General features: G+C 46.9%; 1 protein-coding gene across 1 annotated transcript; it reads right to left on the bottom strand.

Moving 5' to 3' along the window:
* Positions 1-39,225: 39,225 nt before the first annotated feature.
* TMIE (transmembrane inner ear) lies at positions 39,226-71,324 on the bottom strand. The gene is made up of 4 exons (XM_088654071.1): positions 70,761-71,324; positions 53,073-53,190; positions 40,446-40,595; positions 39,226-39,568 (listed from the first exon to the last, which is right to left on the bottom strand). The coding sequence occupies exons 1-4, from the start codon at positions 70,860-70,862 to the stop codon at positions 39,462-39,464; spliced, it is 477 nt and encodes a 158-aa protein (XP_088510197.1). The 5' UTR covers positions 70,863-71,324; the 3' UTR covers positions 39,226-39,461.
* Between the last annotated feature and the right edge of the window lie 494 nt (positions 71,325-71,818).

The following is a 71,818-nucleotide window of genomic DNA, read 5'->3' as shown; positions in this document are numbered from 1 at the left end:
TATTATTATTATTATTAATTTATAAATAAATAGAAATAATAAAAAGTTCCAAACGTGCCCACTGGCCTCCCGAAAGTTGGCAGCTCCTGTGCTGGGGAATGAGTGAATGTGCTTTTCAATTTAAAATGGATATCTAAGAAGAAAACGTTTCTGAAACCTTGAAGCTCAAAAATGTGAAAACCGGGGGGGAGGGGGGAGCACCCTAAAAGCACCAGTATAACCCCAGAGTCAGAGGTCAAAGACACAGGCTAGAGAAGCAGCCAAAGTTTCACGTTCATTATTTTCCCCCTGGTGGGTTAAATACAGTCTTTGCCACAGCAGGGTTTGCAATTAACTGCCGCTAAAACTGCATTAAAAGCCAATTCCATTAGTGTCATGGCCTGCAGCATTAATTTTATGCACCTTCTCTTAATTTAGTGCAAAAAAAGAGAGGAAAACTCAATGATTGCCTTGTTAGGTCAGATCACAAAAGTTCCACGTAGGCCAGGCTCTTATCACTTCAGGGAGAAAAAAAGGATGTTACCTCTCAAGCTTTTCCTGTTGAGGGAAATCAAAGGCAGGTTGGAATCTCAGAGGCAGCGGCGGAGGACGGCTCTCAGGCGCCTAGGGCAGCATGCCCAGGGGCAGGGCGAACCACCCATAGGGCCGGGGGGCTCGGCACCCATAGGGATGGCATGGCACGGGGCGCGGGGCACAGAGCGCCCATACAGGACGAGGCAGGGCATGCAGCAGGGCCTTAGCCACCCTACAGCTGGGGGGAGGCAGCGGGAGGACAGCGCAGAGCCTGAGGGCGCCAAGACGCATGGCTCGTGCGCGATGCAGGCCCCGCAGTGACGAGTGCCGCCCATACCTGCCAAGTCCCGGACTGCAGAATCTGAGACCGGCAGCCGCGTGACACCGGAAGTTTCGTAGACGCAACTTCCGGTGTCGCTCTGCCCATCTATGGGCACCAAAAATGGCCGCCACCGGCTTCAAAAGTCACGTCTACGCATGTCTGGAAGTGTGTAGGCGCAACTTCCGGTGTCGCTATGCCCATCTATGGGCACCAAAAATGGCCGACGACGACACCAGAAGCCGCGTCTACGCACTTCTGGACATGTGTAGACGCGACTTTCGAAGCTAGCGCCGGCCATTTTTGGTGCCCATAGATGGGCAAATCAGAAAAAAAAATGGCTGCCAGCAGGAGAATATAAGGGAGAATAATGGGAGACAAAGTGATACGGGGGACCGCCGGGAAAAGGTAAGAAAAACGGGGGTTTCCCGGGGAAAACAGGGTACTTGGCAGCTATGGTGCCATCTGCCATTTTGTCACACACACCCGTCAGAGTGACACCTGGGGCAGACTGCACCCCTGCACCCCCCTTCGTACGCCCCTGCGCAGAGGAAGTCACTGGCGGAGCACAAAAGGGCACAAAAAGCCTTTTTTGTTTTTCGAGATTCTTGCTCATGGTCTTTCCTGTTGTTAATACAGTTCCTTGCCAAGGGCAAAGGGGAACCCTGCTCTTAACTAGGGATGGGAGAAACTGCCCATTTCAGTTTCGGGTTTTTCCACTCTTAAACTCAGCAGTCCGCATTTCCACATTAACTTTGCTCCAGCCTTCCCATCGAGTTTTCTCCATGCTTCCTCCGTGCTAATAATCATTGGCGAAGCTGCCAAACATCAGGGCCATCTCGAAGCAAGGACTAATTATTTCCCTCTCCCATCACCATTTCATGGTTAGCCAGAAGCCATCTACAAAAGCCTGGCCTCATTACTGAACCCACAGACAGCAACGGGGCCCCCTAAAGACCACCTTTCCCTGCAGTGCTTTTAGGTCTGCGCGGAAACGGAGTCTTCCAAATGCACCGCAAGACATGCAACAGGAGAATGCCCTTTGTTTTTCCTCGCTGGTTCCCAGCTGTAAAAATCCCACAAAAGCATCATTGCACAGCCTCTAATTTCCTGAGACCCAAACGGCCTGCCGATTTAGATGCTAGCGACCGAAAATTGACAGCAGTGCCCCGTTCCTATAGAACGCGGAATTAGAAATAATAGCGGAGTCGCTCGTCTAACCTCTGCCTTATTACAGGGTATCATTTACAGGTCATTTTTAAAGTAGTGCCCCTAGGAACAGGGTCTCCTTGGAAGCTTATCAGGGGCAGAGCTGGCATTAGGTAGATCTGTCCTGGTGGATAAAATAGGAAGAAATATTCCTCTCCTAAAGCAGGCCTGTTGTTGCTGTTTAGTTGTTTAGTCGTGTCCGACTCTTTGTGACCCCATGGACCATAGCACGCCAGGCACTCCTGTCTTCCACTGCCTCCCGCAGTTTGGTCAAACTCATGTTCGTAGCTTCGAGAACACTGTCCAACCATCTCGACCTCTGTCATCCCCTTCTCCTAGTGCCCTCAATCTTTCCCAACATCAGGGTCTTTTCCAGGGAGTCTTCTCTTCTTCTCATGAGGTGGCCAAAGTATTGGAGCCTCAGCTTCACGATCTGTCCTTCCAGTGAGCACTCAGGGCTGATTTCCTTCAGAATGGATTAGGTTTGATCTTCTTGCAGTCCATGGGGCTCTCAAGAGTCTCCTCCAGCACCATAATTCAAAAGCATCAATTCTTCAGCGATCAGCCTTCTTTATGGTCCATCTCTCACTTCCATACATCACTACTGGGAAAACCATAGCTTTAACTATATGGACCTTTGTAGGCAAGGTGATGTCTCTGCTTTTTAAGATGCTGTCTAGGTTTGTCATTGCTTTCCTCCCAAGAAGCAGGCGTCTTTTGATTTCGTGACTGCTGTCACCATCTGCAGTAATCAAGGAGCCCAAGAAAGTAAAATCTCTCACTGCCTCCATTTCTTCCCCTTCTATTTGCCAGGAGGTGATGGGACCAGTGGCCGTGATCTTGGTTTTTTTGATGTTGAGCTTCAGACCATATTTTGCGCTCTCCTCTTTCACCCTCATTAAAAGGTTCTTTAATTCCCCCTCACTTTCTGCCATCAAGGTTGTGTCATCTGCATATCTGAGGTTGTTGATATTACTTCCGGCAATCTTAATTCCGGCTTGGGATTCATCCAGTCCAGCCTTTCGCATGATGAATTCTGCTTATAAGTTAAATAAGCAGGGAGACAATTTACAGCCTTGTCGTACTCCTTTCCCAATTTTGAACCAGTCAGTTGTTCCATATCCAGTTCTAACTGTAGCTTCTTGTCCCACATAGAGATTTCTCAGGAGACAGATGAGGTGATCAGGCACTCCCATTTCTTTAAGAACTTGCCATAGTTTGCTGTGGTCGACACAGTCAAAGGCTTTTGCATAGTCAATGAAGCAGAAGTAGACGTTTTTCTGGAACTCTCTAGCTTTCTCCATAATCCAGCGCATGTTTGCTATTTGGTCTCTGGTTCCTCTGCCCCTTCGAAATCCAGCTTGCACTTCTGGGAGTTCTCGGTCCACATACTGCCTAAGCCTGCCTTGTAGAATTTTAAGCATAACCTTGCTAGCGTGTGAAATGAGCGCAATTGTGCGGTAGTTGTGCAGGCCTAGAGAACCCTTCTTCCAGTTCAGCTACTGATTGTGTGACTGTGGAAATGGATAAAAGCCCCCCATCCAAACAATGATTTTCATCAGTGCAGGTACGAAGAAAAATTTAAATTTAATTTTTATCATCTACAATACTGTCTTATTTATTCTATAGTACAGTTCATTGATTATTGCTTTCATTTTATGGATCAATGGTCTCATTATATAGCAAAATCCATGTTAAATTGCTCTTTTAGGAGTTGTTTTAAAAAGCCTGGAACGGATTAATCCGTATTGCATTACTTTCTATGGGAAAGCACGCCTTGGTTTTGGAACGCTTTGGTTTTGGAACTGACTTTCAGAACGGATTACGTTTGAGAACCAACGTACCACTGTACTAATATTATGGAATAGAAAGTCCTTATTTTCATCGGAGAAATGTTGGAGGGTATGTTAGTTTACTCCTCGTACCTCGGCCAAACCTCCTTTCAAACTCAGCCTTTTGCTGGCAAACATCCTCTGAAGAGCTCCCTTTATTCCACATTTAGTTGGGGAAAAGGAGGAAACCATTTAACAGGTCACTCGGGAGGGTGTAAAAGCAAGAACGGCGGCCTCACCTTTGCACGTAGACCTTTCTGTATAATTTGGGCTGCAGAGAGAAAGGTGGGTGAGTGGAGTTTGAACAAATTGAACATTTCATCTCTCTCTTTTTAAAACAAAAAATAGCTGGGGATGCGCCTCCCACAATGGCCTTTGATTTTTTTCCTTCTAACTGGAAGGGAAGCCCAGCCCTGTCTATTAAAACAAGGCCTTTTTGGGTGGTCCTCTGTCCTCTTTTACCCCCACTGGGGAGAGGTGGGTACTTGTGTTATTTCTGGCTCCTCTCCTTCCATAATAGATGCAATCATTTTGCTAACGGTCCTTCTGCCTGCTGGGAGGGTGGATCCACCGCCTGTCTGGAATTTAATTGTGGGGTTAATGTGGGATGTATATATACATTTCCCAGAAAAAAGAGTGAAGGTCGAGGCCGGAGTGCTCGAAATGACTAACCGGAGAAAGCAAGCAAAAACCACTGTCGGCATTTATTAATGTTTAAAATATGATGATCTTTTTTTGAGGGCTGTGGGTCTGTGTGCTCCCAGCTGAGTCCAAGAGAGAGCGTTGAAATTGAGTGGGGACGATTCTGTGGGAATGTTATTAATATCCTTCCTTACTTGTGCTGGCAAGTTTCACATTCCCCTTTTATATGCGCCCAGCAGATCGCTTGCTGCAGGCTTGTGTAAGCCTCTCACTATTATACCATATAATATGGATACGATATGCACAAGGAGAAAGGGACAACACAGGATGAGATGGTTGGACAGTGTTCTCGAAGCTACGAACATGAGTCTGACCAAACTGCGGGAGGCAGTGCAAGACAGGAGTAACTGGCGTGCTCTGGTCCACGGGGTCACGAAGAGTCGGAAACGACTAAACGACAACAACATTATACCATTCAGTATTTAATTGTATGTTCCTGGTAAGTTCCCTTTTATCCCTCTTAAAAGAATAAAGACACGACAATCTTATTTAAAGTCAATAAAAGAAGTTTACTCACATCAGTTCACAATTGGATTCCTGAAGGCAGACTTAGTTACAAATATGTACATGTGGCTCTACCCCATATGGGGGAATAATCCCAGTGCTTCTGCTATCTTGAGAAGCTAGAAGAGCAGTCCTAGCTAAAAACTGGTCCAACGAAGAAGGATAGAATCATAGAATCATAGAGTTGGAAGAGACCACAAGGGCCATCCAGTCCAACCCCCTGCCAAGCAGGAAACACCATCAAAGCATTCTTGACATATGCCTGTCAAGCCTCTGCTGGCTTGAGAGAGAGGGTGCTGTGTGACTTGTCCTTTTGTTACCTGGACAGGTAAGGTCATACCCACCTCTAAAAACAAAAGTTAAAGGACCCCTCACAGTTAAGTCCAGTCACAGACGACTCTGGGGTTGCGGCGCTCATCTCGCTTTACAGGCCAAGGGAGCCGATGTTTGTCCACAGACAGTTTTTCCAGGTCATGTGACTAGCATGACTAAACTGCTTCTGGAGCAATAGAACACTGAAACCAGAGCAGCACATGGAAATGTCATTTACCTTCCCGCTGGAGCGGTACCTATATATCTACTTGCACTTTTTGGGGGCGTGCTTTCGAACTGCTAGGTTGACAGGAGCTGGGACTGAGCAACGGGAGCTCACCCCGTCACGGGGATTCGAACCGCCGACCTTCTGATTGGCAAGCTCAAGAGGCTCAGTGGTTTAGACCACAGTGCCACCCGCGCCCCTACGCCCACCTCTAGTCACATGCAAAGGAAGGATGCTCCAGCCAGGAGGAAACAGGAAGTTTACGACTGGCTGGACCAAACATTCCCTCGCATGTCCTCTCTAGCATTACAAGGAATGTTGTACTTGTCTGCTCCCAGTGGATTACATCCTACAGTTTCAATCAGCCAGGGCAAACAAACATCTCGAGGTCCACTTGTTGCAGTGGGCTGTCGAGGCCTTGAGGAAAACATAATGAAACCAGAACTAGCCTTTTGGGTCAACCTGGGTGAAATTCCAAGGGTGCACTGCAGACGGGGACAGCAGTCATGAAATCAAAAGATGCCTGCTTCTTGGGAGAAAAGCAATGACAAACCTAGACAGCATCTTAAAAAGCAGAGACATCACCTTGCCGACAAAGGTCCGTATAGTTCAAGCTATGGTTTTCCCAGTAGTGAGAGCTGGACCATAAAGAAGGCTGATCGCCGAAGAATTGACGCTTTTGAATTATGGTGCTGGAGGAGACTCTTGTGAGTCCCATGGACTGCAAGAAGATCAAACAGTATTAATTTTTATGGACCCTTTATTAAAGTTTATGCAATTTTAATACACATTATCCAGCTGGAGATTTGCATTGCAAAATGAGGAAAAATGCAGATTTCAAAGGATAACTGTGTTTTTGGTTCTCATATCATCCCACAGAAGATAGTCATTCCACAGACCCACAGCGTTCCAGTCTTGGGAAAACCCTCTCCCATTACAGCTTTATTCCTGAGCTTATGATATCAGGTTGCCAGCCACTTCAGGAGATGATTGCATAAAATCTTGCCTATTTTGTTGTTCAGTTCTTCTGCACCTGGAGGTTTGCCTGGCATTCTCGAAAATGATCTCTTCTCTATACACACACAGAGAGAGACTGATAGTCAGTTTAATTACCACGGTTACTAAGAATATGCCAAATCCTGCTGAAGGCTTTCCAAATATTTGGATCTGGGCGATGGTTCATAAATTCATTAGTCATCTGCCTTTGATCCCTACACACTGCTTTTTTTTATTAAGCTGTTGTTAAGTCACTGAATAAAGCATGCTTCCGTTTCAAATTGTCAGATAAATCCTGTGTTATCTGGTTAATAACATTGCCGTCATCTGTTTCTTAAAGTTCCTAATACAGTAGATGCATTTTTAAGTATGGTATATCTGCGAGGGGAATAGGGCTCTTGTAACACCTCTCACCTCTCTCATAACCCACGTGGGTGGCGCTGTGGGTTAAACCACAGAGCCTAGGGCTTGCCGATCAGAAGGTCGGCGGTTCGAATCCCTGTGACGGGGTGAGCTCCCGTTGCTTGGTCCCAGCTCCTGCCAACCTAGCAGTTCAAAAGCACATCAAAGTGCAAGTAGATAAATAGGTACCGCTCCGGCGGGAAGGTAAACGGCATTTCATGCTGGCCACATGACCCGGAAGCTGTACGCCGCCTCCTTTGGCCAATAACACAAGATGACCGCTGCAACCCCAGAGTCAGTCATGACTGGACCTAATGGTCAGGGGTCCCTTTACCTTTAACACCTCTCAGCACCCTTTGCAAACTACACTTCCCAAGATGCTTTGCAAGGAATCAGTCACACAATCAATCAGTGGCTGAACTGGGTTCCACACAGTCCCAAAAACAAAACAAAAAGAGCCACAAAAACAAAAACACAAAATAAATAGCAAAAACAGACAGACCTCAGCATAACACTCAAAACGGAGCATGTTCAGCTTCCCAAAAAAGTTCGCTAACTGGAACGTTTACTTCCAGGTTTGCAGTGTTTGGGTTCCAAGTTGTTTGAGTACCAAGGCGTTTGAGAACCAAGGTACCACTGTATTGCTGTCAGGAGTATGGGCAGGAGTCAGGCTCTGGGGCCTGTAGTGCTTTGCAGGACTGGGGCATGCCTCAACTTGTGCTGGAGAAACAAGGTGTGGCCACACAGGTGAAGTCCTCAGCTTGTGCTGGAGAAGCAAGGAGCAATCACCCAGGTGAGGCCACTTGAGATCTCACTGCACCTGGTGGCAGGAGCTGGGAGGGATAAAAGCCCAGCATTTCCCTTCAGCTCTTTGCCACAGCAACGCTATCCCTGCCTGGTTGCATCTGGCCTCCTGTTCCTTGGACCCTTGCCTTGTTGCTGCCGTGCTTCTTGGACCCCTGCCTCGCCTTCGCCTTGCTCCTGCCCCGTGGACCTTCACCTTGCTTCTTGTTCCTGGATCCTTCGCCTTGCTCCTTGCTCCTTGGACCCTTGCTTCGCCTTCGCCTTGCTCTTGCCCCGTGGACCTTCGCCTTGCTTCTTGTTCCTGGACCCTCGCTTTGCCTTCGCCTTGTTTCGTGCCCCGTGGACCTTCGCCTCTGCCTTCGACCCTGCTTCTTCACCACCATCTTGCCTCTGGTCCTGACGCCCGCCGACTGGACCGTGACAATTGCCCTCGGCTGTACTCGAGGGACGATTCAAAAAAATGCCACACGAAAAACGGTTATGTCCCTGCGGAGTTGGCAGTACTGAATCGGTGGCTGATGTCCTTCTGGCCTGCACTCTTTATAAAGATTCAAGGAATGAAGTTATCACCCCTCTATTGTCCAATCCGGATCACCCAAGCACTGCCACAGTGTCCTTTCTCTTGGCAGATCAAGATGAGCAGGTGACAGCAAAGGTTGCAAGGTTCTTAGCTGGGGCAATTAGAATAAGAGCCATTCTTTGACTATTGACCCAACCCCCTTTGACTATTGACTATTGATGTACCCCCTCGCGTCCGCCACTCAATCCTCTCTCGAGCCCTCTAATTCGGGACCCGAAAGAGAGGAGAGCGGCACTGGACGTCGCTGGGTACCCCGAGTTTCAGGGTAGCCCCCCCTGAGTTTACGGGTCCGCTAAGCCTTCACGGAACCCGCTATCCCCCGTCGCACCCGAAACTCCTCCGGAGAGGTCGTTTCACGCTCCCTGCCGTGTCCGCAGCTCACCGGAAGTCTCCCAAGGTTGCAAGGTTCTTAGCTGGGGCAAGTAGAATAAGATCCATTCTTTGACTATTGACCCAACCCCCCAAAAATCCATTTTATATAATTGACTTTTTACCTTTATCCTCTGTATACCACATTTTGATTGTTTTATTGCTGTGGCTGGTGGCTGGTGCAAATAAAGATTCATTCATTCATTCAGAACAAAGGGGGCACGAGATTATGAAGTTCAGGCTAAAGTGCGGCTGCTAAACTTCCAGAATGGCAGTGAATTTAAAGATGCTATGTGGAGGTGGTACAAAAAAGCCAGCTTGTTTCTCCCTTCCTCCCTTCTTGAAAAAAAAGAGAAAGAAACCCAGCCTGTCAGATGTCTCTTAATGCTATTTGATTCTAGCTTTATATCCGTACGATGAAACCTGTGCAAGCGAGATCTTTTTAAGAACACACATCTTTCAATAAAGCCCATTTTAATGAATGCCAAGCAAGGAACAGGCTTCTCTCCCACTAGGGTGAAAGGGGCTCTCGGTTTCGGCTGATATTTTGAGAGAGAAGGGCTGCCAGGAGATGTCCTTTACATGCCTTTGAAACGTTTCTGCATGAAACTTCTAAGATGCGAGTCTGCTTTTGACGGTCTCTTTGCTGGGAAGTAGGAAAGCTTTAGAGCAGTGGGGAGAAGTGTTGCTCTTGATAGAGAATTTGACACCAGAGGCACGCCACTGGGGGTTTGGAGTGTTATTTCCCGCTTTGCGACGGTTTTGGCAAATTGTCGACGGCGAGACTAAAACATGAAACCTGCTCATGTTTGAAAGGCTTGAGGCTTTACAGACAATTTCAGTCAATCAAATACTGTCTGCTTGAGAGTTTTGTCTGCCTTTGGCCTGATCTAGAAGACTCTCCTGATGTTCTCAGCACAACTGAAAGTATCTACTAGGCTCAAGTCAAGATCTTGTTATCCTCCTTCCAAGTTTGACGGCTGCTACATTTTATCTCAATTTGGACATTCTCCAGCTCAGACAGGGTTGCTTTCTCATATTTTCCCCATCTGTTCCAAATTTTGCAGGCATTTGGGGGCCTTTGGGCTCCTCAAGATGACCTGCTTATGGAATATTCGTCTCAATTTGCTTGCACAAAGCTTTTGCAGAGGTTAGACTACCTTTATCGAGCATTGGTTCTGATACGTTTGCAGGGCAAGTTATATCACAACGAACATCCACCTGGATTTGCTTGTACCATGTTTATATGTTTCCCATTATCCCCTTCTTCACCCCACACTTTCCCATACATTTTCTTGCCAGTTTTCTAATCACAAAAAGGGTTTCCGTTTGTTTGTTTTTAAGTGGATTTGTTGCCCTAGGGTGAACGACTACTTTAATTGGCATGCATAAATCTAAATTTCTAAATATTCTTGAATGCCTCCCGCACCCTTAGTTCCTGTTTTTCTATTACATTTTGCTGTTCCCTCTCACACCTGACCTGTAACTTACCAATAACATTATGCTATTGACATGTAAAAATACAAATTGACCCCATCACAGGTTGCTCTCCTCTTAGCTGAACAGCTCTTTCCTCTTCTGTGAAGTGAAGTTGCATGACAGCTTGACATGAATGTGTTTCTGCGGGATGTTGATTTAGAGAGGGAAGACCGACCCTTTGCAGATTCATCTCGCTCCATTTCCTTACTTCTGAGAAAGGTTAACATTTGCAAGGAGTCACGGCAGCATTTTGTTGCTGCAACCTCAAAATTACATTTTGTTTCCTTGTTTACATACTCAAATTGATTTTTATTAATTTTTTTAAGAAAAAGGAGGAGGGAGGAAAAATCGAGAGGAACACTAATTTCCCATTATTTCCAAAGAATTGCTTTCTGCCTATCCTTCACTGCTGCAAATAGATTACCTCCCCCTCCCTCCCCAAGGTGCAGGGCTGGAAACACAAATCCACTAACTGACATCAGTATTGGGGACAACTGCTTTAGAAATAGTTACAGGTAGGTAGCCGTGTTGGTCTGAGTCGAAGCAAAATAAAAAAATTCCTTCAGTAGCACCTTAAAGACCAACTAAGTTTTTATTTTGGTATGAGCAACCATTACTGGCCCCAACAACATCCAACATATCATTTCAGGACTAGTCAATTGCTCATCTTCTAACATTGTGTATGCCATCAAATGCCAACAGTGCCCTTCAGCTCTCTATATTGGACAAACAGGCCAAACCCTACGCCAAAGGATAAATGGACATAAATCTGACATCAGGAACCATAAGACAGAGAAACCAGTAGGAGGACACTTCAATCTCCCAGGACATTCTATACAAGATCTCAAAGCAGCTGTTTTATTACAGAGAAATTTCAGGAACAGACTGGAATGAGAAGTTGCTGAATTGGAACTCATTACCAAGCTTAAAACCATGGAGCCACCTGGGATGAATAGAGACATCGGATTCTTATCTCATTATGCATGATCAAGCTTTCTTTAGCGCCTCAGCCCTTGCTTTTTCCCCGCAGGACCAATTGCAGTCATCATCAGCCGTTAACAGCCATCCACAGGTTTACCACTCCCATCAGCCCATCACCCATTCCCACCCACCCCCACCACCATCTGTATATATATAAGGGTATGACACTTCTGTTTCCAGTGTATCTGAAGAAGTGTGCATGCACACGAAAGCTCATACCAAAATAAAAACTTAGTTGGTCTTTAAGGTGCTACTGAAGGAATTTTTTTAATTTTGCTGTAGAAATGTTTATCTCCTTGCCTGGGTACTTGTTATGGACAAAGGTGCCTTCTCCACTGTTGGACCCTCTTTTGGTCTTGTTTGCTCCATCTGCCAGAGCCTGCAAGAGAAGTCCCCCAATCACTGAGGGTTTGAGACCCGCTGGCTACCTTCTTTTTTATTATATTTTTTATTGGTTTTACACAATTTTATACATTTTAACTTTAACCATTTCAAACATTAAAATAAAAGGTTCTTTTGAACCTTCGGACCTCCTTCCCTCCCTCCGTGGGTTCCATAATTAAGGTTCAATTTTTTGTGTGTGCATCTTTTACCATTATCCATCTGTTATATATCCATAGTTACCGTAGTTAATTCCACACTACAAGTGTCATTACATCCCTGCCAATGATTTTAACTGTTTACAGTGGTATTTTAAATAAATTGGGACGTGGGTGGCGCTGTGGTCTAAAACCACTGAGCCTCTTGGGCTTAGCGATCAGAAGGTTGGCGGTTCGAATCCCCGCCACGGGGTGAGCTCCAGTTGCTCGGTCCCAGCTCCTGCCAACCTAGCGGTTCGAAAGCACATCAAAGTGCAAGTAGATAAATAGGTACCACTCCGGCGGGAAGGTAAACGGCGTTTCCGTGCACTGCTCTGGTTCTCCAGAAGTGGCTTTGTCATGCTGGCCACATGACCTGGAAGCTGTACGCCAGCTCCCTCGGCCAATAATGCGAGATGAGTGCCACAACACCAGAGTCGGTCACGACTGGGCCTAATGGTCAGGGGTCCCTTTACCCTTTTAAATAAATTAAGAATTTACTCCAGTCCTTTAAAAAATACTTGATCTTCCTGGTTTCGGATCTTCCCCGTCAGTTTCGCCATCTCTGAATAGTCCATCAGTTTCATCTTCCATTCTCCTTTTGTGGTTACTTCTCCTCCCTTCCATCTCTGGGCTAGTAGCATTCTCGCTGCCGTCATCACATACATGAAGAGTCTTTTATCCTCTCTCGGTATCTCTTTAAAAAATAATAATAATAATAATAATAAATTTATAACAACAACAAAATACAACTACAAAACACACTAGTCTACACAATATATAAAACTGCAAAAATACAAAATACAGAAATACAAAAAACAACATACACACACACAAAAATACATAAAAATCAAACACTCTCATTTATAATCCTTATTTCTAATCTATTGACTTCCTCATTCCTCCTCTTTCTGCGTTCCATTATAAATCATCTTTAGCAATTTCTAAATCTTACATAATCTCTAAATTTTACTGAATAAAAACTTATTTCTATACCTTTTAATTCTTAATACTTTACATTCCCAACTATATCCTTTCTTTTTACTCAATTATATCTAATTCTAACAACACTAATCTCTCACCATTATATTCTCTCTCGGTATCTCTTCACCTATTATTCCTAACAGAAAAGCTTAAAGAATGAAAGATTAATTCTCTTATCTTCTTTGTACCCTTTGCAAAGAGAGGCACTTCCATTTGTCACCAAGCCACCTATTTCACTCAAGAAAAAGAATTGTGCTGTTTCTACCAAGGTATTCATTCTGTGTGTCAACGAAGATTTCAGAAATCTCTCTTGGATCACTTTATAAAGGCAATTTAGCAGACAGGGGGAAAGGTCTTCTGCCAGTACCTGATATTGGCCATAAGTACAGAATCTGCCTTCGTAAGTGACCTTGCTATAGTGACCATCCACGACATTCAAAAGAATCATAGAATTGTACAGTTGAGCGGGACCCGAGGGTCAACTAGACCAACCCCCTGTTTCTGTTTTTAAAAAAAACAAAAGTATTTAAATTTATTTTCTTTAAATGCAGCTAGACTGGTGACTGGGAGCGGCCGCTGAGACCACATAACACCGGTCTTGAAAGACCTACATTGGCTCCCAGTACGTTTCCAACAATTCAAAGTGTTGGTGCTGACCTTGAAAGCCCTAAACAGCCTCGGTCCAGTATACCTGAAGGACCGTATCCGCCCCCATCGTTCTGCCCGGACACAGAGGTCCAGCGCCGAGGGCCTTCTGGCGGTTCCCTCACTGTGAGAAGCAAAGCTAAAGGGAACCAGGCAGAGGGCCTTCTCGGTAGTGGCACCCGCCTTGTGGAACACCCTCCCATCAGAGGTCAGAGAGATAAACAACTACCTGACATTTAGAAAATACCTAAAGGCAGCCCTGTTTAGGGAAGTTTTTAATCTGTGATATTTGATGTATTTTAATGTTTGTTGGAAGCCGCCCAGAGTGGCAGGGGAAGCCCAGCCAGATGGGCAGGGTATAAATAAATTATTATTATTATTATTCATTCATTCATTGTACAGTATATCATTTCCCAGAAAGCCTTTACCAGTGTACATGTCCACCACATCCCCCAATCCCACTGGCTACCTTCACCTGGTTTAGCCAACCAGTTGAAGCCGTTTCCTGGGACTGTGGCCGCTGTCGCATGCGGACAGCTTCTAGGAGCCCTAGCTGAGAGCTGAGTGCAGGGTGGGGACCAAAGAAGGACAAAATGCCCCCAGAAGGAGCATGAGTGTCCCCCACCAGAGATACTCCTTCTCCCCTAACACCCTATACACCCCAGCAACTCAGTTGTAAAAAAGGTGTGTTTTTTTTAATATACTTGCTATTGTTTTCTGCTTCGAAATGTGAAAATAGATAGTGCTATAATAATATCCGAGAGCCTCTTTCCTTTTACACATCTATTATAGAAGATACCAAATTATCTGCCACTCTTGCTGTCAACAGCACAGCCGACAAACCATTTTAACAAGCCTACTCCTGGACCAGAGGCAAAACGAGCCTCCGCTACAAATCATCTTTATTAACCCATTTTTCCAGATTTAATTAGAAAACAAACTGTGCTTTTAGTGGAGGCAGCAGCAGGAGCGCCGATCTTTATTTACACATCAGCAGATTTGGCATTCTGTCACTCGGCATGGGAACTTTACGAGATTGCACAGATCCCAAGTTTCCATCCCGATGCGAATCCTGGAAGGCATAAAAGACTTTCCAGACTGATCACAGCCATTATGCTTTTGTGGACTGGGAAGCTTTCTCTGAGCAAGAAGCAATAAATCGGCAAGTCTTTAAGGTGCCAGGCGAGTCTGTTAGGGAACCAGCAAAGTTGTTGCTGTGGGATTTGAATTTCTTTTGGGACCTCAGAAAATCCACGTCATTGTTTATACACTGAAAATCAATAAAACTTCTTATTTAGGAAAAGGAAAAGGAAATTCACATCGTTGACCACTCCTAGCCAGGGTCAGATTTGGAATAATAGAATCGTAGAGTCGGAAGGTACCCCCAACGGTCATCTAGTCCACCCCTCTGCAATGCAGGAATTTAGTCAACTTATAGACTGCTTCCTATATATTAGGGAAGGAAGGCAAATTAAATTCATTGGCAGATCTACCTCATTCACACCCCTTCATGGATCAATGCTTTGTCATGGCGAAGGGGCTTGAATAACTCAGAGAAGCTATGAGCTATGCCATGGAGGGCCACCCAAGATGGGCAGGTCATAGTGGAGAGTTTTGACTAAACGTGATCCACCTGGAGAAGGAACTGGCAAGCCACTCCAGTATCCCTGCCAATAAAACTCCATGGACAAAGACAACAGGCATATAAAAGTTATGACCCTGGAAGATGAGCTCCTCAGGTCGGAAGCCGTCCAACATGCTACTGAGGAAGAGTGGAGGACAAGTACAAGTAGATTCAGAGCTGATGAAGCGGCTGGGCCAAAGCCGAAAGGACGCTCAGTTGCGGATATGCCTGGAAGCGAAAGGAAAGTCCGATGCTGCAAAGAAAAATATTGCATAGGACAGCGTTTCTCAACCGGTGTTCCGCGGCACACTAGTGTGCCGCAAGACGCTGGCTGGTGTGCCGCGACGTGCGGCGACGAGAAGGGCGATTTGCACTGTCACGTGCCTGGCGGCCGCCAATGTCCAACACTGACCCGCCGGAAAGCAATATTGTTGCTCTGCATCCCCTGCCTCCTTCGCCCGTCCTTCGCCATGGCTGTGCGGCGGATGCTGGGCTTTGCGGTCCGGAATTACTCGCAAGCAGCAGCCAAGGTAACCTTTCGCCTTTGAGCCGCCCCGCAGCTCCCCTGGAAGTGCGTGCACCCTTGTAATCCGGGGGCAGGCAGAGCCTTGCCTGGACTGTACCACTTCGGGCCGCGGGAGAGGAGAATTGGGGGTCTGAAGGCTTCTCCCCTCCCATGGGGCGGCGGGAGGGAGATTAATTTCCTCCTTCCTACTTAATAGGGGGCCTATACGTATTCAAATAAAATAAAATGCCTAGGGGGGAAATAGCAAGACAGGGAGATAGCTGGCTGAACTATTGTAATATTTTTTGGGGGGGGAGGTAAAGCTTAAAAAAAAATTCATAATGTATATAAAACAGAACAGTTTTGACAGCTGATGGAAATTAAACAATGAAAAACAAAACTATAAAATAGGCACGAAGTACAGTTGCACATGGGTTAAATTACAGTCATAATTATATAGTCAATATAGGGCGGCACAGAGTTAAATTTTTTAACTTTTTTAATGGTGGTGTGCCTCATGATTTTTTTTCATGGAACAAGCGTACCGTGGCCCAAAAAAGGTTGAGAAACACTGGCATAGGAACCTGGAATGTAAGAACCATGGATGGAGGTAAGCTGGGTGTGGTCAAGGAAGGAAATCAGCCCTGAGCGCTCACTGAAAGGACAGATTGTGAAGCTGAGGTTCCAATACTTTGGCCACCTCATGAGAAGAGAAGACTCCCTGGAAAAGACCCTGATGTTGGGAAAGATGGAGGGCACTAGGAGAAGGGGACGACAGAGGACGAGATGGTTGGACAGTGTTCTCGAAGCTACGAACATGACTCTGACCAAACTGCGGGAGGCAGTGGAAGACAGGAGTGCCTGGCGTGCTATGGTCCATGGGGTCACGAAGAGTCGGACACGACTAAACGACTAAACAACAACAAACCTCATTCACAATTTCCAAAGCCAGAACTCTTCTTGTATAAGAAGTTTAGCGCTTCCTTTCGGTTTTGAATGTGAGTACCCCTCCTGGATTTTTGCTTTTTGCAAGCACATGTCTGCTGCTTATCGACAATTACTCACAAGTAAATCCAGCTGAGTTAAGAGGGGTTTGCTGCCGGAGAGCTTGGGTTTCGAAGGGCATTTCTGGCTGCCACTACAAAGTCTCTGCCACCAGAATCCAAGGAGAGGTTGAAAGTAGAGTCCCTAAAGCCCTAAATGCAGGAACACGAGTCAGTGTGATAAGATGGGCTCTGTGTCCTCACTCAGTCCTGGACCACAGATATGATGAGCAATCTCCCATTTCCAAAGTTTTGAAGTCTGCACCACCGTTGCAAGAGAATGTAACTCTCCGAGGATGGATGGAACTTTAACTTAAAATTTATTTATTTGGTTTTTCAGATTAAAATCTTACAGTCGTATATCGACCATAGATAATAAAAACAAGATTCCAAGGAATCTCCTGGTCTTTCATTCTCCCTATTGTTAATAATTTCCTCCTGCATCTTTTGTTGTTGTTTACTCGTGTCTGACTCTTCGTGACCCCATGGATCAGAGCATGCCAGGCACACTCCTGTCTTCCACTGCCTCCCGCAGTTTTGTCAGACTTATGTTCGTAGCTTCGAGAACACTGTCCAACCACCTCATCCTCTGTCGTGGTTGCCAAATGCCAATGTGTTTGCATTATTAAGTTTGTTATGAATAAAAAATAATTTTAAGTTAGAGCTTAATTATTTCACTATTAATATACTTCGTCATAATTGTATTTCAGTTCAACAATAACTTTGATAAAATACATATTTTGTTATGTGCAAATGGCTTTAGATGCCTTTACTTTCCGTCTTATTTTACAACCAACTTCTCAAATTATAAAAGAACCAATGGGGATATCCTGAGGTAAAGTACACCTCCCACTATCCCATTTATTCTCCCTGTAAACCCCCTATAACGCTTGGGGTTTAAAGATAAAATGAGAGTCCTCTTCCAGCACAAAACATGGCCAGGTACCTATATAGACTCGGGGCTATAAGTCAGACCAGGGCCGTCTTAAGCGCCCCTGTCGCCGTGGAGCAACGGATCCCTCTGGCGCCCCCCCGCCCCGTTCCCCAACGCGGCGGGCGGGCGCAGCGCACGGGCAGGCACAATGCGGTTGTCAAACTGGCGGACCGGGTGGGCGCAGCTCGCGGCGCCCTCCTGGCGGGCCGGCGCCGTGGTGCCCTGCGCCACCGGGGGTCTACCTAGAGCCGGCCCTGAGTCAGACTGTTCCTATGTGTACTCAGATAAGGGTTTCACTTCACTAGAAACTCCCTTACTGTCAAGCTAGCCTCCTTCCTGAGGTAACTTTATTACCATCCAGAACCTGTCTCCTCCTTCAGCCCCCCCTTTTCTTGGTGCACTCTCAGCCACAAACTAACCTTTCTCCTCTAAAAGGCAGTTTTGACAGTTTAAAAGAGTTCCCCACCAACTGGGTTCCTGGATACCTTAGCTGGAAATTGAAATAGACAATTACTGGTATGACACTATAAAGATGGATATTTATTAGCTTGAATCTTAATGGTTGCTTTCTGGTAACATTGGTACAAACTTAATTTCACAGGTAACGTTCTTGGTAATCAAACAACAGAATATCTTTCAACTACTTCATCTACTCTAAATCTACCTTCTCCACAACCACCCAAGCTCCCACACAAAAAACAACCCTCAACCGCCACTTAATGGCTGCACATCATATTTAAACCCTCGGCAGTCCCTCCTCCAGCGGAATGTTGCTGCCAGTCACCAGGGAGACTGGGTTAACCCTTCAATTGGCCTGCTTGGAGAAGCAAAATACAACAGAACATTTCTTTTAAAAAAACAAACAAACCCCGTCACAGATGCCTATTAGGTCCATAAAGGTAAAGGGACCCCTGACCATTAGGTCCAGCCGTGACCGACTCTGGGGTTGCGCGCTCATCTCGCATTATTAGCCAAGGGAGCCGGCGTATAGCTTCCAGGTCATGTGGGCAGCATGACAAAGCCGGCTTCTGGCAAACCAGAGCAGCACATGGAAACGGCGTTTACCTTCCCGCTGTAGCGGTTCCTATTTATCTACTTGCATTTTGACGTGTTTTCGAACTGCTAGGTTGGCAGGAGCTGGGACCGAGCAACGGGAGCTCACCCCGTCGCGGGGATTCGAACCGCCGACCTTCTGATCGCTAAGCCCAAGAGGCTCAGTGGTGTTAGACCACAGCGCCACCCACGTCCCAATTTATTTAAAAGACCACTTTAAACAGTTAAAATCATTGGCAGGGATGTAATGTGGAATTAACTACGGTAACTATGGATATATAACAGATGGATAATGGTAAAAGATGCACACACAAAAATTGAACCTTAATTATGGAACCCACGGAGCTCACCCCGTCACAGGGATTCGAACCGCCGACCTTCTGATCAGCAAGCCCTAGGCTCAGTGGTTTAACCACAGCGCCACCTGGGTCCCTTAATTAGGTCGTTTAACGGCGTTTCCATGTGCTGCTCTGGTTTGCCAGAAGCAGCTTTGTCATGCTGGCCACATGACCCTCGGCCAATAACGCGAGATGAGCGCTGCAACCCCAGAGTTGGCCACGACTGGACCTAATGGTCAGGGGTCCCTTTACCTTTACTAATAATTATAAATAGCAGAATGTAGGCACCTTATATATAGAAATGAGCAAAACAGTGATATTTTAGGTAGCATGCGGGGCCCATGATCTACATCATAGGAGCCTACACAACACAAAAAAACTGTTGCTGTATGTTGGTTTTATTTTATTTGTTTTGTATCTTATATTTTGGAAATGTGTATTCAGTGTTTTTTTCCCTTTGTTTTTTTTTGGGGGGGGGAGCCCAAGAGAGTGGGGCTCTAAGCTATATAGCTTGTTTAGCTTATGTGTAAATCCGGCACTGTGTGTTTCTCGCAAACAGCCTCTTCCTCCATGCTCCTTGAGAGTAAACCTTTGCATCGCGTCCACACCGTACTGGCTGCTTTTCTGGATTTTAAAATTCAGCCGTGCAACGCTTCCATCCCTTCCTCCTCTACCAAGGAACGTGCAACGGCAATTTATTCTCCTGCTTCCAGGCGCTGCAGATGTGGCAGCCAGCATCGAAATAGCCACACAGGTCGTCTCACGCTCCTCTGTTGCATGGGTAATTTCTGATGCTAGCGTGTTCTTTCTCTCTCTCTCTCTCCAGGAAGCGGAGCCTCAGCCTCGGCCCTGCTGCTTGCCGAAATGAACAAACGAGTCACCCACTGAACTCAAATATTGGTGTGGATCATCGAGGCTGCAAGAGGAAATTGTTTAATTAATTTCACGTTGCGAGGGGAGGCCTGCCTTTTTCTTCCAGTGGTTTTAACCACTTCTTCTTCTGTGTGCATCCGTAGACTAGAGTGTGGAAACCCTTTCCCAGGGCTGACCCAACCTGGATCCCCGGATCCATACAAGTTCTGGATGCAGCAAAAGCAGGTGCAGCCAGACACACACACCCCTACAACCTCCATCCGGACAGGGCCGGTGCTAGGGCTTTTTGCGCCCTAGGCAAAATCGCCTTCCGGTGCCCCCCCAGCACATGCGTCATGACCCCACGCACAACGCCGCTGACGCCCCTGCGTCCCCTCCATAGGCGGGGGGAGCGCAAGCCAAAAGGAGAGCTCAGCGCCCTCCCGCCTATGGAGGGGTCGCTGTGAGCTCCTCAGCGGCTGCAGCAAGCAAGCGGCAGAGGCAGCAGCAGCGCCCGTAGCTGAAGCTACGGGCGCTGCAGCCGTTGAGGAGCTCACAGTGTCCCCTCCATAGGCAGGAGGGGCGTGAGCGCACGCCGTGGGAGGGCAGCGGTGGCGCGGGGGGGGGGTTGCGGGGCAGGCTGGCTAGCGCCCCCTCCATTTACGCGCCCTAGGCGACTGCCTAGTCCTCCTAAATGGACGCACTGGCCCTGCATCCAGACATGCAGAAGATTTTGTTTCAGGGACGCACATAGGCAAAAAGCAACTTTGAAAGCAGTGGCGTAACAAAGTCAGGTGGTTCCCGGAGCAGAACATTTATTGTCACTCCCTCTGTTTGAAATCTTTTTGTTGAGCTTTTTTGGGGGGGATTCCAGGGTTTGCCAAAGTTGTTGAGCTTTTTTGGGGATTCCAGGATTTGGGTCTGAAGTTCTCTCCATGGAAGACGGCTGCAGCAGAAGGCGGATCGGGATAGGCGGGAATCGCGGCCGGGCAGCGCACCGAATGTCGCGCCCCTCAGATATGACGCCCAGGGCGGTCCACACCCACCACACCCACCTTTCTCCGCCCGCCCCTGTTTGGAAGGACTCAAGGAGAAGGACTTCAGAGGAGATATGATAGCCACCTTGGAATGTCTCAAGGGCTGTCACATGGAAGACGGAACCAGCTTGTTTTCTCTTGCTCTGGAGGGTACGACTCGGGGAAAAATTCCGGAACGTGTGCAAAGGACGGTGGCCAAGAGGATCAAGGGTTTGGAAGCCAAGCCTTATGAGGAATGGTTGAAGGACCTGAGCATGTCTTGCTCCAAGTTCCAAGATTGGAGATTCCGATTAAGCATACCGAAAAACTTCCTGGCAGGAAGAGCTGTTCCCAATACTCTTTTACCCTTTTGCAAGTCATGTGGTATTGCTTCCTGGGCCTTGATTGGGGAATAATTTCCACACAATTCTCTGCCCCGATGCACACTGCCATTTTCCCCACCGGGCATGCAACTGAACATTTCTCTTGGACCACTCAAATTATTAACGTTTCCTCCGCCCAAATCTTTCCTCCTGAATCCTAATACGCTTAGGGAACTCAGCCTGCTTCTCAGCACAGCCTTCGCCTTGCGGATGGCGTCTCCAGCTAAGTCGGAGTCCTCGTTAAATCTTTGCATAATGATTGCCTGCTTTCCCAGTTTTATTGGTCTGCGATGCTGGTGGAATTTCCTGGAATTAAACAGGTAAACATTCATAACGAGGAAGCAGGAGATCACCTGAGAGAGAGAGGGAGAGCTTGTTAAATGTGCGGCAAAATGGAATTAGAATATGGTTAGCCCGTTCTACCGGAATAAATGGAATTTGGACACACACACACACACTTACCATTTGGCAGGCTCTCTCTTTGCATATTCTTAAAGCAAAATGCAATTGACAGTGGATTTGCAGAAGGAGCGTGTCCTTTGATGTGCAGATAGTTCAAAGAGGAGCTTGGACAATAGCGTCTTCTGACCTCACTGGCTGATCTGCAGCTCAGGGGTGGCAGAGCACATGCTTTGCATGTAGAATGTCTTGCGTTCGATCCTCAGCTGCTCCAGTTAGAAGGAACTAGTGCTCACAGGTATGGGCAGGGAGGTTCACATTTAAAGGGAAATCACACCTCATTCAAACCTAGACAGCATCTTAAAAAGCAGAGACATCACCTTGCCGACAAAGGTCCGTATAGTTAAAGCTATGGTTTTCCCAGTCGTGATGTATGGAAGTGAGAGCTGGACCATGAAGAAGGCTGATCGCCGAAGAATTGATGCTTTTGAATTATGGTGCTGGAGGAGACTCTTGAGAGCCCCATGGACTGCAAGAAGATCAAACCTCTCCATTCTGAAGCAAATCGGCCCTGAGTGCTCACTGGAAGGACAGATCCTGAAGCTGAGGCTCCAATACTTTGGCCACCTCATGAGAAGAAGAGAAGACTCCCTGGAAAAGACCCTGATGTTGGGAAAGATGGAGGGCACAAGGAGAAGGAGGCAACAGAGGACGAGATGGTTGGACAGTGTTCTCGAAGCTACGAACATGAGTTTGACCAAACTGCGGGAGGCAGTGCAAGACAGGAGTGCCTGGTGTGCTATGGTCCATGGGGCCACGAAGAGTCAGTTACGACTAAACGACTAAACAACAACAAGAACACCTCATTCACATGTGCTAAAAGAACCTGAGATCCAAAACATGGCAATCCTTAAGAAATTGCTTTATAGGGCATAATATAGATTTTAATCTCTGGGGGGGACTCTGGAAGGGTGATCTGAAGTTGACAGCATGTTATTCCCTGAAGGAGAAGAACAGCGGTACCTTGGTTCTCAAACTTAATCCGTTCCCGAAGTCCGTTCCAAAACCAAAGTGTTTGAAAACCAAGCCGTGCTTTCCCATAGAAAGTAATGCAAAATGGATTAATCCGTTCCAGACAACCCCTAAAACAGCAATTTTACATGGATTTTACTATCTAACGAGACCATTGATCCATAAAATGAAATCAATAATCAATGTACTGTACTTTAAAATAAATAAGACAGTATTGTAGATGATAAAAATTAAATTTAAATTTTTCTTCGTACCTTCACTGATGATAGTCATTGTTTGGATTTAACAAATTAATCATAAAAGCCTCAAAAAACAAAATAAATAGCAAAAACAAAAGCGCCAAACTTAATCCATCCCAGAAGTCTGTTTGACTTCCGAAATGTTTGAAAACCAAGGCGCAGCTTCTGATTGGTGCAGGCGCCCCAGAAACAATAGCCGACAGCCACATCAGATGTTCGGCTTCTGAAAAAAGTTCAAAAACTAGAACACTTACTTCAGGGTTTCCAGAGTTTGAGAACCAAAACGTTGGAGAACCAAGGTACCACTGTACTAGAAATGACTTATAGATGGTATTTAACTCTGAGTAGACTTGCTAAGATGTATAAGACTGAATCAGATAAGTGCTGGAGATGCAATGAGGTGAAGGGCACATTCTTTCATATGTGGTGGACCTGTAAAAGGGTAAAAGAGTATTGGGGAATAATTTATAATGAATGGGGGGGGGGATGTTTAAATGCACCTCTCCAAAAAAAACCAACAACCCAGAGTCCTTTTTGTTGGGGATAATTCAGACGGATATTCCCAGGCGTCAAAAAAGGTTACAGTATTTATGTATGTCACTACTGCGGCCCGTGTTTTGTTAGCCCCCAAATGGAAAAACGAGCGAGGTCCAAACCAAAGAAGGATGGCAATTTAAGCTGATGGATTGCGTGCAGCTTGCACACTTAACATATAGAATAAGAGAGCCAGTGTGGTGTAGTGGTTAAGAGCGGTAGACTCGTAATCTGGGGAACTGGGTTCGCGTCTCCGCTCTTCCACATGCAGCTGCTGGGTGACCTTGGGCTAGTCACACTTCTCTGAAGTCTCTCAGCTCCACTCACCTCACAGAGTGTTTGTTGTGGGGGAGGAAGGGAAAGGAGAATGTTAGCCGCTTTGAGACTCCTTCGGGTAGTGACAAAGCGGGATATCAAATCCAAACTCTTCTTCTTCTAAGAGAACGAGACGAACATACGTATGGAGAAGATTGGAAAATGTTTGCTGAATAAATCGGGGGAAATTGTGTACACTTGAAAATGTTTGCAGCCTTATTCAACAGTGCAAATCAGTTTTTATGGAAGTAATAATGGAATACTGAATGATTTAGTTTATATAAAATATGCAGGGATTTATGATATGTAAAATGAACCACAGAAAGAGAAGAAGGGAAGTCATTGATATTTTAAGGTTGTATAAATGAATATTCTAAATTGTAAAACAGAAAATTTAATAAAAATTATATTATAATAATAATAATTTTTTATCTTTTTGCTACAGCAGCCCCAGACTTTGAATCGGAGACAGTGCATTCACGATATGGATTAAATGAATTTGTCTCACAGGGGAACCTAATTCCTCAGTTCCCTTTTATATAGCACCATCTCCAGCCTCTTAGACCAACTCTCCTCCTACTGGTTCCCTCCACCCCATATTTTAAACATCCCTGGAGGTTAGTACTGCAGACAGGGATCTGGAAGGAAGGAACCAGAATGAATGAATGAATGAATGAATGAGGACAACATTTTCAAATGCACATACAGGCTGACTTTATGAATGAAACAAACAAACACCCAATCCTATGAAACAGAGCTCTGGCTGAATGTTGCTTGTGAATGGGATGTTTGGCTAATCATTTCCTTTCTACCATGATCTGGTAGGTTTGGGAGGTGGGACATGTAGACAGAAGTATCCTTGTAGATTTTCGGAATGGAGATGAACAAAGGACACATACCGATTGGGGACGATGGGGGTTGTCCAAAGAATGTCTAGGCAAAAAAAAAATTAAGCATAGCCCAGCAAAAGCTGCCTGAAGCCTCTGAACCACATTCAATGTGTGCAGAGGAGGGGGACCAAGATGTGATGCAGCAGCTAAAAAAGCCAATGCAATTCTGGGCTGCATCAATAGGAGTATAGCATCTAGATCAAGGGAAGTAATAGTACCACTGTATTCTGCTCTGGTCAGACCTCACCTGGAGTACTGTGTCCAGTTCTGGGCACCACAGTTCAAGAAGGATACTGACAAGCTGGAACGTGTCCAGAAGAGGGCAACCAAAATGGCCAAAGGCCTGGAAACGATGCCTTATGGGGAACGGCTTAGGGAGCTGCATATGTTTAGCCTGGAGAAGAGAAGGTTAAGGGGTGATATGATAGCCATGTTCAAATATATAAAAGGATGTCATATAGAGGAGGGAGAAATGTTGTTTTCTGCTGCTCCAGAGAAGCAGACACGGAGCAATGGATTCAAACTACAAGAAAGAAGATTCCACCTAAACATTAGGAAGAACTTCCTGACAGTAAGAGCTGTTCGGCGGTGGAATTTGCTACCAGGGAGTGTGGTGGAGTCTCCTTCTTTGGAGGTCTTTAAGCAGAGGCTTGACAGCCACCTGTCAGGAATGCTTTGATGGTGTTTCCTGCTTGGCAGGGGGTTGGACTGGATGGCCCTTGTGGTCTCTTCCAACTCTATGATTATACGGGGGTTGTCCAAATAATGTCTAGGCAAAAAAAATTAAACTTAGCCCAGCAATAGCTGCCTGAAGCCTCTGAACCACATTCAATGTGTGCAGAGGAGGCGGACCAAGATGATCAAGGGTCTGGAAACCAAGCCTGATGAGGAACGGTTGAAGGAGTTGGGTATGGTTAGCCTGGAAAAGAGGAGACTGAGAGGAGATATGAGAGCCATCTTCAAATATCTCAGGGGCTGCCCCATAGCTTCAACGTCGTCTTTTCAGTGTTGCTGCTTCATGGGGGAGAAAGATGGACAATGTCAAGGGAATGATCAGCCCTGATGCTTCAAGCGCTATTTTATCTGGGCAGGAGCTGACAAGTGGCTTGCCAGAAGTATATGGGGAAAGGATACGGGGTCTTGGTGGACCACAAGCTGAACATGAGCCCACAGTGTGATGCAGTAGGGGGGGGGGAAAGCTAACACTATTCTAGACTGCTGCATCATCAGACGTCTAGTGTCCAGGTCAAGGGAAGGAATAGTCCTGCTGTTTAGGGAAGTTTTTAATGTTTGAAGTTTTAATCTGTTTTCAGTGTTCTGTTGGAAGCCCCCCAGAGTGGCCTGGGGGTGGGGTATAAATAATAAATGATGATGATGATGATGACGACGACGACGATGTGTGATAGCCTGGGACTCTGACTCGGAACCAGAGGAGTCTCAGTCTGCACCGGGACATCAGCTGAACCAGGTCTGGGGCCTGATTCTGAGGAGCCTCAGTCTACACAGATTCCAACACTATCCATGGTAATTTGGGCATGCTGGGCTGATATTTGCACCCCGGGACCGCATCTGAAGGCAGCCCTGCTTAGGGAGGCTTTTAATGTTTAATAGATTATTTTATTTCATTTTTCTGTTGGAAGCCGCCCAGAGTGGCTGGGGAAACCCAGCCAGATGGGCGGGGTATAAATAATAAATTATTATTATTATTATTATTATTATTATTATTATTATTATTATTATTATCTGCTAAAGACAGCCCTGTGTCAAGGAACAAGAGGCAGTTTAATACACAGTTTCCTAAACTTCCAATACTTGGAGGTACACATCTCTCCCACTCCCCAAATTAAATCAGGAGCAGATGGGGAAACATTTCAGAATCCCATACCAGGCCAATGCACTGGAGACGTACTCATAAGCAGTAGCTGTGTTCAGTGCCAGATTTACGTACAAGCTAAACAAGCTATCGCTTAGGGTCCCACTCTCTTGGGGGAGCCCCCCCAAAAAATTTCACTATTAATATACTTCTACTTAAATGTATTTCAGTTCAGCAATTGCTTTGATAAAATACATATTTTATGTGCCAATGGCTTTAGATACCTCTTGGGTCCATAGATTACCATATAGCATATATTCAACACAAAAAACAGTGACAATTTGTTGTTGACAAAGGACAGTTGGACATAGAAAGGGACTCATTACCTTCAGTAGCTAAGGCCCTCATCAAACCTAAATCCGGCCCTGGCTTATGTTACTTTTCAAAAGTAAATTTGCCTGAAACTGAAAGACTGAAAACACCCCCGTCCAGGAGGGATAGAGATAAACTTAGAATAGCAGTTTCATGTCTGTTATTCCTGAGAGAAATGGGATGACTCTCCCAAAAAAGTAGGATGCATCACAGAAGGGGATTTGCATAACATTTGCATGCATTTATCTGAACGTCCAGATGCAAATTTAGGAATAATTATAGTGATTTAAATAGGAACGGCAGATTGTTCACCCTAGTGGGGAATAAGACTATGACTAGGTTGCCTGTCATTGTTGATGGATAAATTCTAATCAGCACCCCCTCAAGGTCCCCAGGCTCCTTTTAAAGGGCTCTTTAAGCCAGACCTGGAGCAGGACTAACGGAGCACTTCAGATAGGGCTGTCAGATTAAGATTCCCAAAGCAGTGTACATTGCTATTTTCAAGAAGCTGTAGTGGCCTCGGGTTGGGCTGAACATCTCCGTTGCCGTTCTTCTATTCACCCTTTATGACACAGGTGGAATCTAGACACATATAAAAAAAAGTTGTGAAGATGCTTTAAAAAAAAGTTTTGAAAAATATATTGCATCTGCCATAGCTCGCCATCGCCATCTAGTGGCACAGTTGTATAATGCACTTTGCAACATGCTTCGTTGTTTAGTCATTTAGTCGTGTCCGACTCTTTGTGACCCCATGGACCATAGCACGCCAGGCTCTCCTGTCTTGCACTGCCTCCCGCAGTTTGGTCAAACTCATGTTGGTAGCTTCGAGAACACTGTCCAACCATCTCATCCTCTGTCGTCCCCTTCTCCTTGTGCCCTCCATCTTTCCCAACATCAGGGTCTTTTCCAGGGAGTCTTCTCTTCTCATGAGGTGGCCAAAGTATTGGAACCTCTGCTTCAGGATATGTCCTTCCAGTGAGCACTCAGGGCTGATTTCCTTCAGAATGGAGAGGTTTGATCTTCTTGCAGTCCATGGGACTCTCATGCTTAAAGCGTTTTATTTGCAGCTGTATAGCTGAGTCTCCAGAGAGCTCTAACAGGGTAGAAAATGGGGATAGAAATTTAAAGTTCACTAGATTCTGTTTAATAATAGAGGGTCTTGATTTGGTTGGGTCATGCTTAGTAGGTTGATTATGATAGTTGGTGATATGATAGCCATGTTCAAATATATAAAAGGATGTCATATGGAGGAGGGAGAAAGATTGTTTTCTGCTGCTCCAGAGAAGCGGACACGGAGCAATGGATTCAAACTTCAAGAAAGAAGATTCCACCTAAACATTAGGAAGAACTTCCTGACAGTAAGAGCTGTTCGGCAGTGGAATTTGCTACCAAGGAGTGTGGTGGAGTCTCCTTCTTTGGAGGTCTTTAAGCAGAGGCTTGACAGCCATATGTCAAGAATACTTTGATGGTGTTTCCTGCTTGGCAGGGGGTTGGACTGGATGGCCCTTGGGGTCTCTTCCAGCTCTATGATTCTATGATTCTAGGTTTCACACACACACACCAAAAAATGATGTGCATTCCATTTTGATGACTTGGTGTTAAGGTGGCATTCAAGTCAATCAGAATCCACTTGTGTCCCCCTGGCATCACAAACAATTTGAGTTTCTTGCGGTGGAATATTTAACTGGCAACACGCCTCCCTTTCCATGCCTTCTCTCTTGTTAATCGCAGGCATTGATTGACAAGTCCCAGAAGGAGAGGTTTCAATCCTCTTCCTCCCTCACTCTTCCCACAACGCAGATCAACATCTTGATTGCCTCCAAGGAGAACACGATGCTTTGAAATCACAATTATTATCCAAAAAGCACAAACAGGTCCCTTACTCCCTCTCCTCCGCCCCCGCCGAATGGGTGTTCTGTCTTCACCAGCAGTAAACATGTGAATATTCATTACTTTCTAAACTACAAATAAAGCTGGATTTTTAATTTTATTTTTGCATCTCGCACACAGAGGGAGAGAAAGCGTTTGAAACTGAAATGAGAATGTATGAAGACTTAGGGATGGAATGGATGCAACAGGGTATACAAATTGCTATAGGACAGGGTGGGGTTTGATGATATATTGGGCTCCCCTTCAAGCCTGTAGTTTTACATCTGTAAGGTGGGCATCTGTGGTAGAAGGAACCGGCTGAAGTGGTCGGACCAGTCTTTCTGTTAAGTTACTGGCCCTAGCCTGTCAGGCATTCTTTTTACATGTCTAAAGAGTCGCTCAAGTACGTAGAATCAAAGAGCTAGTGATATTTCCAGATGTAGAGGAGATAATTTAAATTGGGGCCTCGGCAGATGTCAGAGTTGGAGTCAGGGATAGGTCAGCATAGCTGCCAAGTACCCCGTTTTCCCCGGGAAACCCCCGTTTTTACTTACCTTTTCCCGGTGGTCCCCCCGTATCACTTCGTCTCCCGTTTTTCTCCATTATTTTCTCCTGCCGGCGGCCATCTTTTTTCTGATTTGCCCTTCTATGGGCACAAAAAATGGCCGCCGCCGGCTTCAAAAGTTGCATCTACGCATGACCGGAAGTGCGTCGACGCAACTTCCAGTGTCACACGGCTGCCGGTCCCGGATTCTGCAGTCCGGGACTTGGAAGGTAAGTAGGTCAGCAGCAAAAAAATAAATCACTCAAGGCCAGGGAAGTTAAATCTTTATTCAAGGAAACAAACCACAGCTCAGGCCTGGTGGTCTCAGCAACACTTACTAGGAGATCTTGCCCCAATAAAACAGTTGTGAGGCCTGAATGTCCCTGCCGTCCCAGTGTCCACTAGGGCTTCTCCTCTCCAGGGTCTTTCCTACACAGTCTCAGGCTGCGTCTGAGCATAACTGTAATGATCTCTGGCAGGCAAGCAAGCCCCGATAAGTGATGACTCTCTGGCAGTTTTATGTACGTTTATTTACAATAATAATAATAATAATAATAATAATAATAATAATAATAATAATAATTTATTATTTATACACCGCCCATCTGGCCGGGTTCCCCCAGCCACCCTGGGCGGCTTCCAACAAAACAAATTCTAAAATACAGAAATCCATCAAACATTAAAATACAGAAATCCATCAAACATTAAAAGCTTCCCTAAACAGGGCTGCCTTGAGATGCCTTCTAAAGGTCTGGTAATTGTTTTTCTCTTTGACCTCTGGTGGGAGGGCATTCCACAGGGTGGGTGCCACTACCGAGAAGGCCCTCTGCCTGGTTCCCTGTAACTTGGCTTCTCGTGAGGGAACCGCCAGAAGGCCCTCGGAGCTGGACCTCAGTGTCCGGGCAGAACGATGGGGGTGGAGACGCTCCTTCAGGTATACCGGACTGAGGCCGTTTAGGGCTTTAAAGGTCAACACCAACACTTTGAATTGTGCTCGGAAACGTACTGGGAGCCAATGTAGGTCTTTCAGGACCAGTGTTATGTGGTCTCGGCGGCCGCTCCCAGTCACCAGTCTAGCTGCCGCATTCTGGATTAGTTGTAGTTTCTGGGTCACCTTCAAAGGTAGCCCCACGTAGAGCGCATTGCAGTAGTTCAAGCGAGAGATAACTAGAGCATGCACCACTCTGGAGAGACAGTCAGTGGGCAGGTAGGGACTCAGCCTGCGTACCAGATGGAGCTGATAAACAGCTGCCTTGGACACAGAATTGACCTGCGCCTCCATGGACAGCTGTGAGTCTAAAATGACTCCCAGGCTGCGCACCTGGTCTTTCAGGGGCACAGTTACCCCCTTCAGGACCAGGGAGTCCTCCACACCCACCCGCCTCCTGTCCCCCACAAACAGTACTTCTGTCTTGTCAGGATTCAATCTCAATCTGTTAGCCGCCATCCATCCTCCAACCGCCTCCAAGCACTCACACAGGACCTTCACCACCTTCACTGGTTCTGATTTAAAAGAGAGGTAGCGCTGGGTATCATCAGCATACTGATGGACACCCAGCCCAAACCCCCTGATGATCTCTCCCAGCGGCTGCATATAGATGTTAAAAAGCATGGGGGAGAGGACAGAACCCTGAGGCACCCCACAAGTGAGAGCCCAGGGGTCTGAACACTCATCCCCCACCACCACTTTCTGAACACGGCCCAAGAGGAAGGAGCGGAACCACTGCATGACAGTGCCCCCAGCTCCCAAGCCCTCTAGACGGTCCAGAAGGATGTTATGGTCGATGGTGTCAAAAGCCGCTGAGAGATCCAGCAGAACAAGGAAACAGCTCTTACCTTTGTCCCTAGCCCGCCGGAGATCATCGACCAGTGCGACCAAGGCAGTTTCAGTCCCATGATGAGGCCTGAATCCTGACTGGAAGGGATCCAAATGGTCCGCTTCTTCCAGGCATACCTGGAGTTGTTCAGCAACCACTCGCTCAATCACCTTGCCCAAGAATGGAAGATTTGAGACTGGGCGATTGTTGGCCATATTGGCCGGATCTAAAGATGGTTTTTTAAGAAGCGGTTTAATAACCGCCTCTTTCAGCGGGTCTGGGAAGGCTCCCTCATGGAGAGAAGCATTTACCAACCCGCGAAGCCCATCGCCCAGCCCTTCCCGGCTAGCTTTTATAAGCCAGGATGGGCAAGGATAAAGGAGACAGGTGGTTGGTTTCACTCGTCCAAGCAGCCTGTCCACATCCTCGGAGGTAACAGATTGAAATTGATCCCACAAAACTTGTCTAGACAGGACTCTAGCACTCCCCCGCCCCGGCCCTGCTCCCACGGTGGAGTCTACCTCTTCCCGAATCTGAGCGACTTTATCTGCAAAAAAACTTTGCAAAATCATTGCAGGAGATCATGTGGCCCATACTGGGCCCGGATGGAGCAGGTGGTTCCGCTAAATTGCGAACCACCTGAAAGAGTCTCCTGCTGCTGTTTTCTGCAGATGTGATGGAGACGGTGAAGAAGGTCCTCTTCGCCGTCGCCATTGCCACTTGGTAGGCTCGAAGTTGAGCTCTAGCCCGTGTCCGGTCTGATTCAAAATGAGTTTTCCGCCACCGGCGCTCTAGCCGTCTCAACGACTGTTTCATCGCCCTCAGCGCCGGGGAAAACCACGGGGCTGTCCGGGCTCCATGCAATCTGAGAGGGCGCTTCGGAGCCAGACAGTCAATAGCGCTGGTTAACTCCGCATTCCAGCGGGCCACCAGGGAATCAGCTGAAAGGCCATCGACATGGGATAAAACATCCCCTACCACTCTCTGGAAGCCAATTGGATCCATTAAGTAGCGGGGGTGGACCATCCGAATCGGTCCCACCTCCCTGCAGAGGGGAAGGGTTGCGGAGAAGTCCAGTTGCACCAGAAAGTGATCTGACCATGGCACTTCTTTTGTTTCGCACATTCAGAGCACATTCAGAGCACAGCTTCCTGCCTGCTCACGTTGACGATAGTTGGTCAGTCTGAATCTTCACCCCTCCCACAGCAGGAAGGACACCAAACTTCTGCCTTTCCCCTCTTGGCCTCCCGTTGCCTTCTGATCTCATCCAGTCTCCTAGAACAGGGACCGAGAAGCTGGCCTTCACCCTCCCCATTTTCACTTGACAGAGGTCTCAGACCTCTGCTTATCTGCTGGTTGCCTAGCAGTGCTCTGGCTGCCTTCCAACTCTTCCTCTTCTTGACAGCTAACAGTGTCTATCTCGAGAAGGGGGGGGGGTTCAAACAGCCAGCTCTGATCTGCAGAGTCAGTCTCTCTTTCACTTAGCTCAATTTCTGAATCTGACTCTTCCCCTGCGTTCTGGTGAGTCACGTTCCTGACAATCAGCCTCTGCTCTGCCCATTTCATGTCTCTGCATGTTCTTGGAGAGCAGGGAGAAAGGGAGCAGGTTGCAGCAGGAGGGAGAGACTCCCTGGGTTCTTCAGCAGCCTGTCTCCTCTGCCTCTTGGAAACTGCCCCCCCCCAGCCTCTGCTCCAGCCTTGGAGCCAGAGTCTGAACTGCTGTCTGCCACAGCCTCTTCCTGCTCACTAAGCCCTGTTTCCTCTTCAGCTTCCGACACCTTCTTCTCCCTCTGACCACTCATCGCCCCCCCCCCCCGGCTCTAAACCTTCTTCCCCAGGGGTTCCCTAGGGGATTCCCTGCCTGGCGCCTCCCACCCTCCTCTGTGTCCAGCCAGCCCATGGCACCAGATGTCCAGAGATGCTTTGTGGTGTTGCTGGGTCAGCAGAGAGCCGTTTAGATCAGAGAAACTATATTCAGCAAAAGAGGTTTTTTGGGGAGTACCTTATGGATCAGAATAGAGCTGCTTTAAACAGGGATCTGCCTTCTATAGAGGACAACCATTGGTGAATCTCCTTCAGTGCTGTCCCTTCTGACTGACAGCAGCTCCCCAGGGTTTCGAGACAGGAATCTTTCCCATCCCTACCTGGAGATGACTGCAGATAGAATTTTCCCTGCAGAGCTGGGGCTCTTCCTGGCAGCTACAGAACCTGCCTTGGTTTTCACAGTCAACATGCCGAGCCATTAAATGGCATCATCCGAAAGCCACCAATAAATGCAGGGGTGTCTGTGGAGCTGGATCGAGCCCCGTAATGTTCAACAAGCCTCTCCAAAGGCCACAGAGGTTGCAATCCGATTGGATCACCTGGGCGTTTTACAAGAAGGGTCGATGGACGTCAAGGCAGGCTGGGAACAGAACAGCATTTCCAGGCATGGAGATTGGCACCATCTTCTGCCTGAAGAGACCCGTTACGACTCGTAGACAGGTCTAAGAGGCAGGCTGCTGCTGGATCAGGCCAAAGGCCCATCTTTTCCAGCATCCTGTTCACACAGCGGCCAACGAGATGCCTGCAAGCGGGACCCAAACACAAGAGCCCACTGCTCCCTCCTGTTTAATAATGGGACATTCAAAATTTCACCATGGCAGACCCATCATCTCCTCTGAGCAGCTTCCCAGGCCAAAAAGAAAGTTGCAAAACTCAGGCCAGAGGCCATGGAGAGCCAACAGGAGGCTCCCTTGCTGAAAACGCCGGCTTCTCCTCCTCCCTGAACTCGGTGGCAGGGGAAATAAAAGGGCATTCCGGGATCAAATCAGAAGCTAACATCCGCCAGATCAAAATCTGTCAGAAATAGGCCCACATTTATGATTCCACAGTCAATCTTTTTCACACCATCCTCCAACCTGTGATCCATTTAATTCTGAATGCTTAGGGCTAGAACGAATTGCGTTAGGTTTTAAAGAATTCAGCTTCAAATGATACTGATAAATTTTGTGCTTGTCCAAATGTTTGTAACATTGGGGTTTGTTTGCTTTTGCCTTTAATCATCATCATCGTCAGAGAGAGAAAAACATTAACTGTTATTCCAGGTTTTTCTTCTCTTCTCAACTTGTAGATCAGTTCCTTGGCTGCTGTAGTACAGAATCTTTCTCCGCTCTTCCCGGCATTGCAGGGGGGGCTGGACTAGATGACCCTTGGGTCCCATTCGAACTCTGCAGTTCTGTGATTCTATGGGAAGCGACCCTCCTGCCAGGAGGCTAGCGTAGCAACTCCACCCCACCCGCCGAGACTCTCTGTTCAACCCCGATCCAGCTTTGGGAGGAGGACAATTGGCCACAAACTCGGACGAATCTGCCAATTCTGGTTCTTACCAGATCCTCCTTTTTCCCTACCTTAAGCTCAGTTTGACTGCATCAGTTTTTAGTTTTTTTAAAAACATGTTCCCATGAAAACCAAGCGACCTTTGGGGGTTGTGAGTTCCTCCCCAAAGACACATTTTTGTATGCGAACCAGGCCAAATTCCACCAGGCGATCCCTGCCCATCCGTCGCCCGGTTCAGGAAAACTTGGTCAAGCAAAGGCATGAGATTTGCTGGGTCAGTTTGCATAGCTATGTGCAGAGGACGGAAACGGCGTTGGAAGACCCTGCCTTTGGGTGGGGGGAAATCCCTCCTGTGTCCGTCCCCCCCGCTCACTTCTTCGGTGGGGGCTTCTTGGCTGGAGGCTTGGGGGTCCCGCTCCCTTGCCCGCCTCCCTTGGCACCTCCGGGTTTGGGGGTCCCAGGCCCTTGCCCACCCCCCTTGGCACCTCCGGGTTTGGGGGTCCCAGGCCCTTGCCTACCTCCCTTGGCACCGCCAGCTTTGGGGGTCCCAGGCCCTTGCCCCCCTCCCTTGGCAGCGCCGCCAGCTTTGGGGCCCCCAGCTCCCTTGGCCCCAGCTCCCTTGGGGTTCCCAGCCCCTTTGCCCCCTCCCTTGGCACCGGCACCCTTGGGCTTGTCCTTGCCCCCACCCTCCTCTTCCCCTTTCTTTTTCTCGTCTTCCTTCTGGTTCTCCCCTCCTTTCTTGTTTCCTCCCTTCTTCTTCCCCTCTTTCCCCCCTTTCTCTTCCTTCTGGGACTCCTCCTCCTCCTCTCCTTCCTTCTTCTTTGACTTCTTATCGTCTTTCTTCTTCTTCTTCTGGGCATCAACCTTTCCGGAGACCGTGGGCACCTCCTCCTCTTCCTCTTTCTTTTCCCCGGGGGTCGCAGCTGTCGAAGAAGGACCAGAGAAAGAGAGAGAGAAAGAGAAAGAGAGAGAGAGAGAGAGCAAAAATGAAAACTCTTACACAAAAAACAAACAAACCCCCACCTAAATCCCATTTATGAGCAGCCTGTGCAAAGGCACTGCAGACTTTAGGGGCAGGTCCACACTGTATGTATAAAGCACATTCAGTACACATGTATTATTATTAGAATCATAGAATTACAGAGCTGGAAGGGACCCCCAAGGGTCATCTAGCCCAACCCCACTTCCTGGAGGTTTCTGCCAGTGTGAGCAAATCTTTCCATTTCTGTTTCCGATGTTACATTCAAGTCACTACATTTCAGCATCAATTTGGAACATATCCTATATAATAAAGTGCAAGTGTCTCTGCGTCCAGTATTCCCTGTGTCCCTGGGTTTGCGCTACTGCGCATGTGCCCCATGGACACAGGGATTGGACGCAGAGACTTGGATCGCGCACGTGCTCTCCCCACCCCTCTGCCTACCATTTCCCTCACAGTCCTCAGAAGAATTGTGGCCTTCTCCTGGGCGCCCGCTGGCCAGCTGGGCTCAGCGGAGCGCCCCGACGAAGCGGCGGCCGTGGGAGGGGCCAGCCAGGCCACCCATGCGCCCCCGAAAGAGGCCAAATCGCGGCCTTCTCCTGGGCGCCCGCTGGCCAGCTGGGCTCAGCAGAGCGCCCCGATGAAGCGGCATGTTCTAGCGCCCGTTTATTAAATGGGCTGAATGACACTAGTGTGTGTGTGTATATATATATATATATATATATATATATATATATATATATATATATAATTTTTTTAAAAAAAGTTCCACAAAACTTCACCAGCATTTGGGCACACATTTCTTCTAATTGCACATTTATTTGATGCGGCATGTTGCCTAATATACAGATTTCCCCCCCTAATTATTTCCCCCTGTAGGATGGGTCTTATTACTATAAGCATTCTGCCACTAACCAGCCACCTTTACTTCCCTGGCCAATGGCAGAAAGCATAGCAGAAGATTGTGGACTGTCTCGAGAGACAACGGAGTGCGCCTCCAGGGGTGAAGTCAAACCCTGCGTTCGCAAGCACCAAAGTGACCTCCCTGGGGTTGCAAGCCTGGGCAGCGTGTCTGGAGGTCCTGAGCTGCCCAGATGACAAGACCACCCTCCCAGCTTCACTGAGAAAAGCAGAGCAAGATGTTGGGCACCAGCTTGGTTGCCGGAAGGAGGCGTACAAGGCGCCGGCCAACCATTTGGGTAGCGTTGCCGTATCTTGAAGAGCAGAAAAGAGGACAGCCCAAGCCGCTGACAGCCTGAGCTGGGGGGAAAGGCCCACAGGGCCACCGCTGTGCCCGCCTGCCTCTTTCCCCAACTTGGGCTAGCAGCAGCCGCAGTGTACAGAGCAACCTGAGCCAAAAGATAGATAGATAGATAATGATAGAGATAGATAGAAGATAGATAGATAGATAGATAGATAGATAGATAGATAGATGGATGACAGATAGATGATAAATAGATAGAGATGATAGATAGATAGATAGATAGATAGATAGATAGATAGATAGATATAGATAGATAGATGATAGATAGATTAGACAGAGACAGATTTGATACAGTAGATAGATAGACAGATAATGATAGAGATAGATAGATAGATAGATAGATAGATAGATAGATAGATAGATAGATAGATTAGATGATAGCGATAGATTATAGATGATGGTAGGTAGGTAGGTAGAGATAGATAGATAGATAGATAGAGATGATAGATAGATTAGACAGAAAGACATAGATGATAGATAACCCCCCCTCCCAAAAAAACCTGGACATTTCCTCTAAAATGTAAAAATCCCCCTGGATAGGAATGCTGTCCCCTCCCACCACCACCAACAGAGGACATATTCAGGATTTCCCAGATGTATGACAACCCTAGCTTACTCCTAAGTCTTCTCTTCTCCCAAAGATATCACGCAAGGCAGTGGAGGTTTAGGGCAGGCATAGGCAAACTTGGCCCTCCAGATGTTTTGGGACTACAACTCCCCTGATCCCTAGCTAACAGGACCAGTGGTCAGGGATGATGGGAATTGTACTCCCAAAATATCTGGAGAGCCGAGTTTGCCTATGCCTGGTTTAGGACCAGAGTTTTCCTTCTCCCAGATGGGCTCCCTTCCCTGGTGGACGAGCCCCGCCTGCCCCTCACTTCCCTCTACGGCACGTGCAGAAACTGCCTTCTTGACTGTCAGACCCACTCTTGGTCTCGCCGGCTCAATCCGCTCTATCAATCAATCATATCCATTGCCTTTGCCTGCAAATGGGGGACCTGGAGTCGACCTCACTATAACTAGATACAGGAACTTTGAAGTACATCTGCAGCCATGGATCTAGGAGTTTGGGCTAGCCTTCAGACTTTGGGCGCTTGTGCATGGACACACACAGGCATGTGTGGTCTAGAGTTGACCTTGCAATTTAGAGTTGTTTGAAGGGGACAGGCAGGGCTGGATTTCGGTTGGATGAGGCCCTAAGCTACTGAAGGTAATGGGGCCCTTTGTATGTCCAGCTGTCCTTTGGCAAATACAAATTGTCGCTGTTTTTTTTGTGTTGAATATATGCTATACAGTAGTACCTCTACTTACGAATGTTTCTACTTATGAATGGAGCTCCGTCCGCCATCTTGGATGTGGTTTAGATAGGATTTTTTTCTACTTACGAATTTTTAGATAGGGTTGCTTCTACTTACGAATTTTTTCTCCCAATGCATTCCTATGGGATTCGACATTTTTTTTCCGACTTACGAATGTGCATTCGGAACGCATTAAATTCGTAAGTAGAGGTACCACTGTATAATAAATTATGGACCTAATAGGTATCTAAAGCCATTTGCACATAACAAAATATTTTTTAATCTTATATTTTGGAAATGTACATCCAGGCTTTTTTTTCCTTTAATTTTTTTTTGGGGGCCCCAAGAGAGTGGGGCCCTAAGCTATAGCTTGTTTAGCTTATACGTAAATCCGGCACTGCCTGGGGACACATATGACAAGAGCCCCAGTTTCATAGGTCGGCGGAGGTGTTTCATTGAAAAAAAACCAAGAACAAAACATAAGGCAGGAAGGGATAGGTTTCAAATAGGGCAGCGAGTCTCAAACCTTTTTTTTCTGCACCACACTTAAAAAATGAATAAATCTCGTGCCACACCATTTAAAAAAAAAAATATTGATAAGAGATACGTTGGAAAACAAAAAGGAACAATTCCCGGCAGTGCTTGATTTATAGCCTAGAACTCAGCTACTTCATAATATGATTGTAGGACATCAAAAAAGTATAAGACAATGCAGCTACGTAAGAGCACTAATTATTCCCAAAATATAATTATAGGCAATCCTCTTGCATTTGTACCTACAAACTCAATGAGAGGTGTGAGCATGCTTTTGCTGGGTAATCACATTTATTTTAGGTCTAACTCCTCATCTCAGCACAAAGAAGCCTTGTTCTTTCTGCTCCTGGTACTATACTATGCCAGGCTGAAATGTTGAAATGTTTCTTTGATTGTCCTTGAATCTTCCCACCACATTGAGAAAGCCACAGAAGGTCCTCTGCACAGGTCCCTGTTCTGGACTGGTCTCATCTGCCAGAATGTCAGTTACTGATGGACACTCCTTCCTCCGGCAAAGTGAACAAGGTGATAATGAAGCTTTCAAGCGGGCGATTAGCATAGAAAACAAGGGAAATGATCCAGCAGAGGCTAGGTACGTCTTTTCTTTTCTTTGGTGAGGTTCCTACTTCATGCAAGCCATTTGAATGGGAACACTTTCCTTTCGCAAGGTGGATTTCCGGTTAAAAGCTAATGCTAGCATTCCAGATGGCTGGAGACCTTTTGTTGGAGCTTGGCAGGTTTTTTTTTTGTTTGTTTGTTTTAAAGCAAAGTGAGCTTACTGCAATCTGAAGGGAGCACCAATGAGTTCAACAGAGCTACGGGATTGCTGAATAAACTGAGTGTTACGCATTTTCCTGCTTCCGTGGCTGGAATATCCTCCTCGTGATGCAAGCGAGAGAGAAAGCAGTAAGAGGGAAACGGCAGAATCAGAGAAGGAAGGTCTGGAACGAGGAGGACGAAAGCGAAGGGAGGCGGCAGAACCTCAAAAGTCTCTGCAGCAGAGTCCTTGTCGAAAGAAAGCGAGAACAAGCCAAAGGAAAGTAGTAGACAGAGCGCGCCCCCTAGTGAATCGGCAGTGCTACTTCATCCTCCTCTTTCACCACCGGCAGAGAACTTAGAGGGAGGGAGTCGACTTGCCCAGAGAGAGTAGGGAGGTTTTCAGTGGAGCCTGAAAGGGGCAGAGAATCAGGAAAGTATATGAGATAGAGATAGAGATAGAACAGTGTAACAGCAAAGGGAAGGGAAATGAAGCAGAACCTTTGAGGACTAGCAGCATGCTTAGTCTTGAATTATCATCATCATCATCACCATCATTTGTACACTGCCCTCCATCCACAGATATCAATACGGTTCGCAACGCAAAAATATAAGATAGAAAACAAAACAAAATGCATGATAAGAACAAGAACAAAAACAAAACAATATGGTAGGGAATGTAACAGGTGCAGGGGTGTAGCAAGGGGGGCGATGGGGGCGATCCGCCCCGGGTGCCACCCTGGAGGGGAGAGGCACTTGGCGTGCCCCCCCCCACGACTCCCAAACCACTGAGTCCTGCCGCCCGGTAAAAAGCCTCGCTCCTGCTCAGCGCGCACTTTGCTTCCTTCTGCTCCCCATAAAGGGGAGGAGGGGAAGTCCAGGAGATTCTTTAGAACAGGCGTCGGCACGTTTTCTGGCCGTGGGCCGGAGGATTCAAACGGACTATTGTCTGTGGGCCGGACATGGGCAGGACATGCGCAGAAGTGATTTCCAGCCCATGTCTGGAACGCCGGAAATGGCTTCTGCGCATGTCCGCAGCTGCACAGATGTGATTTCCAGCGGCTGCGCAGGCACAGGAGCCATTTTTGGCACCGCTCAGGGAGTTCCCGAGCTGCACCGCGCTGCGCTGCCCTGGACGTTGCCAACCTATGCTTTAGAATCTTGTTTCTGTGTTGTATGTTGGATATGTGACTGTAAAATCTTAATTGGGAAAACATAATAATAATAATAATAATAATAATAATAATAATAATAATAATAACAACAACAACAACAACAACAACAACAACCTCCTGGGATCTCGGTGAGCTCATTGAGCGGAGGCACGGTGTCCAGCTTGTCGGCGTAGGTCTTGGCAGCCTGGCGTTTGGCGTAGCGAGCCTCGATCTCCTTCTTGGTCCGAGGGATGCGGCATTTGAAGATGCAACACAGAGTGATGACTGCAGGCAGTGAGAAAGACAACGGGGAGTTTAGCACGGGCTGCTAGGGGTTAAAACCACACAGCAGCAGGGGAGGGGAGGAAGACGGTAGGTCATACTCAACAGATGACTATCCAGCCTCTTCTTGGAGAGCTCAAGAGAGAATCTGGGCAAGGGATTCACTTGCCAAACTCATCTTATCAAAAAGGTAAAGGCAAAGGACCCCTCAGACACGGGTGGCGCTGTGGTCTAAACCACTGAGCCTTGGGATTGCCGATCAGAAGGTCGGCGGTTCGAATCCCTGCGACGGGGTGAGCTCCCGTTGCTCTGTCCCAGCTCCTGCCCACCTAGCAGCTCGAAAGCCCATCAAAGTGCAAGTAGATAAATAGGTACCGCTCCGCTGGGAAGGTAAACAGCGTTTCCGTGCGCTGCTCTGGTTTCGGTGTTCTGTTGTGCCAGAAGCGGCTTAGTCATGCTGGCCACATGGCCCGGAAAAACTGTCTGCGGACAAACGCCGGCTCCCGTGGCCTGTAAAGCGAGATGAGCGCCGCAAACCCAGAGTCGTCTGCGACTGGACTTAACTGTCAGGGGTCCTTTACCTTTACCTTTAAAGGATTCCTTTAAAGTCCAGTCAAAGGTGACTATGGGGTTGTGGCGCTCATCTCGCTTTCAGGCCAAGGGAGCCAGCGTTTGTCCACAGTTTTCCGGGTCGTGTGCCCAGCAGGACTAAACCGCTTCTGGTGCAATGGAACACCGTGATGGAAACCAGAGTGCACAGAAACGCCGTTTACCTTCCCACTGCAGTGGGACCTATTTGTCTACGTACACTGGCGTGCTTCTGAACTGCTAGGTGGGCAGGAGCTGGGACGCAGGTGGCGCTGTGGTCTAAACCACTGAACCTCTTGTGCTTGCCGATCAGAATTTCGGCGGTTTGAATCCCCTTGACGGAGTGATCAGTTCAAAATGAAAGGCACAAATACAGACACCTGGCTTGAGAGCAGTACATGTGAAAAGGATCTAGGAGTCTTGGTAGACCACAAACTTGACATGAGTCAACAGTGTGATGCAGCAGCTAAAAAAGCCAATGCAATTCTGGGCTGCATCAATAGGAGTATAGCATCTAGATCTAGGGAAGTAATAGTACCACTGTATTCTGCTCTGGTCAGACCTCACCTGGAGTACTGTGTCCAGTTCTGGGCACCACAGTTCAAGATAAGCTGGAATGTGTCCAGAGGAGGGCAACGAAAATGGTCAAAGGCCTGGAAACGATGCCTTATGAGGAACGGCTTAGGGAGCTGGGTATGTTTAGCATGGAGAAGAGAAGGTTAAGGGGTGATATGATAGCCATGTTCAAATATATAAAAGGATGTCATATAGAGGAGGGAGAAAGGTTGTTTTCTGCTGCTCCAGAGAAGCGGACACGGAACAATGGATTCAAACTACACGAAAGAAGATTCCACCTAAACATTAGGAAGAACTTCCTGACAGTAAGAGCTGTTCGGCAGTGGAATTTGCTACCAAGAAGTGTGGTAGAGTCTCCTTCTTTGGAGGTCTTTAAGCAGAGGCATGACAGGCATATGTCAAGAATGCTTTGATGGTGTTTCCTGCTTGGCAGGGGGTTGGACTGGATGGCCTTTTTGGTCTCTTCCAACTCTATGATTCTATGATTCCTTCTGTTTCATTTTATGATCTTATCAACAAGGAGGGCTATGTCTGTGGAAGATGGGTTCCAGACCCCCACTCCTTGCACAACACCAACGTTCTTCAGTCCAAATGGGAGATTGGGAGCTAGCAGGATCAGTGCTGAAGGCGATCCAGAGGATAGGACCCAAACCAGTAGATTCAATTTGCAAGAAAGGAAATTCTGACTCAACCTTAGCAAGAGCTGTTCGCCATTTCTGCATATTCCATAAGTTTCTGTATCCATTCTTCCTTCGTGGGGACTTCTATTCCTTTCCATTTTGCGGTGAGTAACATTCTTGCTGCTGTAGCATACATAAATAAATTTCTGTACAATTTAAGTACAGTAGTTCTGTCCCTATAATTCCCAAAAAGGATTTTTGAGCATCACAGGGGGTTGGACTAGATGGCCATTGGGGGTCCCTTCTGAGTCCACAGTTCTATGACTCTAAGATCAAGGGTGGGGAAGCCTCTTTTAGGTGCATTCAGAATTTCAGGAGCCAGAGGCAAAAGGGAGCAGAGCTACGGGTGCGAATTGTACCTTTGCAAAATGGTTTACATTCCAACCATGCGAAAGCTAGAGCTTTCTCGACAGGCATGTGCCCATTTTCCATCCAGGAAATCTGAATGCATTTTAAGCAACCGGAATGTGTAACTCAGACCCTGGGAACTGTCCCATAATGCATTTTCCACCGATATTCTTTAGAGGAAGGCACTTAAAAAGCAGGCAGGACATGTAAGATAAGCTCCTCCTCCTAAGGCAGTGTATATAAATACACCTTGGGGATTTTTTCCCAAAAGCCTCCTTGCAGGTAGAAACCTAGCATCTCAGGGAAAAGAGTCCACATTCCCCTGACATGCTCAATCTGCAGAGAACTCTTCCCTGGCCCCTAGTCAACAGCATTCAAGCATATTTAAAAAAACTAAATATATCAAACAGCTCCTGGCAGTAATATACTCTGCTCCCCTTTTATGACCAGATGAAACTGGGCTTTCAACCCAGACTAAAATGAGGGCTCATTGCAGTTCTCTCATCCCTCAGATAAGAGGCACGAACCATCTCCAGAGAAATTAAAACCCTCAGTTCTGGCTTTCTGTTAGAGGGCAAATGATTTATTTCTCCCTTCTGAAAATCCATTTCAAACCCTCCTTTGCTGGCACAGATCTTTCAGGGGTGGGCTGAGTTCCATAGTTTAAATGCCACTCCTAGAGACCCTGAGGAAGGAACTAGACCCCAAAACAATGTTGAGTCTCGAGGGCGGGGGGGGGAGAGAGATTTAGTTCTCTGGCTATGCTTGTTTAAGCTTCAGAGCCTGTGTATGTTAAGGCTTCCCTTCACCGGATTGCACACCGTGATAACAGAGGGAAGAGATCCCCTGAGTACGTGCAGAGTACCTTTCGCCGACTGCTGAGAAACCCCAAGCGGGTCTGAACTATCTGGGATTAACATATCCAGGCAGGTTCAGGAGGATCCCAGCGTCCGATGTGTGGGGTAATGAAAAGCCTCAACTTGGGAGATGGGGAAAAAAAGGAGGCAGGAGAGGATAAAAAATGAGGAACGCATCGGACAGGAAGGAAATGATGGAGGATTTGCTGTAATTCAGCAACGATGGAATAGAAAACCATAAATTAGAGGAAGTTAAAAATAAAATCAAAAGCCTTGCTGTGAGCTGAGGAGACAAGATAGCAAAGCATTTAATCACCCTTTAAGGGAGGCTGCGGTTGTCTAACAAATGAAAACGTCATCCCATGGTTGTTAATGCTGGTGATTTCTGCAGATCTATTTCAATGCTGATTTCCTTCCATTCTGAAGGAAATCAGCCCTGAGTGCTCACTGGAAGGACAGATCCTGAAGCTGAGGCTCCAAATCTTTGGCCACCTCATGAGAAGAGAAGACTCCCTGGAAAAGACCTTGATGTTGGGAAAGATGGAGGGCACAAGGAGAAGGGGACGACAGAGGACGAGATGGTTGGACAGTGTTCATAGAATCATAGAGTTGGAAGAGACCACAAGGGCCATCCAGTCCAACCCCCTGCCAAGCAGGAAACACCATCAAAGCATTCCTGACATATGCCTGTCAAGCCTCTGCTTAAAGACCTCCAAAGAAGGAGACTCCACCACACTTCTTGGCAGCAAATTCCACTGTCGAACAGCTCTTACTGTCAGGAAGTTCTTCCTAATGTTTAGGTGGAATCTTCTTTCTTGTAGTTTGAATCCATTGCTCTGTGTCCGCTTCTCTGGAGCAGCAGAAAGCAACCTTTCTCCCTCCTCCATATGACATCCATTTATATATTTGAACATGGCTATCATATCACCTCTCAACCTTCTCTTCTCCAGGCTAAACATACCCAGCTCCCTAAGCCGTTCCTCATAAGGCATCGCTTCCAGGCCTTTGACCATTTTGGTTGCCCTCCTCTGGACACATTCCAGCTTATCAGTATCCTTCTTGAACTGTGGTGCCCAGAACTGGACACAGTACTCCAGGTGAGCAGAAAGTATCCTTTATGAACTGTGGTGCCCAGAACTGGACACAGCACTCCAGGTGAGGTCTGACCAGAGCAGAATACAGTGGTACTATTACTTCCCTTGATCTAGATGCTATACTCCTATTGATGGAGTATTGATAGGAGTGCCTGGCGTGCTCTGGTCCATGGGGTCACGAAGAGTGGGACACAACTAAACAACTAAACAACAACAACATTCCAATGCAGTGGTTCCCAACAGGTGGTCCGGGGACCCCCAGGGGTCCGCGAGCTCTGCCAGAGGGGTCCGCAAGATGCTATTAGAATAAAAAAATATATTAAATATATTTCGTATGATAACAGATTTTTTGTTTTGGCCACTTCCTGCATGAGCAGTGTCTAGCGCAAAACTGGAATTAGATAGAGGCAGTAGTTCTGCTGTATGCCGTTAGGTGGCGCTTTACAAACACTACTGTCTTGCAAAGAGGCAGCACACACATTCTACTAACGCTCACCTCCCCAATATGCTTTGCGCACGTCGGCTTCATTTGTGCGCTACTGCGCAGGTACCCTGTCTTCTCCATTCCCCTCCCTCCTCCCTGGCGCGCGCTGCCTCTTTGCAAAACAGTAGTGTTTGTAAACAAAGCGTTATTTTTCACGGAAGCTACAGTTCGGAACGCTTTGGTTTTGGAGCGGACTTCCAGAACGGATAAAGTTTGAGAACCAAGGTACCACTGTAGTTTGCAAACCTCTCGGAAAGCTTGGATGCTTAATCACCATTCAGAGAAGGGGTTTTGTGTCCTGGATGGCCGCTATGCTTCTTGCGAATGGGGTTGGATTTAGGACACAGGTGGGGAAGCCTTTCCCAGCAACAAGGGCAATTCTGTCCCTTGGGGGCATCCCCTTCTGGGACCTACATACCTGGAAGCCAAATCAAAAGTAGGTTGAGCAAGAAATTAAAATTTATCTTTGTAAAGGAGGCTGGTTTATGCACAGACTCACCCCCACCCCTCTCTTCTCCAGCCAGGCAAGCAAGTGGCAGGATCATAGAGTTGGAAGGGGACCCGTGGGTCATCTAGTCCAACCCTCTGCAATGCAGGAATCTCAGCTCAAGCATCCATGACAGATGACCATCCTGCCTCCTAGGAAGGTGAGTCCACAACCTCCCGAGGGAGACCGTTCCACTGTAGAACAGCAGGAAGTTCTTCCTGATGTTGAGTTGGAATCTCCTTTCTTCTAACTTCAAGCCATGGGTTCGAGTCCTTAACCCTTCAGAGAAGGAAAGAGGAAACAAGCTTGTTCCTTCTTTCATGTGAAAGCCCTTGAGATATTTGAAGATGGCTCTCATATCTCCTCTCAGGTTCCTCTTTTCCAGGCTAAACATGCCCAGCTCCTTCAACTGTTCCTCATCAGGCTTGGTTTCCAGACCCTTGATCATCTTGGTCGCCCTCCTCTGCCAGCTTGTCAACACCTTCTTAAACTGTGGCACCCAGAGCTGGACACAATATTCCAGGTGTGGTCTGACCAAGGCAGAATGGAGCAATACTATGACTTCCCTTCACCTGGACACTAGACTTCTGTTGATGCAGCCTAGAATAGCATCAGCTTTTTTTTGCTGCTGCATCACACTGTGGACTCATGTTCAGCTTGTGGTCCACCAAGACTCCTGGATCCTTTTCACATGTACCGCCAAGCAAGAAAACAAGCCTGAGCAAGGCAAGAAGCTGAAGAGTGGCAACACGAGAACAGGGCCTTCTCTGCAGTAGCTCCCCATCTGTGGAATGCTCTCCCCAGGGACGTTCGCCTGGCGCCTTCATTATACACCTTTAGACACCAGGCAAAAATGTTCATTTTTAACCAGGCCTTTGGTTGATCTGATTGACATCCTATGCCCTTTTAAAATGTGGGTTTTTTTGGGGGGGGTGTCGGGTTGTTGTTTTTATTTTTGTTATGTATTTTATATTTATATTTTGATTTTATTCTGTGAACCACCCTGAGACCCCTGGGTATAGGGCGGTATATAAATTCAAATAATATGGCAGCTCCTGCCCAGATAACATAATGCTTGAAGCATCAGGGCTGATAATTCCCTTGTGATTGTCAATCTGTCTCCCCCATGAAGCAGCAACACCCAAAAGACAACTTTGAAGCCCTCTGCTTTTCTAGGCAGCTGTTAGGCAAGAGGAGGGTTTTTAGATAACAACAACAACAACAACAACAACTTATTTATACCCCACCCATTTGGCTGGGTTTCCCCAGCCACTCTGGGCGGCTACCGCCAAAATATTAAAATACAGTGGTCTGTTAAACATTCCCTAAACAGGGCTGCCTTCAGATGTCATCTAAAAATCTGGTAGTTTCCCCCCCCCTTTGACATCTGGTGGGAGGGCGTTCCACAGGGCCCTCTGCCTGGTTCCCTGTAACTTGGCTTCTCGCAGCGAGGGAACCGCTAGAAGGCCCTCGGTGCTGGACCTCAGTGTCCGGGCAGAACAATGGAGGTGGAGACGCTTCTTCAGGTATACTGGACCAAGGCCATTTAGGGCTTTCAAGGTCAGCACCAACACTATGAATTGTGCTTGGAAATGTACTGGGAGCCAATGGAGATCTTTCAAGACCGGTGTTATGTGGTTGCGGCGGCCGCTCCCAGTCACCAGTCTAGCTGCTGCATTCTGGATTAGTTGAAGTTTCTGGGTCACCTTCAAAGGTAGCCCCACGTAGAGCGCATTGCAGTAATCCAAGCAAGAGATAACCAGAGCATGCACCACTCTGGCGAGACAGTCCGCGGGCAGATAGGGTCTCAGTCTGCATACCAGATGGAGCTGATGGACAGCTGCCCTGGACACAGGATTGACCTGCACCTCCATGGACAGCTGTGAGTCCAAAATGACTCCCAGGCTGCGCACCTGGTCCTTCAAGGGCACAGTTACCCCACTCAGGACCAGGGAGTCCTCCATACCTGCCCGCCTCCTGTCCCCCACAAACAGTACTTCTGTCTTGTCAGGATTCAACCTCAATCTGTTAGCTGCCATCCATCCTCAAACCTAGATAGATAGATGATAGATAGATAGAGAGATAGATGATAGATAGATGATAGATAGATAGATAGATAGATAGATAGATAGATAGATAGATAGATAGATAGATAGATAGACATAGTAGTTTGAAACAGCTGGTGACTTTTACCATCCCAAACAGTGATGCTTATTTAATGATGCAAATCCTCTCCACACCAAACACACACTCTGTTCCTTCCTACTTCAGATGCCAGTGGCGAAATTAGAGCCATAATGCTGGAATCGTGCATCCCGGGGTGGGTTTAATGGCCCGAGCAATTGAATGTTTGCCATTTTTAAGTGCCCGTGACAGTGTACATTCATCTCCCCAGGAATCGAATCCCCTGCTCCTTTACAAATGTAAAAACCCATCAGGCTTAACATGCAGGGAGTGGTAAAACAAGAAAAATACTCAAAGGTAATAATAATAATACAAGGGACCCAGGGGGCGCTGTGGTTAAACCACTGAGCCTAGGGCTTGCTGATCAGAAGGTCGGCGGTTCGAATCCCTGTGACGGGGTGAGCTCCCATTGCTTGGTCCCAGCTCCTGCCAACCTAGCAGTTCGAAAGCACATCAAAATGCAAGTAGATAAACAGGAACCTCTATAGCGGGAAAGTAAACGGCGTTTCCATGTGCTGCTCTGGTTTGCCAGAAGCGGCTTTGTCATGCTGGCCACATGACCTGGAAGCTGTACGCCGGCTCCCTCGGCCAATAATCGAGATGAGCGTGCAACCCCAGAGTCGGTCACGACTGGACCTAATGGTCAGGGATCCCTTTACCTTTACCTTTTAATAATAATAATAATACGCCTTCAGTGGAGGTTTTTAAGCAGAGGTTGGATGGCATCAATGCCAGGGTTTCTTTAGCTGTGATTCTTGCATTCTTCTTCTTTCTTTGGCGATCCCTTGTAGCCAAGTAAGAGTGTCTTCCATAAACACGGTCTTAACAATGTGTCTGTAAGTGACTGTGGAGGTCAATTCTGGATCCACACGTCCTTCCACAGTGGGGACATTGGTTTCCGGGCGCAAGTTGCTCATGGTGTGGATTTGCCAAACACATTTCTCCCTTGCGTCCTGAGTTCGAGTGTCTTCAAAGCCCACGACACCTTTGGTAAAGGCTGTTCTCCAATTGGAGTGATTGCAGGCCAGGGTTTCCCAATTGTTGGTGTTTTAGATTTGCCTTGAGAAAGTCTTTAAACCTCTTTTGTTGACCACCAGCATTACGCTTTCCATTTTTAAGTTGGGAATAGAGTAGTTGCTTTGGAAGACGATCATCAGGCATCCGCACAACATGACCAGTCCAACAAAGTTGATGTTGAAGAATCATTGCTTCAACACTGGTGATCTTTGCTTCTTCCAGTACACTGGTATTAGTTCGCCTGTCTTCCCAAGTGATGTATACAATTTCCTGGAGACACTGTTGATGGACTCTTTCGAGGAGTTGGAGATGGCGTTTGTAAGTGGTCCATGTTTCACAAGCATACAGGGGGCTGGACTAGATGACTCTTGGGGGCTCCCTCCCGACTCTACAATTCTATGGTTAACTCCTCCTTTTCATCACAGGCTGAAGAGATCACGAAGTTCCCTTGAGTATCATATTCTCTCTTTTGTGAAATCCATCAGAAAACAGCATGAATCACTCTTAAACAATGTTTGACCTGCCTCTTCCTATCTGAGCAAAGGTCTTAGGACAATGCCTGCATACCGACCCAGATATGTAGACTGTTTGCATGCGTTTCAAGCTGCTCTTAGCTTATCACTAATTTAAACAGCCATTCGAATGAGTAAATAAGCTGTTTTTCACTCTTTTTACGGGTGGTTTTATTGCTTTCAGCTTAAGCACAGACTAGTGGAAGGACAGCGTGAAACGGACAAGACGCTGAGATCTTCAGAGACCCTCAGAGGAATGCTTGGTGGGGAACACTGGAAAGGGTCCTCTCCCCGGCTGGGCTTTCTGTGAATCTTCACCTCTACTGCTGCCTTCAGAGGTCTTTGATCTCCTCTACCAGAATTAGGGCTTGGTCATCCCACCAATGGTCAAAGAACAGCCCCGATCTCAGATCCCGCCTTCAGGAAAACTTCAAAGCATTTCAGGGATGAAGATAAGAGGACAATCCTGTCGCCATGAAATTTCTCGCCTTATCTCCCTGCTTCGAACTGAAACCAGCACCTCCCAGGCCAGACAAACCTGTCTCAAGAATTTCTTTGCCCTCCAAATCTGATGCCGGGCTAATCCTGGCAATGCAGTCTGGAGGAGGGAACTCTGCGTTCAGCCAAAGAGTTTTTCACTCACAAAGTCCTGCCATTCTTTTACCCTCCTTCCCGGGGACGGCGAGCTTCGAGCCCTCTCTAGGAAGATGGGGTCGCCTCCTCTGCGTGGACAGGTGGTAAGTTGCGGGGCTCCATACTGTCGAACCAAAGTTTGCATAAATTCAGGGGCAGGGAACCTGCGGACTTTCAGATCTCCTTGGACTCTGATTCCCATGAGCCCCTGCCAGTATGGCTAATGCTCAGGGTTGATGGGAGTCGGGGTCAATTCCCCATCCTTGTTCTATTATCTTGGGAGATGTTTAGTAGGGCCAGTTCTGGGGTGACTTCTAATGGGGTGACTTAGTTATTTTGCATATTTCTCATATGATTGTTGTCCAGAATAGTTGGATTTGGGGGCCATTACCACCACATGTGGAGGTATGTGCCTGTAGAGGTGCACCCTCTCCAGCATTTCGGTGAGGTTCCTGGGTGTATTAGCACTAGTTTCCTTGGTGTTAGGTAGTGAGTTTCAGAGTGAGTTCTTTCCTTTTGGTTGAGATGGATTTAAAGGGAGGCTTAGACCACATTCTGGTCCACTGAGTGGGGTAAATCTCATAGCTTGTGTCGTCCTCCCATTGTTTTTTCATTGCATCTAGGGAGATTGTGGGATTTTGGAGTAGTATTTTGTATATTGCGGATACTATCCCTTTGCCATGTCCCTGTGTTGTTAGGAGGAGGTTTTCGAAGGTTGCCAGGGGCCTAGTTGCTGCTGATTTTACTACTGGATTGTTTAAGAGGGCATGTAATTAGTGGTGCGGTATTGAGTATTGAGGCTCCAATACTTTGGCCACCTCATGAGAAGAGAAGATTCCCTGGAAAAGACCGTGATGTTGGGAAAGATTCAGGCCACTAGGAGAAGGGGAGGCCAGGGGACGAGATGGTTGGACAGTGTTCTCGAAGCTACGAACATGAGTTTGACCAAACTGCGGGAGGCAGTGCAAGACAGGAGTGCCTGGCGTGCTCTGGTCCATGGGGTCACAAAGAGTCGGACACGACTAAACGACTAAACAACAACAAAGCCAGCCCACCCTTGTTCTAGATCAGGGGTCGGCAACGTGCAGCCATGGGCCGGATGCGACCCACAGAGACCGTTTTACCGACCCACGAGCCACCCGCAAACCGAGCCACCAGCTCGGCGAGTCCCCCTTGCGCTGCACTAAACTGGTGCAGCACGATGCAGGGAAGGGGCGTAGCAAGGGGGCGTTGGGGGCGGGCTGCCCTGGGTGCCACCCTGGGAGGGTGCCACTCGGCCCGCCCCTCCCTGGCCCACCCCTAGCCTCTGCCCACAAATGCGCAGTCCGTACGGGCTGCTGCTGGCACACGGTGGCCTTGTGGGCTGCCGCACGAGTGGCACCCCGTAAGGCAGCAGCATCCTGTGTTGACTGTGCACACGCTGGATCCGGCACATGCACAGTCCGTTCAGGATGCCGCACAGACGCCGCCCCCGGTACCAATTGGGCTAGGAACGCCACTGATGCAGGTACTTGCCAAGCGGCGCCAGAAAATGTGTCTGCGCACGCACAGATACCGAAAATCACATCTGCGCATGTCCAGACGCCACAAATCGCTTCTGCGCAGGCGCAATTTTCAGCGTCCGGGCATGCGCAGAAGCGATTTCCGGCACCATGAGCCACATCAGGCCTGCAAATCGGGGGTCTCCTCCAAAGTTAGTTGCTGTGGGGGGTACAACACTCTGCTGTTGAATCCAGTCAACTAGTTCCTTGGGAGGTGATGATAAAGATAAAATTGCCACTTTGTGTTTCATTATGGCTGCCAAAATTAACAGACCCTCCAAGCGTCCCTATTTTCCAGGGACGTCCCTGATTTAGAGAAGCCAGTTTCTGATTTGATCCCAGAATGTCCCCACTTTCCTTAGGACATCCCTATTTTCATTGGAGAAATGTTGGAGGGTATGGAGTTATCTGACCCCCCCGAGCCGTCTGAAGGCAATCCTGTATAGGGAAGGTTTTGTTTTTTTTAAACCGCTTAATGTTTTATTGTTTTTATATATGTTGGAAGCTGTCTAGAGCGGCTGGGACAACCCAATAAGATGTGTGGGGTATAAATGGTAAAATAATCATTATGGAATGGGTCGTCCCTATTTTCGTCGGAGAAATGTTGGAGGGTATGAATTAATGGAAGTTTGGCTTTTTGGATACCTTTACTATTATCCTGAGGTAATAGATCGCACACAAACCTCACTTTAGTTTGAAAGTGATTACTCCAAAGTCAGCTTTTACCAGGCTTGTTTTAAAAAATGAATGATTCCCTTTCTGCTCCTAGAGATAAATAGCATTGTCAGTGGGAAAGCAATAAATGAAATTGTTGTTTAGTCGCTTAGTCGTGTCCGACTCTTCGTGACCCCATGGACCATAGCACGCCAGGCACTCCTGTCTTCCACTGCCTCCCGCAGTTTGGTCAAACTCATGTTCGTAGCTTCGAGAACACTGTCCAACCATCTCGTCCTCTGTCATCCCCTTCTCCTTGTGCCCTCCATCTTTCCCAACATCAAGGTCTTTTCCAAGGATTCTTCTCTTCTCATGAGGTGGCCAAAGTATTGGAGCCTCAGCTTCAGGATCTGTCCTTCCAGTGAGCACTCAGGGCTGATTTCCCTAAGAATGGATAGGTTTGATCTTCTTGCAGTCCATGGGGCTCTCAAGAGTCTCCTCCAGCACCATAATTCAAAAGCATCAATTCTTCGGCGATCAGCCTTCTTTATGGTCCAGCTCTCACTTCCATACATCACTACGGGGGAAACCATGGTTTTAGCTATACTGACCTTTGTCGGCAAGGTGATGTCTCTGCTTTTTAAGATGCTGTCTAGGTTTAGCTGCCCCCAAATTAGCTGCCCCAAAATGGCAACCAGACATTCCGTTTTGGCGACTGTAACCCTGGTTCAAGGAGCCTTTTGGCGCCTAGCTTATATATCTGAGTTTCTAACACTGGAATGAGGCCCTCAGTGTTCGGATGGAAGGCAGAGAGGTGGGACTTACTGACGCTCATGACAAATAGGGCAAAGATCCCGACCACTTGCCAGAGGCGCAAGCCCCAGATCACCACAGTCTCCGATGTGATGGGGTCCGGTTTCTTTTTCGGCGGCTCGGTGGTGGCCTGAAAAAAGAACAGGAAGTGTTAGAGCAGGCACCCCCAAACTTTGACCCTCTAGATGTTTTGCACTACAATTCCCATCTTCCCTGACCACTGGTCCTGTTAGCTAGGGATCGGGGGAGTTGTAGGCCAAAACATCTGGAGGGCCGCAGTTTGGAGATGCCTGTGTTAGAGCATACGGGCGGAAGGGTCAAGGGATCGTACCCAGCTAAGCCCTACTCAGAGTGGACCCATTGGAATGAATATATTATTAACTTTAAGAGCTTTGGTCGATACCTTTAATGGCCCAGACGGCCTATGGCTGAGATCTGCGTCCTGCGTGTATAGGGAAGTATGTAAATCTATACGGTATATACAAAAATGTAAACTAGCCATGTCCGTTGGTCTCCACTTTTCACCGAAACCGCTTGACCGATTGCGTTCAAATTTGGACAGCAACGCATAGCTGGGCCAGCTAGTTTAATAAATAAAAATATATAAATATATACTGCCCTACACTCGCAGGTCGCAGATCTCATCCATAACCATAACAACAACAGCAACAACAACAATTTATTATTTATATCCCACCCATCTGGCTGGGTTTCCCCAGCTACTCTGGGTGGCTTCCAACAGAATATTAAAATACAATAATCTATTAAACATTAAAAGCTTCCCTAAACAGGGCTGCCTTCAGATGTCTTCTAAAAGTCTGGTAGTTGTTTTTCTCTTTGACATCTGGTGGGATGGCCACCTGGGCCATTAAAGGTATCGACCATTAAAGGTATCGACCAAAGCTGTTTACAGCAATAAAAGCATAATGCCGTAGAATACAAACCATATAGAAAAGTTAAAAATAGTTCTCAACTAACCACTGTGGAAGGATGGAGTCTTAACTTCCTGCATGGGCCGGATTGACCAAACTCCTGTCATCTGAGCATGTGCAGTTACTATCCTTGGCGTACACACCTCAGCTTAATCGCAACTTATATTTTAAGACTGGATGAAAGCTGGTTGATGAAACTGCGGCATTTCTCGAGGAATTGCAGGATACTCGTGGCTCGTGGCTAATGCCGTGTGATCAAACACCAGAGGCGGGAGAGCATTGCTGGAGCTAATTGCTAATGTGTAATGTTATAATAATACTTTTATTGTCAATGTACAACCTGTGTACAGTGAAATTAACTGAGCCTCCCCCCACACACACACTCAATCTTATTGCACTCTGTGTGTTTGTCGCACAACACACCAACCCCGAAAGTCAGTTGCACTATTTTATTTTCCGTTTAGCAGCCTAACAGCCCATGGATAGAAACTGGTTTTTAGCCTGTTGGTACGACTGATTATACTTTTATATTTCCTGCCTGAGGGCAGAAGATTAAAGAGGTGCTGGCCGGGGTGTGAATCGTCCCTGAGAATTTTTCTCGCACTCCTAAGGCAACGATCCCTAGCGGGCTCAGGGGACAGCCCATGATATCATGTGCTGTGTTCACCACCCTCTGTTAAGACTTTCTGTCCGTGGCTGTCAAGCCAACGTACCACACTGTGATACAATACTGAGGGGACACTTTCTATTGTGGACCGATAGAAGGAGGTCATCAATTGTTGTTTAACATTGTTCTTTCGCAAGACCCTGATAAAATGGAGTCTCTGTTAGGCCTTCCTAACCACCCGAGTTATATTGTTTTTCCAAGTGAGGTCTTCACTAAGATAAACTCCCAGGAATTTAAAGGAATATACTCTCTTCACACAACCCCCTCCCCTGATACGCAACGGGGCTAGTTCCCCTCTCTTCCTTTTTCTGCTGCTCCAGAGAAGCGGACACGGAGCAATGGATTCAAACTACAAGAAAGAAGATTCCACCTAAACATTAGGAAGAACTTCCTGACAGTAAGAGCTGTTCAGCAGTGGAAGTTGCTACCAAGGAGTGTAGTGGAGTCTCCTTCTTTGGAGGTCTTTAAGCAGAGGCTTGACATGCATATGTCAAGAATGCTTTGATGGTGTTTCCTGCTCAGCAGGGGGTTGGACTGGATCGCCCTTGTGGTCTCTTCCAACTCTATGGTTCTTCCTTCGAAAGTCCAACACCATCTCATTTGTCTTGCTAATATTTAGGTGAAAGTTATTCTCTAAGCACCATGTAGATACTTTTTGAACCTCTCCCCTGTCCACCTGGAATCAGACCCATTATGGTAGTATCATCTATAAACTTAATAATTAAAAAAAGAGATGGGTTTAGTAAAGCTCGTACACAGATTTCAGACTGCAGAGCTCTAGGTGCGCAAAAGGAATTCAGAGATGAAATAAAATTGGGGGGGGGTGTTCCTACATGCGCACAGCCTTACATCTTGTGGCAGTGAGTTCCACAGTTTCACTATGTGCTGCGGGAACAAGAACTTTATTTTGTTTGTCCTGAATCTTTCAACCTGCAGCTTCATTGTACGGTCCCGAAATCTTGTATTACACTACCGTTATATCGGCTGCCCTATCGGATAACATTCTCTCTCCATCTCACAAGAATAAAATATGATCAGCAGCAACATAAAAACTTCTTCTGCTGCAGAAAAAAGAGATCAAACCAGTTTAGCACACAAATAAACCATAAATTGCATGTCGGATATTAAGAGGCCGGGTCTGCAGTGTCTTTAACTGCCAGTGCGATGTAGCGGTTTGACTGTCAGTATCAGACCTGGGAGGCATGGGTTCAAATCCCCACCCGGCCATGAAGATCGCCTACCTTGCAGGGCTGTTGGGAGGATAAGACAAGGGTTGGGAGGACAATTATGGACACCACTTTGAGTTTGTGGGAGGAAAGGTGGTGAAGTGAAGTGAAGTGTGTGGCTTTCTGGCGCCAAGTGAAGACAATAGTATAAATGTTCATCAATTCTGGCTTCTGAAGATGCATCTGTTACATAGTTCCTTTCATCTCTCAATCTCAGCTATACAGCTGCAAAATACCGCGTTTTAAGTGTGTTTTAAGTGCACTATACAAATGAGACACAAGATGGCGATGGTGAGCTTATGGCAAATTCAATATATTTTTCAAAACTCTTTATTAAAAAAGCATTTTCACAGTGTTTTTTATATGCATCTAGATTCCACCCGAATCTCTAGTTTCAGTCACTGTGACATTTGAATGGGATCATTACTTTGCACCTTTTAACCGTGGTTGTTTTCGCCTTAAAGTTTGAATTGCAATTTTTTAAAACATGTATTTTAAGAATACATTTTTAAGAAAACAAGATTTTGTATTTTGACAGTGCTGTGCAATTCTTTTTAAACTTTTGTAAGCGGCTTAGGAGTCAATCTGGGCACTCAGTGGTTACAAATTAAAGAACAGCAACTCTCCCGACCTGGAAGTAAGCATGACTGGAGAGAAAGCTGCTAGGAAAAGCGGAGCAGAGGAGCAGAGCAAGAGGGCGTGAAGCAAGTAAGTTGGCAACCCCTAGCAAGATTAGAGCGCCCCGTAATTAATGTTTGAAAAAGCAAACTTCAAAGGCAGAAAACCCTTTGAAGAAAGCTTGCGCTGCCCTTAGATCTTTGCGCAAGTGAGGATTCAACACGGAATCAAGCTTGGAGCAAGCTAATAAAAATATTTTTTCAGCCGTATCTTGCTGGAATACGCGATTGCATTGGCAAATAATGTTGCTGGCAAGAGTCTGCTATGCCTAATAAGCTGGGTTGCAGCGCCGCCTGCTGTTCAGAGTGCATACTGCAACTGAAGAAATGCCGAGCTGCTAGCAAACTGGGAGAGGCAGGTTATCTGAATTTAAAACATAGCTGTCAAGTTCTCTCCTTTTTAAAGGGAAATTCCCTTATGCTGAATAGGGTTCCTCGCGGGAAAAGGGAAAATGTGACAGCTATGATTTAAGATGCATTTTTGTTTTTAAACAGTTATTCTTTAACTGAACTTTTGGTGCAATTGTAAAAACAAAGACAAATTAAATAGCAAAACAGCATTCCTAAAAACAACCCCACCTCCCGCAAAAAGGAAATGCATTTTAATTCCTCAATGCATTTTAATTCCCATTCCCACTGGCAGGCAAATGGCAATTTTTGCAAAATTTGCAAGACACCTATTGCATTGCTTTGCTCCCTTCCTCCCCTTTCTTATTTGAATATGAAATCACAAGATAGAGGAGAAAGTCCATTAAAACATTTTTAAAGAAAGAAACAAACAAAGAGAGAGAGAAACGAAGGAAGGAATGAAGCCTCAAACCAGGGGCGAAACTAGGCTTTACAGTGGTACCTTGGTTCTCTAACACTTGGAACCCAAGTACTCAAACAACTTGGAACCCAAACACTTCAAACCCGGAAGTAAGTGTTCCGGTTTACGAACTTTTTCCGGAAATTGAACGTGCTCCTTTTTTTAGTGCTATGCTTCCGTTTCGAGTGCCACACTTGTGTTTTGAGGTCTGTCTTTTTGCTATTTATTTTTTGTTTTTTTCCGGCTCTTTTAGTTTTGTTTTTGTGACTGTGTAGAACCCAGTTCAGCTACTGATGGATTGACTGTGCTACTGCAGTACATTGTTGATTGCTTCCATTTTATGGATCAATGGTCTCATTAGATAGTAAAATTGTTGTATTAGGGATTGTTTTTAAAAGTCTGGAACAGAACAATCCCTTTTGCATTACTTTCTATGAGAAAGCGTGCCTTGGTTTTGGAATGCTTTGGTTTTGGAACGGACTTCCGGAACGGATTAAGTTTGAGAACCAAGGTACCACTGTATTTTACCCGGGTCAAAGACCCAGTTTGTCACCTCCCTATGTTCATTTGCGTACACACAAATTGGGAGCCTCAATAGTGCCCCTCTGGAGGCTTCACCCAAGGCAAAAAAAAACTGGCCGCACCCCCATCTCCCATGGCTACAGTTCTGCATCAAACTTCAAACCCAGTATGAGTTGGGGGGTGCACTTTGGTGAGCGTTTCCAGCTGCCTTGAAATACACCCCACCTCCCCCTTACAGCACTGCCGAAAAAGAGGACCCTGACAATGACAGATACACAAGCCAGTTCAGAGCAAAGGGAAATTGCCCTTGCTCTGAACTGGCTTATGTAATGCCACCAAATAGCCGAAACATGACTAGGTATGCAGTATTTGTCTCAAGGCAGATATTTTTTTTTAAATGCAGTATAAACACAAATAACTGGGAAACACTGGCCTGCGAGCACTCCAGTTGGAGAACAGCCTTTACCAAAGGTGTCATGGACTTTGAAGACATCCGAACACAGGACGCAAGGGAGAAACATGCTAAGAGGAAGGCACGCTTGGCAAATCCACACCGTGATCAACTCTCACCCAGAAACCAATGTCCCCACTGTGGAAGGATGTGTGGATCCAGAATTGGCCCCCACAGTCACGGACTCATTGTTAAAACCATGTTTATGGAAGACAATCTTATTCGGATACGAGGGATCACAGAAGAAGAAGAAGAAGAAGAAGAAGAAGAAGAAGAAGAAGAAGAAGAAGAAGAAGAAGAAGAAGAAGAAGAAGAAGAAGAAGAAGAAGAAGAAGAAGAAGAAGAAGAAGAAGATTGCAGTGCAATAGGAGCCTGTTTGAATCCTTTCTCGGCAAACCCATGAGGGCTAGGAACTTGCTTGCTTCGTTTCTTTTAATAATAATAATAATTTATTATTCATACCCTGGCCATCTGGCTGGGCTTCTCCAGCCACTATGGACGGCTTCGAACAAAATATTAAAATACAGTAATCCAGCAAACAATTAAAGCTTCCCTAAACAGGGCTGCCTTCAGATGTCTTCTAAAAGTCTGGTAGTTGTTGTTCTCTTTGACATCTGGTGGGAGGGCGTTCCACAGGGTGGGTGCCACCACCAAGAAGGCCCTCTGCCTGGTTCCCTGTAACTTCGCGTCTCACAGGGAGGGAACCGCCAGAAGGCCCTCGGATCTGGACCTCAGTACCTGGGCTGAATGATGGGGTGGAGACGCTCCTTCAGGTCTATTGGCCTGAGGCTGTTTAGGGCTTGAAAGCTCAGCACCAACGCTTTGAATTGTGCCATTGCACCAGTGGGAAGAAGATAAGTTGCAGTGCTGCCAGGAAGACTTGCTTTCTAGGGAATTCTAATGTCTGCTATTTGATCCCCTGTTCAGTTGGTGCCAGCTAATTCTTAGGGAAGGAGGAAGAGGGTTAGTTCGGGTTACAGCAGATGCACCGTTGAGCAGCAGAAGCCCATCTTTCAGCCATGCCCAGCCTCTGCTCCTGCTGCACCCAACTGAACAACGTTCCATGGACAATCCATTGTGGGAGCGTTGCATTTATGTCTCCACCTTACGCCTTTGGTTTTCAAACCTCTCAAATTATAAAAAGCACTAATAGGGATTTCTGAGGTAACACTAAACCTCTCCACTCTTCCCTATAGCCTATCCCTTGTGGGTTTTACAAATAAAATGAGAGTACTTTTCCAGCCCAAACGTGGCCCGGTATCTTCTTAAGCTCTGGGGTGAATATGAGACTATGCTTAGTGTACACACCAGTAAGGGGTTCTCCTCACTTGAGCTTTCCCCACTGTGAAGCTTTCCTCCCTCCCGAGGAAACTTTGTGTCACCCTTGAACCAGTCTCCCTCTTCCTCCCCCTCTCGGTGCACTCAAGGGACAACAAACTATCCCTTCTGCTTTAGATAGGGGTTTTGTCCTTTTAATGAGTATCCCCACCAGATGAGCAATAGATACCTCTGCTGGAAAGATCACACAGACGATAGTTTAAATGGCACTTTAAACTTAACATTTAATGTCTTAAAATCTTAACGGTTGCATTCAAGTTTCATGTGTACAAGCTTGTGGTTTCATTAGCACTGTTCTTGTTTATCATATACAGTGGTACCTCGGTTTATGAACACAATTGGTTCCGGAAGTCTGTTCATAAACTGAAGTGTTCATAAACTGAAGCGAACTTTCCCATTGAAAGTAATGGAAAGTGGATTAATCTGTTCCAGACGGTCCGCGGAGTACGTAAACGGAAGCATTCATAAACTGAAGCAAACTTTCCCATTGAAAGTAATGGAAAGTGGATTAATCCGTTCCAGATGGGTCCGCGGAGTACTCAACCTGAAGCATACTTAACCCGAAGCAAGGGTGTAATTGGTTCCGGAAGTCTGTTCATAAACTGAAGCGTTCATAAACTGAAGCAAACTTTCCCATTGAAAGTAATGGAAAGTGAATTAATCTGTTCCAGATGGGTCCGTGGCATTCGTAAAACGAAAATTCGTAAACCGAGGTGTTCATAAACCGAGGTTCCACTGTAATTGCAAACCTAACTAATTCCTCATCTACACCTACTCTAGTAACCTACTCCACAACCTCCCACACGCTCACGCTCCCAAAACCCTCCCTCTCTCAGAATTAACGGCTACCCATCCTCTTTAAACCCGCGGCTGTCCCGCCCCTCATGGAATGGAATGCCGCCAATCAACTAAGAGGCTGGGTTTAACACTTAACACCCTGGAGTTCTACTCAAGCCAGCCCAATCCGTCACAACAATCCATTGTGGGAGCGTTGCATTTCTGTCTCCCTCTCGGAAGACAGTGTGCTGTTAAAAGATAGAATCCACGTGAGCAGCCACTGTGCTGAAACACAGCCTTCCCTATCACATCCTTGTAGGGCTGTTATCCCTCCAGGTTCACCTGGGAGACCCCCCCAGTCGTAAAAAGATGTAAATTGCTTTACGTTATTTACATATCCATCAACATAGATAAGCGCACTTTCCAGCCCGGTGTCTAGAATCAGAACTTGGAAGGGAAACCCCAGCAGTCATCTAGTCCACCCCCCTGCGATGCAGGAATCGCAGCTCAAAAATCCCCGACAGATTGCAGCGGGCTGGGTTGGATGACCCTCAGAGGTCCCTTGCAACTCTGCGATTTCATAAGATGGCCATGTGACCTTTGTTGGAAAACCTCCAACGAAAGTCCACCAGCTTGTGAGGGAGTCCGTTTCCCCTGTCTTACCATCAGGAAATTCTTTAAATGTTTAATCGGAATCTCCTGGGAATCCAAATCCATTGGTTCAGGTCCTATCTGGAGCAACAGGAAACAAGCTCTCCCCGTGTTCCAGTCTGCCAATATCCCCCCAAACTGGACACATCTTGCTGCAGGATCCACCCCTTTGCCATGAGAGCGCAGGGTGGCCAGCTTCCCCCTTCCCTGGTGCCTTCTGCCTGCAACTCGATCTCTAGCTATTAGCAGCTGATGTGTTTTCTCAGACTGCTAAAAGCTTTCTGATGTCTGCAGAGCCGACTGCAATGGAATGAAGGAGACAGGGGTTGTCAGACTGGGTTAACCCCCTTCCCCAGGGCCACAGCTCAGTGGCGGAGCATCTGCTTGGAATGCAGAATGTCCCAGGTTCAAGCCCTAGTAGTTCCAGGTAGAGCTGTTGCCAGCCATCGATAGCCCTCTCTCCTTCAGGAATTTGTGGAATCCTTCTAAAGCCGTCTACAGTGGTACCTCGCTAGACGAACGCCTCGCGCAACAAAAAACTCGCAAGACGAAAATGTTTTGCAATATATATTTTTTGCAGACTCGCAAGACGAAGCAGGGCTGGGGCGCCGCAAGGAGGAGAAAGTCCAGGGATGGCCCATCAGGGAGACCGAGCCTCCTCCGGGGAGCCCGCCCGCCTCGCGCTTCCACCGCCACCGCCAGGCTTCTGCAAGGACATGGCGATTGGCGCCGCCGCACTGAAATGGCCATCGGCAGCCGAGCAGCAGCTGGATCCCCCCTCACTCTCGCCTTAAGCTGCCGTGCAGAAGCCCGAGGGAGTGGAGCCCCTTCTTGGCTGGGTGCTAGTGGGCTCGCGAATGGGAGAAGCCAACCAGACAACCAGCCTGCCTGCACGCGAACGGGCTGGCTGTCTAGTTGGGCACAAGGGTCCGGCTGCTGGGGAAGGAGGGAGAGAGCCTCTCCCTGGCCCTCCTCCTGCTTCCCCCTCCCCAGAGCCTCAAAACGTCCGGAGCGGCCGTGGCGCTTGGGGGCAAAGTGGCTGCTGTGGCTGCTCCTGGGCTTGGCGGGTGAGTCGGGGTTTGTGAGCGCTGGATTGCGCCTTAAGCTGCTTTGCTATGGCCCCATTTCATTGAAAGGAGAGCTTTTTTTGCCCACAGGAACGCATTAATTAAATTTCAATGCATTCCTATGGGAAACCGCGCTTCGCAAGACAAAATTTTCGCAAGACGAAATGACTCGTGGAACGGATTGATTTCGTCTTGCGAGGTACCACTGTAGTTTGGTGGCCATCGCTGCCTCCTGTTGGAGAGAGTTCCACTGTTTCTTCTTTGGAGATCACTCATAACTGAGTAAGATTGTCTTCCCTAAACACAGTCTTAACAATGAGTCTGTAAGTGACCATGGAGGCCAATTCTGGATCCACATGTCCTTCCATAGGTTTCCGGGTGGGAGTTGATCACGGGAAAGAGTTTGCCAAATGTGCCTTCCTCTTAGCTGGTTTGTCCTTTTCGCCCTGAGTTCGAGTGTCTTCAAAGTCCATGATGTTTTTGGTAAAGGCTGTTCTCCAATTGGAGCGCTTGCAGGCCAGTGTTTCCCTTGAGAGTGTCTTTAAAACTCTTTTATTGTCCACTGGTACAGTATTTTGCTTTCCATTCTTAAGTTGTGAATAGAGTAGTTGCTTTGGAAGACGATCATCAGGCATCCGCACAACATGACCAGTCCGAGGAAGTTGATGTTGAAGAATCATTGCTTCCACACTGGTAATCTTTGCTTCTTCCAGTACACTGGTATTAGTTCGCCTGTCTTCCCATGTGAGGTGTGCAATTTTCTGGAGACACCATTGAGGGAATCTTTCGAGGAGTTGGTGTTTATAAGTGGTCCATGTTTCACAAGCGTACGGTAAGGTTGGTAGTACAATAGCTTTGCAAACAAGCATTTTGGTTTCCTTGCAAATGTCTTGGTCCTCAAACATTCTTCGCTTCAATTGGGAGAAAGCTGAACTCGCAGATTTTACTAAGCACTGTGTGAATAAATCATTTCTTTTCTCTGTCTTGAATCTTCCAACATTCATCTTCCTTGTGAAATATACTCGGAGTATATTTCATCCAACATACCATCTCAGGACTATTTAATTGCTCATCCTCTAACATTGTGTATGCCATCAAATGCCAACAGTGTCCTTCAGCTCTCTATATTGGACAAACAGGCCAAACCCTACGCCAAAGGATAAATGGACATAAATCTGACATCAGGAACCAGAAGACAGAAAAACCAGTAGGAGAACACTTCAATCTCCCAGGACATTCTATACAAGATCTCAAAGTAGCTGTCTTACTACAAAAGAATTTCAGAAATAGACTGGAAAGAGAAGTTGCTGAATTGCAACTTATCACCAAGCTCAAAACCATGGAGGGACCTGGTTTGAACAGAGATATCGGATTCTTATCTCATTATACATGATAAGCGATCTTCACCCATCTCAACCCTTGCTTTTTCATGCAAAACCATTTGCAGTCGTTTGCGGTCATCAACAGCTATCAGTCAGTCAATCACCCATTTCCACCACCCTTCTGAGTGATCCCCCCTCCCCATCCCCACCCCTCCCCACCCCTTCTCTACATAAGTGCCTGGAAACTTCCATTTCACTGTATCTGAAGAAGTGTGCATGCACACGAAAGCTCATACCAAAATAAAAACTTAGTTGGTCTTTAAGGTGCTACTGAAGGAATTTTTTTTATTTTACTTCGATCCAGACCAACACGGCTACCTACCTGTAACCATACTCGGAGTCGAGAGTGAATTTCATGCTCTTTATTCAGCTTGTAGTAGCAAAAGGAGAAGAAGCGAAGGAATGGCTCTTTCCCCAAAACGCCTGCTTATATACATTATTTACACAATGGGCCTTGTGTGATTGACTACTTCAGGGCTGCACCTGTAGGCCAATCAGGAGCAATGGATTCAAACTTCAAGAAAGAAGATTCCACCTAAACATTAGGAAGAACTTCCTGACAGTAAGAGCTGTTCGGCAGTGGAATTTGCTACCAAGGAGTGTGGTGGAGTCTCCTTCTTTGGAGGTCTTTAAGCAGAGGCTTGACAGGCATATGCCAAGAATGCTTTGATGGTGTTTCCTGCTTGGCAGGGGGTTGGACTGGATGGCCCTTGTGGTCTCTTCCAACTCTATGATTCTATGATTCTAGGTTGCGGATTGACTTCTGCCAGCAGCCTGATTGGCTGCTCCTGCAGTCCAATCAGGTCCTGATTCACTTCCACCTGGAGCTGGATTGGGTGGCTCCTGTGGACCAATCAGACTGCTGCATTCTGGATCCTATTGTTCTTGGATTCAGCTCAGTACATAACACCTGGGCGTCCAATAGTACTTTCCCAGCTCTTTGAGAAGAAAAGCTGCTTTTCCTCCCCGTATTAAAGGTGCAGGAGCTCTCCAGTTAAAAGCAGCTGGCAACCTTGCTGCTAGTTATGCAACCGTAGGGATTTTACAGGAATCTTTAACACACATTTTTTTCTGCAGATCTTGGTGTTGGTGGGTGGGAATAACCAGTTCTCCTTTTCTTCTTCTTCCTTTCTCAAACCCCAGTGAACCTCTGGCCCACGAGGAAGACTTTACACTGCACTTCTGGGCGTGTCTACTCAGCATTAAGCCCCAGATAGTTGAATGGGACTTACTCCCAGGTAAATGTAGGCGTGTAGCTTTATGCAAGAGAATTCCTCTCCCCAATCATCGGCCTCCTCCATCTTTTGCAAAGTTCCACTGTCAGTCGATTTGGGTAGGAGGCGGGGCTGCTGCTTTTTAGACCCGCCTCCTTCTCCAAATGGGAGCTTTTTAAAAAGAGGAAATTGAAGCAAAGTCTGTCTTCAAGAAGCAAAAAGAGGGAAAGGGAAGGCTTAGAGGGAGCACAAGCTTTTCAAAAGGACACAGTGGCCTAGAAAAGAAAAGAAGAGGCTACCAAGATTTGACCAGGGACCCAGGAGGACAAAGCTCAGGTACGGTAGGAGGATGTGTGATGCTTGAATAGCAAGATGTGAAGATGTCTTGCATGCAAACATCTGGTCAAAATGTGTGCTGTTTGAAGGCAGCTTCTGTGTTACTTTGGGAGTCAGATCTGGGATACAGTTAAGATAACATTTGCTCTCTGAGACATCCACAAGAAGTGTGTGTGTTTCAACTCATCTTTGCCTCTTAAGACCTGGTAGACAGAACTGCGTTGTCTCTACTAATCATGGCAAAAAGTCTGAGGCAAGCAAATTCAGAGGGCAACTTTTTTAAAAAATTGCTGCATGGGTTGTAAGAATGCAATCTTTTAGCGTGGCAACTTCTGCACTTTGGAACTCCCTGCTTATTGATACCAGGCAGGCAACTCCACTGTACTATTTTCAACACCTGCCCAGAACATTTTTGTTAAATATGCCAGATGTTCAGAAAGTTGATGTGAGTTTTAATCTATTTCTAGCGTGTTGTTTTAATTTTTCAAACGTCTTAAATTATTAGTGGCAACTATATTGTTTTATTCCTTTTAGTAAACTGCTTGGAGGTTGTTTGTTTTTTAAAACCATCAAGAGGTGTATAGATTTTATGAAATAATGGTGATAATAATGATATTTTGAACAATACCCCCAATTTCCCCCTTTCTGTGTTTGCAACTGGTGCCTGCTTTAAATATTCAGAGGTGGTGAGCAGGTGGGCGGAGCCAATTGCTGTTAATGATGGTCTGTATCTGGAGCAGGTTTTGCAAACTTGCTACTGAGATGGTGCGTATTGGAAATTGGGGATCTGCTTGGATTCAAAAGTGACCTGAATTTGCTTCAGGTGACTGAGGGTCAACTTGGCAAGCTCATGGACGGATTTGTAGCTTTTTATTCTCCCGCAGTTAAGACCAAGTTGGCTTAGGGTTGCCACCCGCCTTGTCCTCTTTTTCAGGGGTGAGCTTTCTGTCCTGGCAGATTTTTTGAATTTGCTAAAATGTCCTTGTTTTTTTCCTTTGGTACTAAGGGAGCACTCGGGGACTGGCGGTCTGGGAGTTTTAAAACTGGACAAGAGCTAATTCAGACATGCATGTTTGGTTATTCCTTTACTTCTTTTCAACAGCTGTCTCCTCCTTTCCCATAAAAGAAAAATAAATCAAGGCAGCAAACAACAGGAGAGGAAATTAAAACAATGCCAAACAATAAAATCCAAACAAGTGGGCTAAAACAACAATAAAACCAGAAGCCAATTTGCTGTTCATCAAAGTGAAGATGCTGTTCATCAAAAGTAGGGCTGTGATGAGGCTGAACATCCTTTTTTGTTATCAAACATCAGAAAGTCTCCATCCTGTGGTTCATTTACCTTAAGATGAAGGGAGAACAGGGCCTTAGAGCAGGGGTCAGCAAACTTTTTCAGCAGGGGTCCGGTCTGCTGTCCCTCAGAACTTTTGGGGGGCCGGACTATATTTTGAAAAAAAAATTGAACGAATTCCTATGCCCCCACAAATAACCCAGAGATGCATTTTAAATAAAAGGACACATTCTACTCATGTAAAAACATGCCGATTCCCAGACCGTCTGCGGGCCGGATTTAGAAGGTGATTGGGCCGCATCCGGCCCACGGGCCTTAGTTTGGGCTAGTTTGGGGACCCCTGCCTTAGAGGATTATCTCGAAAATGAAGTTGAGAGGCAATGTGACCCAGTGGTTGCAGGAGTCAGCAAACTTTTTCAGCAGGGGGCCGGTCCACTGTCCCTCAGACATTGGGGGGGGGGGTGGACTATATTTTTTTGGGGGGGGGAGAAATGAACGAATTCCTATGCCCCACAAATAACCCAGAGATGCATTTAAAATAAAAGGACACATTCTACTGTAAAAAACACGTTGATTCCCGGACTGTCCGCGGGCTGGATTGAGAAGGCGATTGGGTCGGATCCGGCCCCTGGGCCTTAGTTTGCCTACCCATGGGTTAGAGTTTCTAGGGCCATAAAAAGGATCCTTCAGGATCCAACCATAGGGCTATCTAGGTTAGCATCTTCTCTCCCTGCCCAGGCACTGGCAAATATGTCCTATTTTTTGCTGTTCAGCATCTGGCGTAGTCGATCACCAGTTCCATGTTGTGAGTGTCCCGTCACTGAACTGTATGCTTCCACACTTTCCTGCATGCAACGTGCATTGTCTGCACAGGCTGTGGATACAGTAGCTGAGCTGGACAAATCAGTTGTGAACACTTAGCATACAATTATAAAATGGTAGAGTCGGAAGGGACCCGAGGGTCATCTAGTCCCACCCCCTGCAATGCAGGAACCCTGCCGACAGCCATCCCTGGGTGGGCTCGAACCAGCAACCTTCTAGTTGACTGAACCCATTGTGCCACTCAAAAGAGCACAGCTTGTGTAGGGTTGTGATACATCCAGAATTTCCCGGAAATGTCCGGAATTCAAATTGTGAAATTCAAATTGTGAAATTAGCGTCTAGTTCAAGAAGGATACTGACAAGCTGGAACGTGTCCAGAAGAGGGCAACCAAAATGGTCAAAGGCCTGGAAACGATGCCTTATGAGGAACGGCTTAGGGAGCTGGGTATGTTTAGCCTGGAGAAGAGAAGGTTAAGGGGTAATATGATAGCCATGTTCAAATATATAAAAGGATGTCATATAGAGGAGGGTGAAAGGTTGTTTTCTGCTGCTCCAGAGAGGCAGACACGGAGCAATGGATTCAAGCAACAAGAAAGAAGATTCCACCTAAACATTAGGAAGAACTTCCTGACAGTAAGAGCTGTTCGACAGTGGAATTTGCTGCCAAGGAGTGTGGTGGAGTCTCCTTCTTTGAAGGTCTTTAAGCAGAGGCTTGACAGCCATATGTCAAGAATGCTTTGATGGTGTTTCCTGCTTGGCAGGGGGTTGGACTGGATGGCCCTTGTGGTCTCTTCCAACTCTATGATTCTATGAAATGAACAACCATATCCTAGGCCAACCCCATCTCTCACCACTAAAGGAACGCAAGCGAACTGCAGAGAACCTGCACAAGCGACGCTGACAATAAACCCCACATATATTAAGCAAAATAGAAACATCTCCTTCCCACCCCCACCCACTCTTCCCTCGTCTACCTCTTTTCCCCTTTTCTTCCCAATGTCTCAACAAATGAAACTGATTTGCAAAAACGTCACGAGAGGCATTGCACATATTTCTGTAAACCAAGAAAATCTTAAATAAGAAAAGAAAGAAAAAAGTCCTCCTCCATGCAGTGCGTGTGTTAGACTTTGGAACACCCTGCCACAGGAGGAAGTGACGCCCGCCAACCTTAAAAGAGAATTGGACAAAGTCATGGAGAGGGCTATCGATGGCTTTTTAGGAAAGGGAGAGTTGCTCTTGTGCTCGGATCCTGTTTGCTGGTTTCCCACAGGCACCAGGCTGGCCACCGTGAGAACTAGATGGGCCTGATCCAGGTACAGGGCTTCTTACCTGTAAATGCCACTCAGACGAGAAGGTGCTTTTGCTACTGTGTAAATCAAACCACCTGCAATGCTGAGATTTCTGGGTACCAGGCTGGCGACTAACATCTCCACCTGGCCAGCCCCTCCAGCTTTCTTAAGCAGGTCAGCAGAAGAGCTCATTTATTGCCTTTGTCTCCCACCTTATTCACTCCCCTCCTCAGTTAATCCCTACAACGACCCTGTGAGGTAGGTGAAGAGGCTGCGACTGACTCCAAGGTCGCCCAGGGAGGTTCAGGACCCAGTGGGGATTTGAACCTGATCTTCCAGGTCCTAATCCGACACTCTAACCACTACACCACACTGTCTTCATAGAGTCCTTCTGCTATGGGGCAGCTCTATAAATTAAGCAGGTAAACAAATACAGTGGTACCTTGGTTCTCAAACGCCGTGGTACTCAAAACGCTTTGGTTCTCAAACACTGGAAAATCTGGAAGTAAGTAACGTTTTTCGGAAGCCGAACGTCCGATGTGGCTGTTGGCTATTGTTTCTGGGGCGCCAATCTGCACCAATCAGAAGCTGCGCCTTTGTTTTTGAACATTTCGGAAGTCAAACGGACTTCCGGAACGAATAAAGTTTGGCGCTTTTATTTTTGCTATTTATTTTGCGCTTTTTGTGGCTTTTTCAGTTCATTTGTTTTTGTGACTGTGTGAAACCCAGTTCAGCTACTGATTGACAGATGGTGTGACTGAAGAAATGGATAAAAGCCCCCCATTCAAACAATGGCTCTCATCAGTGCAGGTAAGGAATTATTATTTTTTAATTGTTATCATCTACAATAATGTCTTATTTATTTTATAGTACAGTGCATTGATTATTGCTTTCATTTTATGGATCAATGGTCTCGTTAGATAATAAAAATTCATGTTAAATTGCTGTTTTAAGGGGTTGTTTTTAAAAGTCTGGAATGGATTAATCCGTTTTGCATTACTTTCTATGTGAAAGCGCACCTTGGTTTTGGAACGCTTCGGTTTTGGAACACACTTCTGAAATGGATTAAGTTTGAGAACCAAGGTACTACTGTACAGTATAGGGAAAGCCAAATATCCCTTAGAGAAGGATCCGAAATATTTTCCTTGAAGCTTGAATTTGTTTAATTCTGGATTGTTGTATTTGATGTTTTAATGTGTTGTTAACTGCATTGAGATTTTTGCTTTAAGATACAAAATTAGTATATAAAATTAACAAAAACAATAATAACAACTCTCATTGAAGGGGAAAAGGCACCTAGACATTCTGTTGGGCCGACCGTAATAATAATAATAATAATAATAATAATAATAATAATTAATAATAATTTTATTTATACCCCGCCCATCTGGCTGGGCTTCCCCTGCCACTCTGGGCGACTTCCAACAAACATTAAAATACATCAAATATCACAGATTAAAAACTTCCCTAAACAGGGCCTAAGCAGGACCGTAACCCAGGTTTAAGGTGTTATTTGGCGATTAGCTTATATATCTCAGTTTCTAACACTGATTTGTGGCAAGTAGCCATTAATAGAGCCATTAATAGCTCTCTCCTCTATATAGCCGTAATCACCAGGGCACCTCCACCCCTGGAGAACAGCACACGAATTTGAAAGAAAATATAATTATTGAGAATCCGCCCCCCTTTTCACTTCTGTTCAAGACAGGCAGACTTGCCCCAGAGCAAAAGAGGGAGGGTAGCAGTTGCCCTCTCTACGGGGTCCAGGGCAAATCTTTAAATACAAAACCGCCGAGGGTCAACCCTATCTGGAAGAAAATACCCACTGACCTGGCAGCTCACCCCCTATGCAGGGCGGCAGGCTGTAGTTACATGGCGATAAGTAACTACAAAATAAGTTCTCTCTTACATGGGCTGGGCATCCCCCATACAAACTCCCGTGCCACATTTCTGAGACTTGGGCAAGCTTTCTTACAAACCTCGGCCATGAGAGCTAGAAACTTGATTTCTCTCCCCCAGGCCTCCCCCAATACAGATAAACCAGCTGTCTGTCTCGGGGTGCAAAATTCCCATGTCTGGATCATCATAGGAAGAAAATGAGTTTAGCCAAGCCCCTCTGGCTTCTACCACCCGAAACCCAAAACAGGACTGGCCAAACAGCGTCTTTGAGTTGCCCTGGTGCCGAACGCAGTTAAAGGATAATAATTCCATTCCATGCAGGGGTTTTTCCGAGGGGGTCTTTCTCCTTACCTCTATCAGTTGACTCAGCGCAGTCCGGGAGTAGCATAACAGCAAGGAGGGCGACCCGCTGAACGGACAAAGGGTCGGTCTCATGGGGTGGTCCAGCGCCATCTTCCCCCCTGTCTGTATCTCGCTCCTCTTGTCTCTCTCTGCGAAGCGGAGCCTGCAAAGGGTGGCTGATGGATGGCCCGGCTAGCTGGCTGCTAGCTGTCTTGTCAATCGCCTGCCTGCCACCAGCTCACCCCCCCCCCCAGCATCTGCCGGCGATGGCTCTGCACCCTCCAGCAATCTGCGGCCGCTTCCCTTGCAGCCACAAAGGCAGCCCTGGGGAGGCATTAATTAATTCATTAGGCTGGGTTCGTTTACACTCGGCAGCCTTGGTCCCGGGGAGCAGCCGGGGTGGATGGGTGCGATCTCCCAGGTCAGCAGCAGGATGATATTGCTGGCTGCTTGTGCCCGGACTGTGCTCTCCCCGGAGACCCGGCTTATTAACTTAGCCCAGGCCTGCTTTCTCTCGGGCGGAGGAACCGGGTCTGAATCGCCTGGTTTCCTCCCCTTCCTGATTGTGCAGATGGGAAAATGAGAGAGCTGTGCAAGCTGTGGAACGGCCGCTCGCCTATGACGAGCAGCGATGTCCTCCAGGCGACCAGACGCAGAAGCTGATTTACACCGGAAGAGGGTTGGTTATCTCTCCCCCCCACCACTACCACTGCCCAATTTCCCTCTTTCGATAAAGGGTAGGGAGGAGAACTCTTGGGGGCTGGGGTGGAGGTGGGGCGACCAGTCATGGTTGGATCCTGAGTTTTGATTTGCGTTGACCAGCAGATCAACATGTACTCCTCCTCCATAAGTGCTGTGGCACCCTCAGTAATATCCTCTGCCTTGCATTCTTGCGGGGCAAGCCACAAACTCTGTGTAGGTAACAATGTGGATGCCAAACAGACCCCTCGCAATTAAGTTTCACATTTCAAAATGTCAAGTTTGAGTGTGCGGTTGTGTAACTATCCACACTTCCTGTCCCCTGCCAGTTGGACTGTAAGCTCTTTGTGGGCAAGGACCTTTCATAT

The sequence above is a fragment of the Zootoca vivipara genome, chromosome 11 (assembly GCF_965207765.1).
Source record: "Zootoca vivipara chromosome 11, rZooViv2.hap1.1, whole genome shotgun sequence".
Lineage (NCBI taxonomy): Eukaryota > Metazoa > Chordata > Lepidosauria > Squamata > Lacertidae > Zootoca > Zootoca vivipara.
The sequence above is the reverse complement of the archived record's forward strand: the minus strand, read 5'-3'. Positions and strand labels throughout refer to the sequence as shown.

Bases quoted from the DNA above. Each gene is read 5' to 3' on its own strand.
- TMIE (XM_088654071.1), bottom strand. From the start codon at position 70,862: ATGGCGCTGGACCACCCCATGAGACCGACCCTTTGTCCGTTCAGCGGG. The intron at 40,596-53,072 runs GTAAGTCCCACC...CACTGCCTGCAG, and splicing joins CCTATTTGTCATGAGCGTCA to TCATCACTCTGTGTTGCATC. The intron at 39,569-40,445 runs GTTGTTGTTGTT...TGCCCCTTTCAG, and splicing joins GCTCACCGAGATCCCAGGAG to GCTCCACTGAAAACCTCCCT.